This window comes from Erithacus rubecula (assembly GCF_903797595.1).
Source record: "Erithacus rubecula genome assembly, contig: SUPER_Z_unloc_5, whole genome shotgun sequence".
Taxonomy (NCBI): Eukaryota; Metazoa; Chordata; class Aves; order Passeriformes; family Muscicapidae; genus Erithacus; species Erithacus rubecula.
Genome location: NW_027635819.1, coordinates 792777 through 853724, shown reverse-complemented (window position 1 = coordinate 853724; position 60948 = coordinate 792777). Strand labels below are relative to the sequence as shown.

Here is a 60948-nt window from a genome sequence, read left to right as displayed (position 1 = left end):
TTTGTAGCCTGAGACCACTGAATACAATTGATGTAATGTATCAGTCCAGCAGGACATCAGTATTTAACAGTGCAGGTGATTTTAACCCTGCAGAAGCTTTGTAAACACTTGAAGGAGATTTCAATTTACATCTACCTGTTGCCCAAGTCTTTTGACCCTACGAGTACTAATGCAGTAGACTTTGACAAGGCAGTGACAACTTCAAGTGAAAAGGACACCTGTAATGAAGATACTCAAAATCAAGAAATAGAACAGTTTATCATGGATAATTGTTTGTGAATCTTTAATATGTTCTCCAGCACTCTTTGCTAAATGTTGGGTTTGCCCTAGATACATCTTAATTTCTTCTAAATAGTACTCCTAAGAACACCAGTAAGTATCTACAGACACAAGCCCAGAGTGTTTAATGTTACACAAGGTACATCCCTTTATTATTGTAATCACAAAAACATGATTTTGTACAGGAATGTTTAAGTGAATATTAATCAATGCAGTTTAATTTTTTTCATAAAGATCAAGTAAACATACTACAGAACATTGTGTTGTAGAGAACAAAATATCAGCTTTCTGGCCTTGCAGTGCACATTTCAGTGCAAGTATTAAGACACAAGAGTGTTCAATTCAGCAATGTATTGCAGAACATCATGCCACAGTCCACTTTGAAGAGGGTCAGGACATGCAGCTTGTTAATAAAATGCTGTGGTATATAAAAAAAGCCACATGTTAATTCATAAAATATATAGTGGTTTATTTGGATGATTTAAAGTGATTTCACTGTGGAATTTAATTTTATCCAGGACAAACATCCAGAGTGCCTTGTCATTTGGAATATTCTTCTTTTAGGCAATGGCTTTGGCTTCAGGTAGGAATGCCTCCCAGTATTTTATTAGCTTGAAGAGAAGGAAAAATCACTCATTAAGTACTAGATACTGGAAAATACAATGCATACCTACCTTGTCTTGCAGTAAACTTGCCTCCACAAGACAAAGTAAGAACATAGGTACTTATTTGCTACAATTTTTGCATAGCACAAGAAAAAACAGATCTGCTCATACTATAGATATGTTGCCACATGTTGAACACAGTGTTATAGAATACAATTACATAGATTTTTTTTTTTTAAAGATCAGTCACTGATCATTACCACTAAAGATACTGGGTTTTGGCTATTTTTAAATGAAACAAAGCTGGAGGGTTCTATTCCTGCAATGAACGGAAGAACCAACCCCTGTTTTTCAAGCAGGTCTACTTCTCAGACACTGAAAACTGTGTTAAAGCTTTCCAATATTCAGTAATATTTTGTACTTTTTAAAAAAGCAATAAGCATTTAAGAATCCAAATCTCTTCAGTAAGTGTAAGCACATACTGATTGCAATTTATTCCAATCTCTAAATGAAAGTACTAATTCAGTTTGAGAAGGTGACAAGACCCTCTGCTTGCCCATATCCCTGAGGGAGCTTCTCCATTGCTTCCATGAATTACAGTTCTGCATAGGCTACAAACTGCAATCATCATGTCATTTGCCAATACAGTACAGACTAGTTGCTCTCAATGTACTAGAAACTGCTGTTCTTAAAGCCCATTGTTTGCTAACTAACCCAATAAGGAATGTATTGTTTATTAACTCGTACAAAGCTTAAAATTTATCTTACCTGCTGCTGTGTTTGCACTAACGATTCTAAGTACTCGATAATAACAGTTTTAAAGTCTTTCACTCGTTCCTTCTGTTAATAAATAAATTATAGCATATTAACTTCTCAACAAATTTTACTTGTAATGTCAATATTATCTACAGTAGAACTGTCATTTACTTGGACAAAATTATACATGCCTCAAATCTTCCCACTTCCTTGCGAATGGTTTTGGAGATCTGTTCAAAATCTTTTTCCCCTTGCTGAACTTTCGTCTCCCACTGGCAAAGGAAAGACATACAGAGGTCAGGTTTTGTGCTGTCCATTCAGTCTACCCATATCTGAACTTTTTTAGCACATTGATAGTCACTTAAGAGCTAAAAGGACTTATTTGATTTTTTTGGCCTATTTGACAGAAAATCTTAAAATAACAGTTTCAAATTTGTGTTATAGAATGTTACCAGATCAGTTACAACAAAGGTATCTTTATAGTAATGCTATCTGTAGATAAAATGTAAAAATATCTTAACACTGCTATTAAGAATATTTAACAACATTTACAAAATATTCTTTAGAAAACAAAATATATCTCAAAGGCTTTACTCACTATTCCCTTCACAAACTTAGGAACCTAAACCTGTCCAATCAAGCTTGGAAGAGCTTCAAGTTAGTTCCCCATAGTTTCTAACTCCAGAAGAGATGAGTAAATCTTCATCTCTGCCTCTTGTCAAGTATTTCATTATCACTATGATATTTCTGTTGCAAATGACAAGCTACCGAGGATGTGTTTATCTGCTTTCCAAAGCACAAGACTTCTTTTTCAGTGGCAACTGTTTTCATAGAAAGGTGAAGTAGAAACCTTACTGCAGGTATGATCACTAGAGGAAAATTCGGAGGAAGAGATGTTTCTTAGGGGATTTTGCCATATTGGGAGCATTGCATTCATGTAACAATATACGACACCAGGTCGTTTCTCCTTAGTTTCTGTGAAGAGGCATCCAGCTAGACAAGAAGGGATCATCAGCCTCTACATCGCCTGTAAGTGCTTTCACACACCAATTACATAGTTAAATTTAAGCTAGTTGTGTTGATAAACTGAGACGCCCAGAGCAGGCTAGCTGTTCTTTGAAATGCAACTGTATCTGTTCATATCAACATATTAACTAAGAACAAATACATTCAGTAACATTTATCTTCATCAGAAAAAAACAGCAGGGAAGCAACATGCTTCAATGTAGCATCATCATGTTAGCAATCCTGGTGTTACTGATTAAAAAAAAAAGAAAAAAAAAGCATTTTGTGATGCAGTGTCACATCTAGTGTGATATGAGATAAACATAATCTATGTTCCAATAAACACCTCCATATTTATATTAATAGTACAAAACACCACTAAGGAAAAGTGGATTAGCATTGCCCATACCTTCCTACTACATCAAACACCTAAGGACCCTAAGATTTCTGTGAAAGCTTCCACAGGCCTAATAAATTTAACATTTCAGTTTCATCATGGCCAAATCTCAGGTCCTATGAGAATTATCATAGGGTAACAGCTTATTGAATGAGAAATTTCTCGTGTGTATAAAATGGTAGCAATCTCTAGGATGGTCCTTCCTCCCTTTATCCACAAAAAAAACAACCAAATCACGGATGATGCACAAGCTGCTTAGCTTCCACTTTTCTGGCAATTCCTCCAGCCATAGAGTCCATTCAGCAACTCTGAACATGTTTCAGTGGCAAGTGAGAACTTTCAATTGACACATTTAAACTGTGGGCTTACTAAAATAAAAGCATTCTCTAATTATCCAGTAATGCAGGAAAAGTAATTCCTTCGTTAAAAAGCAACTACTTTAATATTGGGACTGGGAAAAGATCACTATTTCCCACTACTACCAGTAATCAGGAAATTTATTGTGCATGGATGGGTGACATCAGGAGAGACAATCAACAAAAATGTGGTCACACAAGAGTAATCGTAGGTTTTCTCAGTAAACAAAGGACTTTTTAAAGGAAAAGAAAATCACGTTAATGAGTAATTTCAATACTGTATGTGAAATATATCAAAGGGCAAAAAGAACAAAAGAGCATGTGGTTAGTGACCAATGAGGAAGCAAAACAAAGCAACTGTGTAATCTGCAATAACGTTCTCCCATTTAATGGGAGAGCACTAGAGCAAACTTAGAAAGCATTAGTGTTAAGTAATTAAGTTGTCCTACCTCTTCAATTTCCTTAGTGAAGCATGATAGAAAAAGTGTATAAATTATGATACTTCAACATGTTAGATTTACTTTTACTGAAATTACACCATATATACATGCACATATATATGGGTAGAAAAGCTGCATATTTAAGCAAAACATGGGAATAGTTCTCTATTAGCTGTCTTTGCTGGATTTACCCAAGTCATCTTAGCTTTAAAAACCAAGAGCTGCTCCTCTGCCTATCCAAATAAGCTGTTCACAGTTAAAAGCATTAACTTGTCCATGTTCCCTCCCTCCCATCTCCCAGACTCTGTAGAGACAGTATTAACTGTCTTACAGATCTTACAATGAGAAAAAAATTGCAAACATTTAGTGGTTTTAGTAAATTCCTTTTAAAAATTTCAGTAAATATGGGAAACAGCAAGTAAGTGATTTGTAAATAAAAATGATACAAAGCAGCATTAATGCAGAATGAATGAGCCAATGCACAAAGTCTGACCTTCAAAATAATGTTTGATAACATTACCTCTTTTATCTCATCTTTAGCTTGCTGTAATTTATCAGGTTTGTTGGCAAGTTGGAGCTTTGCTTCAGCTTCACGTTTTTTTTGTAAAGTGACCTGAGCATCTTGCCACTTTTGCCAGCATTTCATTCGATGATCAAACACACCCTATGAGAACAGACAAACTTATTAAACAACTGGAATTGTTAGAGCTATCTAAATTCCCAGTAGGAAAAAATAAATCTAGGATAAAGCTGGAACAAGTAGTATACTCAAAGAAACCTTAGCCCGTCTACCATATATTGCATTTCACTTGACATCATGCTTGCACAGTTCAATACCTTCCACAAATAACAGGCTATTCAAGAACCCTTTTCAGAGCAGACACCTCAATGCTACAAATTATTTTATACACCTCATTTTATCAAAATACTACTAAAACAACCAGTACGAAGTGCTCTATTATGCAGACAATTCTCTAAATGCAGATACTAGCAAACTGTTCATGCATATGGATTACATGCATTTTCAGCAACAAGTTTATGTAAGCAACAGACTAAGGCAGCAGAAGTAAAGTATACATATCAAAAAAAAAAGAAAAAACAAAAAAGAAAATAGAAAAGAAAAAGGGAAAAAGAAAAAAGAAAAGAAATAAAGCAAAGAAAATAATTATATATTTTCAACAATCTGGCAAGTTCAAAGATATTTCTGGACAGAATTCACCAATACCTGTTCTCATGTCTAAACCTAATCATGCATGCAGCATGGCTTACACTTATATTGAATATTTTCTTTAATGAGATGCAGATCCACAAATTGCACATTTTTTTCCTATTCAAAGACATTAGCAAATACAGAACACCAAATTATATTCTTCCACACTTAGGTATGCTTACTGTAACAGTAAGTAATCTGAAATAAACAGGAGCAGTATGCTTAGACACAGTAGAGTACAGTATCTCAAAATACTGTACACAATCAGTATTTCTTAAAGTAGATTTGCATTTTCTCTGGCTCTTACTAGTTCATTCACATTTTCAATCACAGCCATTTTTAACATTGGAATAACTCATGAATGCTTTCAAATTTACCTTGCTAGAACATCAGGCAAAAACTTAATCATGTTACATGAGCAAATGCACACATTCATTTACTCTAAACCGGTAAGCTGAGGAATGTGATTTAAACACTAAATCAGTACTTTTCCTAGTAGTACTCACTTTTACTGCAGCAATCAGACGAATGTAATCACCAAGCAGTTCTGAGAACACATAGAAATCAGCAAAAGCTTGTTCTTGATGCAACTGATCTATCTTCTCCTCAACCTCTGCAAGCTGAGACAAAGCTCTAGATAGAGCAGTGTGGTCCTCTGAGTTACCTAACATGGCAGCACTTTTAGCAAAGGCAGCGGTGTTGGCTGAAAGCTCTGAAACACAGGAGTATGTTCAGCAAGATTGAGTTAATTTGTTAAGTTTCTCTGCAGCATAAATCAGTGGAGCAGATTCTTTACACCAACTGAAAATAAGCTAAAGATCACAGTAGGACACACAAGGACAACACAATGAAACCACGTTTAGGAGAAAGACTCCTGTGCAAAGAAACTCAATCAGTAAATGCTTTGCCAAGTCTGTTAGTGTCATGCTTACTCTGTTCAGCAAAAGAAACGAAAACAAAAGTCATTTCAGTATTACCCAACTGCCTATTTCAGAGAAAATGCAAACCCACAAAACAAAAGCTAAGGCCCTTACAGAACAAATGTTCAGAACAATTTTAAAAGGTTTACGGCAGATTTTTTCCTTCTAGTTGAGTGTGGGAGAAAAAACCCCAAACTTTTCAGAAAATCATCTCACCCATGAATGGAATTTATTTTGGGCTGTTTTATTGACTTTAAGTAACTTTCATGACTGTATACTGTAGTGTATTGTCATATTCTGATATGTCTTAAAATAAAAAAAACAACCAAACCTCACATATCAGCATCTGAGAATGTGAAGTTTTGAGCTTATTTATTAACAAATACTGGTGCAACTGTCTCCAATCCTATGTAAGTAATCCTGTACAAAGTTTAGTTCCATGAAGGACCTTTGAACAAATGTTTGGTCCAAATTACTTCAGGCTAGTATGCAACTTTGCCCCTCCTGCAGAACAATCAGAACACCAGAAGTGATTGCAGAAGGAAGCAGTCTTCAGATATTTAAAGCCTATACAATTTAAACACAACTCTTAGAAAAAAATCCAATGAACCAACACTTCTTCAAATCTATAAGGCGTCAAATCAACCGTAAATAAAGATTTCCATTTTGCATTCCTTCTTAAATACTCCTTTGCCTTGAGGATAGGCAGCTAAAGATATTTTAACTGCAGAGAGTAATTCTTGATTAGAATTATGAGAAAGCAATTTACAACACTTTCATGTACTTTTGGAAATGCTCAAAGGTGACATCATATTTTAACATAATACAATATTATCAGAAAGCACACTTATAATCTTGTTGAGCTACAAATTCAAAACTGTGGTTTGTCTGGGGTTTTGTCTAGTTTGGTTTTTATTGTGTTTGTTTTTCTAAATAATCTGATGGAAATCCATCCCTGACAAAAAGCAACATAGGTTATTACAAATATAGACTTTCAGGTTTGCTTGTATCTAAAATAAGCAAATAAAAAGCTGATATTCTGTAACTACTTATCCTCCCAGAAAAGTTTACCTTAACAGTAGCTTGAGGGTATGTCATTATGCAGACTAAATTAAGAATAAGAAATTCCTGTGTAAGCACTTAAACTCAGTTTACAGAACTAAACTAAACTGAACTGAACTAAAAAATGTTTAAATGGATCTATGCAGCCATTTCTGTTCAGAAAGAAATTACTCTTGCCATGAGACCTAAAGATAAATTTATGGACATCTACTGTAGTAGAATCACTTGCTAGGTGTGATAATGAAACTGTGCAAGGTAAAAAAAAAAAAAAAATTCCAGATCATTATAGTGACTCTAGGAATGACAGATACTCTGGTTGAACTTAAAATTAAAGACAGGTATAAAAAAATACTAGAGCAGTTTAAAATAGAAAATATAATTAGAAAATTTTTGCACTAAAATACATTTTAGTGTAACTATTTTAGTTAAGAGTCTGACATGGTGAGCTCTTGTTTCATCACCATTTCCTAACCATTTCAGTTACCTTTTCTGTGGCAGACTAATGCTTCAACACTGGAATGAAGCTTTCTAAGTTGCTGATCCAGATTTTCAAATTGCTGCTGTTTTTCTTCAAACCACTGACAAAAGATGAAAGAGTCAAGCATTACAAATTAGATTACCAACAACATTTCTGGTTCTAAAGAAGCAAATTATCCAGGTACTTCCAGGGTGGTCAACTGATACAGCTAAGAATTCAAGCCAATAAGGAAATTAATAACCCATTTTCTACTTCTACAGCTTTAAAATGCAGTTGTTGAGGCTCATTAATTCATCTCATTATTCAAGCCGAAAAATCAGCTCTTACTGCATCCGATTCATTCATCTTGATTGTCATTTTGTTGACAGCGTCGGCAGCCTTGTTCACCATCCTCAATATTCCTGCTCCACTCAGAGCCTGGGTGTTAACTGCTCTCGGCAGCTAGAATTGAATGACAAATAAGGGCAAAGAGACTGGTTAAAAGGATGGAGGTTTAACTGGGCACAAGGGGGAAGAAAAGGATATAGTGTTTTCTTTACTCCTATGTGTTTCAATATAGTGGAATCTAATTTCTCAAATTTACTACTTCTACATTCTCAAGAGGAAAACTTAAAAATATAGACTATTTACTTTTCTTCTACATCTTTACATTTAAATGGAACAAACAAACCACTTGTCCAAAGCTGTTATGAACTAGCCAAATGTCCTAAATGGCTACCTATATGCTACAATGAACAAACAGCCACTACAGGAAGAGAAATGCTTACATTTGCAACAAATTAGACAACGAAAATTCTGCTACGCGTTTAATTGTAATGCAAGCCATGCACTGCATGCTGATAATAAAAGATTGATGACTTTTTGCTTTTCAGTATAAGGCTATAAGTGTACCTCAAGTATCAAGAGAACATGTTATCTGCTTAGGTACTGAGAAATCCTCAGAGTTAAATTAACAAACTTTAAATTTAATTGATATTATTATTCAGGCTAGATTGAATATGGCATACAAGGTGGCCCCTACGTCAGACCATTTACCCTTCATATGATGTTTTGTCTGTCAGCAGCATTGACAAACCCACCGTAAGTTATCTATTGATGCTTTTGTCAGTAGGGAGGCCTCCGTGACTCGTTAGGATAAATAAGACTCTGACATTAGCCAAAACACAGTTCAGTATTATTGTGAAACCCCTATGCACACTTATAAAGAGATGCTATGTATTTTTAACTATATATGTAATATTGTGAAAGGTACTGGATTAATAGTACAGATGACTGAAATCCTTATTCACAAAATACCTAGCCTGGCCAGAAGCACTGCCAGCATTTTCACTGTGTCCTACCAATACACCTCAAGCTGAACTCCTAGAGGCAAAAGAGCTGCTTCCAAGACAGTTTAATTTTAGATCTTACTTAACAACCAGTAACATCAGAACTGAAAAGACCAACTTGCCTGAGAAGCCACTATACAGCAAATAGCTTTTTGCCACTACCACTGTATGTTTTGCTAGAGACTGAGGCACACTATTACCTAAGTAGCCTCTGCCATTCTAGCCAATGAAGGGTATGGTCCAATTGGATTTCATATTAATTTAGGAGATTGGGTCTCAATACAAACACATTTGAATATATTCTTGGTAGGTTACCATATTTGGAAATAAGTAAGAGAAGTTAAAGCAAGATAAATACCTCAGAACTTTCCAAGAATTGTCTCAAATCTGGATCCTGTAGCAAAGTTGGGTGCTTTACTGTTCGTTGTAGATACCTATGATTTTACAGATTAAAATATCAGGTAACAGAACAGATTTAATGAGCACATTGACTGAACATAATGCACTGTCATACACTCCATAGCACAACACAACATAATAAAGGTTGGGTAGTGTTCTACAATACAGTTTGTTTACACCTGAAACTCCTTAAAGTGGGGCCTGCTGTATCTGTATGTTGCACAGTGGTAAAACAATAAACTTCTTATTTTAAATAGCTGAGTGAAGACATACTCCTTTTTTAACCAGTTTAGGCTAGAAAAAAAAAATGAGCTTTTTTCCCCCACACAGTGCAGTAAACAGGTAATTTTTATTACAGGTAATTCTGACTGATTCATTTAGAATTATAGAAAATCTTGGATGAGTGAGTTGATTTTGGTCTAGGTATAAAGTATTTGTATGCTGGATATACTACAGTCTTCAATCTCCATTTACTTCTAAAAGACTCATACATACACAAGTAAACTTTAATGCAACTCCCTTTTTTTTTTTTTTTTTTTTTTTTTTTTTTCACTTCTGCTTAGACCTCAAGTGCAATTTTTTGTCCACCCTCCATTAGGTATGACCATCAGATCCTCATCTGGTTTTTCTTGAAGAAGTAAAGGATTGCAGTAAAACTATTTTACACATTAGATTGTTCAATTCTTTTTCCTTGTTCCATACTCTGTATGAAGTACAAGTTAAGGTTAACACAGCAGTATACCAGGAGTAGGACCCTCCCCTGACAAAGATACTTGAACAGTATCAGCCCTCTATCAGTGCTGGGTGACAGAGATCCAATATCTCTTATGCCAAAATTCAGCAAGTCACATCAATGTCATCAATGTACATCATCAGAAGCCCATTTTACTTTCCAGTGAATGAAGGTCTCTTCACCCACCTTCCTGCCCAACAGCTGATTTGCTATGGAACAAATATATTGCTGAAAGTGTTTCAATTCCTTCAATGCAAAATGTCTACAAAAACTGGAAATAGTAGTTTTACTTAATGAACCTCTGCAATCTTAATTTTAAGCCTGAAACAAGTTAGCTGTAATAATTTTTACGAATAGGGTTACTCTTTCTGTTATTAATGGGCATTATTCAATTTCTACACAAAAGACAGCTGTATACATCTCCAGAATTCTTTCAAGTACAGATCACCAGTGTTGTCATTACAGAACCCATATAATATATTACAAGTAATTCTGAGCCTAAATAAATTTTAGTTAGATACACACATTACCTTTCTAGAGCTGCTCTTCTTTTCTCTACAAATTCAGTAGATGAAGAATCTTCTTTGCCTACTTTAACCTTGGTCATGCCTTGAAGGAAACAGCATCGTATTGATTTTATCACAGATAAATCATTAACATAACTGATGTGATTAGAATATAAGGCTCACCTAAGTTTGCATATTTAAATCAAATTATAGTGAAAAACACTACATAGAAACATTAAAAGAATAAAACTACTCCATGGTTTTGTGGAAGTAGCTCTGTGAAATACTCAATTTCCTGTAACACATTAATTGTGACTAATAGGTAAATAAAACTAGCTTAATTTGCATTTATGAAAAGAATCTAAATACTGATCAGAGTCTTACTGGCAACTTCCAGAAAAAAAAACCAGCTATATAAAGCAGAATGCAAAAATGTCTTCAGTTTACAAACCTATTCCTTGGCATGCTTATTAGCATTATTTTCATTTTACTATGTTTTAAGTTCTAAAATTAGTAATTGTTAAATTAACTAATGCAAAATTACAAGTACTGAAAATTCTGAACTGAACTGCATGGAGAATAAAATCAGCCGAATAAAATGTATGCAGCTTTACAGTAGTTTCTCTGACCAAGACTAGAGTGGCAACCAGTTGTTGACGTATCATGGCACGAGAATTAGATTCAACCTCAGCAACAGAGCAACTCTTTAACAGTGAGACTGAAGTCACTATTTTTCATGCTAAAGATCTAAATTTGGAGTTTGGTAACCTGAGTTCCATCAAGAATACCATGAAACACTACACACAAATAATTATTCTTATTTCCTAAAAAAACAGGAAAGAAATTTTCTTATACAGTCCAGACATCTGATTCCTAGCTGTAGTATATTTCTTATCTGATACTTTTGTGTTTCTTCAGCTACAAGTTTTGAGATCTGACTATATACTCATTCATCTGTCAGATCAAGAGCTCCCTAAGCTCCTCACCCATTCTCCCTTCTGGACTCAGAAGTCTCACACAGTATAACACCTGGAGAAGACAAGCAGCAAAGCTTTACTCTTAACCTCCCAGTGAAGCCTTAGTTTTTCCCTCCTCTGCAACATAATGAAAATAAATCTGATGAAGATTTTTTTTTCCCAAAAGTATTCTACACAACATAATATAACTAAATACATAAATTTGTCAGTAACATTGAGTATATCTTCAAATACAAGAATTAAAGTATTCAAGGGAAGTTGAGGTAATTAACATGCCTCATCTTTTTATATTACAGTATTACTATACAATGGTATTTTACTGCAGAAAGAAGGAAATCCTGTGGCTTAATACAAAAGAGCCTTTACAGCTGAACTTTGAATAGAAGTTCACAGGGAAAAACTAAATACACAAACAAATGACCCACATGAGGAATTCATACCCTGTAATAATGCGAGTTATTTCTAAATATCTTGCCAGATTTCCTTCTCTGCTAATATAAGCCTATTTAAATGCAAGTACTAAGGACTGTTTCTGTAGACCAAGCACTCTTCTAACCCTTCACAGGAAAAAATCCACGACATAACAGATTATTATAACTACATGCTTTTGAACAGAATTCAGTAACATCTGTTACATTCAACTCTAAAGAGGGAGTTTTATGCTCTTTTGAAAATATTCTAGAGTCTGAGTTTTCTCAACTACCTGTAGCTTAAAGTCTCTACACAAGGCTTTGAAGCGCCAGCCAGTGCTTGTTTGCACTGCACTCCCACCATTTTACTGTCTTCCAGGTGTATCAATTTTGATGGTTTTGTTCAAGTGGCAGCTGAAATCCAGCTGAATTCGACTGTGATGCAAGCACTGTATTTTCATGTAAATGCGCACTGTCATAAATGCCTTAAATGTTGTATCATCCAAAGGACATGATCAGAAGCCTCATTCCATTTCCATAAGCCCTGTTAGCATTTGGAATTAAAGTTATGTTTTTGTTATAGGAAAAACTGATTATCACAGAATTTCCCATTACTTTCAAGAACTACCAAAAATTCAGGTCAAATTTTCAGTCTCACAGGTTTAAAAACATAGTGCTTTTCCACAGAAGTAAAATAATGAATTTTTCAAGCCTTATACTGCCTACATCTACTCAGTCTAAATCTACTCCCACTTAAATGAAAAACTGCTGCTCTGATTATCTTTACAGACTAAACTGTTGAAAAGAAGCCCTGCCATTGCCCACACAGCAAACAACACTCTAGATTCAAATCACTTATTTATATCAGTAACACAGAAATCTTTAACAGGCTTTCCTGTTTTAAATATTTATTTATTTTGAAAGAATCTTTCCTACTTAGAGATCACAAAACTGAAGTTGTTTTAATGCATCAGGCATTCAAGTCAAAAGGTGTTTTAATGCAAAAAACCTTGCAAAAACTTATGAGATTTGCATTCACCATGATCAAAAGAAACAAACAGAAGTATCGGATATCTGGAGTGTGTATGAAGCTCTATATATTGCAGGCAATTGATAACAGCTCAACTTAAAAATAAACTTTATTTTAACATCCTTGTTTTGGTAGATTAATCTGCTCTTGAAGGGCAAGAGCAAAGAAAGAATCATAGATAAGAGACACAAGGCCATGCATTAAGAGATATTCTTCCCATTATCAACACTAGACTGAGCTAGGAAGAGGCCATTACATACCTTTCCAATTTAATATGAACTTTTTGAAAATACAGAACACCAAGAATACTTGTACCAACTGAGAAGAAGCAAGCAGTATATATGTAGAGAAGTAATTTGCATTCAGTATTTAAGTGTCACCTTATTGGAACTGCACTTACCTACAATACTTTTTTCTGGAGCTGGAGGCACAATATAACCAATATGCATGTATTTTGTTGCTAATTTGCTGTGCAGGCCAAGAAAATCACTGAATCTTCTTTTAACAGAGAATTCGGTTTTGTGGAATATTGAAAGTGATGTCTTAAAAAAATAAAATCATTGTGAATTACTGATCCATCTCAGCTATAATACAAAATATTCAGAAATTTTTGTTGCACTTCCTACCTTTGTTGTTACTCTGTATGCCATATAAGCATTCATGCCATCTCCTGTAAGAAAATTGAAATACTTATCCCAGGGCAAGGTAGTATAATCCTGCCATATGCTTTTTAGTCCAAAGTATACATTAAATAAATTTCCATTTAGATACTAAAAATTGCCAATGGAAAATTAAAGACAAAATCATACTAAAATCTAAGAATAGTCTTCAAGGAATAAGACAGTCTACCACCTGAATTTCTATGGGCAAGGTACTTACCGACTTTCTCTGGGTCAGATACATTGATTTCTATATCAAACAAATCTCCATTTGCTTCCTCTTCAATCTAGGAAAAAGATATACCACGCTTAATAAGGTAATGGACATCCATATTATGTATGTGTAGAGGGGTAAGGATATACAGGAAGGAAAAGAAGAAGTCATTATGTTTGTGTAATTATGAAACATTTCCAGTCTCCAATGTTAATATACTAACACTGACTGTGGCTACAACTAAAATTCTTATGCTGAACTTGGTAGTGCTAAGTTTACAGTTAGACTCAATGATCCTAAAGGTCTTTTCCAAGCTAAATGGTCCTGTGATTTCAGTTTTAAGCCCTACTGCTAAAGCTTCCAGAACAGTGGACTTAGGGGTCTGTTCATTATATCATCTACAATGCCAGCAGACACTGTGGTTCACAACCACTCTCATCTGCAATGCTTCTAATCAAAGGACAGACATTCCTTTTCATTAACAATATCTGTAGCAGAAGAGCTTAGGAAGGAAAAGGCAACAGATATAAATTTTTCTGATACTTGTCTGAATTCTAGTCTTTCAGAATTTCATAATCTTTTATGTACTATACCTATGTTTGCTAAAAAGAGAGATCTTAAGGAACACCGTTGCAGAAGGGACAATGCCAAGGCTGAAGGGCTCAAAACCAGAATCAAATACCATCACGTGGTATCTGGTGAAGTAGGCATCACTGAGTCACAGGTAGGTCGTGTTTGCAAAGTCACTGTCTAATAAGAGAACCCCCTAGAATGAATGGCATTCAGCCATGTCCACACTTTGACTGGACACCAAATGTAAACAGCAACATTAAGTCTACAATTACCCTCAGCTCTTTGTTAGCATGCAGGATAATGCTAAAACTGCTTGTTCAATTTCCCCCTTAGGAACAGCTTCAGAAATACAAGCTGACACCAACATGCTAGTTAGAATTATTTTACATGAATAACATTTCTCATGTATCAAGTTCTATACACACTTTTAAAGTTTCTATTCTGAAGGAATAGAACGTCTTACTCCTAACACTACCTATCTCAAATATAATCATCTCAGTAGTGAATTCTTACAGTATTTTCATGAGTCAAATTCACAATTCTTGTACAAAACAAACAGCAATGTTTGCCATGTGTCATTTTAAAACAAGAATAAACTTTAAAATCCATATGAAACATTTCCATGGTTTTGAAGTTTACAGCATACCTCTTCTCTGGATCTATCAAAAATCACTGGGGCTGTCACACCTTTCGATTCCATTCTGGGAGCTATTAATGTAGTAGGTGTTACAGGAGTGACTGCAGGAGTAGATTCTGGTGAAAGTATTGGGTCCCTCTCCGGACTGTCCAATGAAACTTCTTCTGTTGCTTCTAGATAAATATTTTGAGTTAGCAACAAATTTCCTGAGCAACACAGATGAATATGCATCACAAAGAAAACAAATATGCATGACAAAGAATGTTGATGAAATAAATAAATAAATATTTGTGCAGAATTTTTTCAATGCATGGTTAAATTTTTTTGAATACATAGTTAAAATCAGATATGACATTTGGGCTTGTAGAGCAGAATGGGTTAAATTAAGATCAATATTGCCTCCTTTTTTTTTTGCACACTGTTCAGTAAAGAGTCCTTTAAAGTAGTCACAAACCACAAATAATTTCTTTCTGAAAGACATATTGTGAACACTCATTACCTTTTTATTACCACAGAAGCAGCTCTTACTCATCACCTGTTTAGCACTCTGAACAACAGATGATTTATTCATATAGGCTGCTCTACAAACCTCACTAACTGGTTTTGACCACAGACAAACTATATATTTCCTGGGTATACAGAAGTTCCTTTCCTAGTTCAAACAAATGAGTAACACTGCGCTCTCACTAGACATGCATTTTCAAGAATTCCAGTTTCTTAAAAGGTAACATGGACCACAGAACAGTAATTTGATACTAAAATTGAGTTTCCAATAGACCTCAATCCTTTCACAAACTAGACTTCTGTGGGTAGTACTTACCAAACAGGTAAAAAGGCACTAAACCAAAGCAGACACACATTCTGGCATGAGGCTAAAAAAGTTTACTGTCCATAATTTCATTTGGGAGCATATCACAGAATTGCTGAGTTTGGAAAGCACTTTTGAAATCATCTAATCTAGCCTCCCTGTTCAAGCAGAGCTCTAGCTAGAACAGGTTAAACTGGACCAAACCCAGATGAATTTTGAGCATCTCCAATGAGGAAAATCCACATCTTCCTTGACTAACCTGTGCAAGTGCTTGACCACCCTCACCAACAAGAAAAAAACCCCAAAGCAAGCATCACCCCCTTGCCCTCACTGAAGTCAAACAAACAAAAATATAAGATTTATGTATTATCTGGTTTTCAGTGTGTGCCCTCCTGGTCTGTCAGTGGGCACTACTGAAAAATCAGGCTCTCCTTCTCCATTCCCTACCATATAGTACTTATGCACACTACAGGATCCTCCCATCCCAAGCTCCTACTCCAGGAAGAACACCACTAGCTCTATCTCATCTCTTATGCTGTACCCTTTATGGCCCCAGGCATTTTCATGGCCCTGCACAGAAACCACTCCCACCTGTCCACGTCTCTCTTGTGTTGGCTCAGACCTGGACTCAGCACTCCAGGTGTGGCTTCACTGGGGCTGAGCCAAGGGGAATGATTAATTCCCCTAGCTTCTGGCATTTATTTTCCTAATTTCATATTACAGATTTTCATAGTATTTTCAAACTAAAGTTAAAACCAAGCACCTCATTATATTCTTGATTTTTAATATGAACAAAGAATCTGCAGCCTTTATTTGAAAATAATTATTTTCATAGCATTGCTTTATTCTTACTGCTAAATCTTAAAGAACATAAACATCTGCTAATGCTTCCTTTCCTCAAATGCCACAACAAGGACACTATATCTCAAATCAATAAGGAATTTTAATTCAAAACCTAAGATCAGGTGGGAAGTCATGCTGAGGCAGTTGCAAAAGAGCTTTTAGATTGGCAGAATAGCAGCATTTCAATAAGAGGCAATTCTCTCCTTCGGTGGCTAACAGCATTCAACATATATTTATACAAATGAATATGTCATAGAAACATTTCTCAGAAAAATATGCACATACATATGTATTACAGTATACTATATACATGATGAAATATAAAATATAGAATATTTATGAAATAAAGCAATTGCACTTTAGTGTTCCTTTTTTCTATCACTAGCTGTATTCCAGGATATTCAGGAAGCAAACCATTAACAACCACTACATATGTCTCTATATCTTCAAATTCTGAACAGGTTTAAAAAACAAGCTGCTAAACAATTCTGAGCACATGGATTTCCCACTTTCATTAGCTGAGAACACAACCTTCTTATTGTAAACTATAACTTCATGAAAAAACTGTGAATTTAATGTAAGAAAGAAGTACTGCTATCAGATGAAACAGAAGCACACTTTGGCAGTATTCCTCTTTTTCAGACTTGTATCTACACACACATTAGTATCATAAAGTGATCCAAGTTGTGCATCAAATGAACTGCAAGCAGGATTAGCAAATTTTTAAAGCTGTTGTCTGGCATTTTTTTATTTTCTGGAAGGAACTTACCCAGAGAAAAAATCTGTTTGTTTGAAAGCAGTAAGTCAGTTATTTTAGGAAGAAATGAGAATTTATGCCATTATACCTCTCACTGTAGGTTTGGCATGCCTCCAGACATTACACAAATCTAGAAGCATGACATGGAAAGGATATGGAAGGGGATGATGGGACTGAGTTGGGAGTCTGATGATGGGACAGGGAGAAAGTTATTGCACTTTTTGTTTAAAACAAAAATATTCAAGGATTCTGAAAGGAAAATGAAGCCTTAGCTTCATATAAAACATCAGGCTCTTATGTCTAGCTATTTTTCCCCCTCAGAAAAGCAGCTTCCAGTAGAATATGAGCTGAAGATTTCTCATGAGAATTTTTCTTTTTTGAGAATTTTTTTTTTAAGAAAATTTGAGAAAAAAAAAATCGAGAATATTTCTCAAGAGACCTATTTCAGGTTTCTTCTGATAAACTGTGGCATTTTTGCTTCTTTACTTGGAGGAATAAGATGACACGGTCTGATTAAAAGTTTTATTGATAATTCTTCTGCTTGTTTTGCAGGTGTTTTTCTTTCCCTATGTAAACATTAATTTGGTAGGCTCCGTAGTACAAACTATGGCACTTTCAGAAACATTTGCTTAATCTATTAATTTTAGATCTTCACCTGAAAACTTAGCATTACGTTGTGGTTTTGTGGAATAGTTTATTGTTGGCTTTGGGTTTGACAAGTTTTGTGTGCTTGTGTGGGTTTTGTTTGGTTTTTAAAATATCCAGTATCATTATTGGCATGAAAATTGAAATCTACAAGTCTTTTCCAGGTTAGTTCTGAAGAGCTTAAGTTCTCACTTAAAGAGGCAAGCAACTGCTCTGTACAACTTTTGGGAGGAAAACATTGAGACCCAATACTTAGTATCAGCTATGGGAGTTACCAGAAGATAATAAGAACTCCCATCAATCTACCAGCGTGTACTGCTACACAGAAGTACATACTTTACAATCCACAAACAGGCTTTGTTAGGGATAACTGTCAAGTTGCTTAGCTCCAAAAGAACATGAAGATATGTCATTCAGCTGTAGCAGACAACTACATATGCTTAATTAATATTCTAGAGCCAATCACAACAAGTTTCTATCAACAGTCAAGCATAGGCCTTAATCTCAGCTTTACACAGAGCTTGTTTCTTTATTTTTCACCAGCAGTTTTTGTGAAATATCATCTTAGAAAATGCAAGTTTGAAATTCCTCACTAGCAGCTCACTTCAGCCACAAGTTATTTTTGCTAGTCACACTTCCAAATGTCTGACCTTTAACATTCTGACATAGCTGGAATTATTAAATTGGCTTATTATCTTTGAAAGTTTGCCCATGTGAACATATAAATTTGAAAGTAAACTTAAGCAGAAGCTGTTACACAGGAAACAGGACAAGCCATTAATAAAAGCTTCTCTGGGCACAGCAATATTTCAGAGATTTAACTGAACCGACTGTAAGAACTACTACACCCAAGTAATTGCCCATGACCCTTATTGCTGTATCAGAAGTACTAAGCATAACTTTAAAGACAACAGAAATAGTTTTAATACAACAGTTGGACACTAATATAACCACCTTCTGACTTTGAAACTGTAGATTCACATGCTTTCATGAATTTACTTCTTGCAAAATAACTGAATGAGCAGATTCTAAAAAGCAGCAAGGCATTTGCACAAGCTCTTCATATCAGACACATGACATGACAACAGCCTGGCAGACACCACCAGCTGGAAGCTTTTCTGTTCAAATGGGCCTGAAGAACATATCTTCACTGGTTTAGAGAATTATATCCTTTTCTGTCTCAAATACCAAGAAAAAAGCCCAAAGGGAAATAAAAAACCCCTACAAAACCAAATAACACAAAACTCACTAAACCAAAACAACAACCCAGTGAAAACACATATCACCCCAACCCGCAACACAGTGACTTTTCCTCAGGACACAATAGCTAGACACTTCAAAAACATGATCCATTCCCAAACACATTTCAGAGCTGAAAAAACAAAATAACAGTAATCTTTTACCTGACACAGGACATGAAAAATTATAGTTTTTCACTTTTTTAAAGAAGGTGATGGAACACTGATCAAACTTCACAGATGAGCTTGCCATGTCTTGCTCTACCATGAGCACCAGAGGTAGAAAGCACAGACACCTGTGCTCTTCAAGGGCAGTTCATGGCATATTTGTGCAGTCATACGCTGAACTTTGGGTCAACATTTTGGAACATTGGTTCAATATCTTGTTCTTCACTGTACAATAGCAGGTTATTGACAACCAAGTTTTAAGATGTATCTCCAAATTTCTCAAGATACATCTAATACTGCCTCACTTGAAGCACTGACCTTTATGGTCTCCACATGTAAGAGCTCTGAGAGGTAAGAAAGTAATTCTTCAGGCCGAATAATCAACATCACGACCTTTATTCTAAGGATGAAAGTTTTTAAGTGGGTTTAGCAAGACAGTTTGCTTTGTCACAGAACCAAGAACCACATTAAAATTTACTTGTCTCCAATGACAGCAGAAAAACTAATTTCTCACATTTCTGAAACCTTGTTTTAATAGTTATGAGTTGCCAGAGATAAGGTAATGAATATCTACATTGTACATATTATTCTGTAGCTGTCACAGAAACATAATAGCAAAGAGGTTTTAAGCATAATCAAAAAAGCCTAAACGATTTCCCAGGTTCTGTCCTGCATTAAAGCTGCAGAGAAAATCTGTACTGCTTCACCTCCTTTTCCATTATGTTGCAATACAAAATGGAACAATGGAAATGTTTTTTGAAGTCTACAACAGCTAGAGAGGTATACCATCACATTTTTTACAAGTCTGAAAAGCTTTAATTATTTCTGGCCCTGAAGAATGGCAATCAGGAGCCACAAACAGGATTTCCTTTACCTGGATTTTAAAGTGTCTAGTGATTAAATATGAAGGAACAACAGAAGTTACAAAGCTCTGGACTTCCATTTCTTTTCTTCTTCACTTAAGTGTTCCTATAAGCTGTGCCAAGTTAAGACTCTGGAATTTCAACACATAAGAGAAAAACCACATCATATTCACATTTAAATTAAATTCTACTTTCCTAGAAAGCCAGACTTACACAATCATGCTGGAAGCAAGAATCTAGGAATCTCATCTTGCCTTTCTCAGGCTGTTTCTATACTATCTAGCAAAACAGTCCTAAGAAAGAAAAAGTGCTGTGACTGCACAGCACTGGAACACAAATTCAGCACAGTTTTTCAGAATGTATTTTGAGAATGACAGCAACACAAACACAGAAGTTCCTGACTTGGGTTCAACTGCATTATACAGACTTCTTGCTTAGAACAGGAAACTGTGAAAAACATCATATTTTATCTCATGCTCCACAAATCACATTTGTTTTTTTCCTCTATATGAGAGTATTAGACTCACTCTGTACTACAAATTGAACTTTAAAAGACCAGTCTTAGCTGAGGTAGACACGGAGTGTTAGATGCCTTCTTATCAGTGCTGCAAGCATTTAAGAGGATGTCCTACATGGCAAAACCCAAACTCATTAAATCAATTCCATGTGTTATTCTCACAGCACTCACTTCAGCTGAAATAATCTGGCTGCAAACACTTGTTCCTTCTGTCTGACTCCCTTCAATATTTACTCCAGTCTCCCTTTTTCTTAATATTATCCAAAGGAGAATTGGCTTTCTTAAAATATCCACTCCAGATGGCTCTATGGTTATAAAAAGCTGGCGTTATATACCAAAGCTAAATAACCAAATTACTGACTGGTACTAGAAAACTTCATTACTAAAACACTTACGGTCTTTGTAAATTACAAAGCAAAAAAAAAATGCATAAAGAAGTAAGATCACCTCTCTATCCTTTATTCCTTTTTTCTCTTAAAACATTTCCAGAGAGGTACTAAACTAGTCAATACATTCTAACAGTGTCATGAACAAACATGTTCAAATACATGGAAACACAAATTATGGAAGTTCAGTACAAATGTAATGGGCATGAGTATATATGCACTTATACAAAACAACCCAGTACTAAAGGTTATAAAGTTTGTTTTGGAATGATTACATCAGGTAATCAACGAATATGAGAGCACTGTATTCAAAGCAGACTGTCAGCTTCTCAATATGAAACAATAAGGAAAATTATAATATTGAGATGTAGCATTCAGAAACATCTTATGCAGCTAATATATTGCAAATAGTACACTTCCTGTATTGGATAGTTTGTGTTCCTACAACTGTAATTGACAGCAACAATAACCCATGTTAGGACAGCTGAAAATTGACACTAAAATAGCAACTGATTTATGAAGCTTTAGAAGCATTCTGTCTATTAACAGCTCACTTATCAGAGCTTTCACATCTTTTTCTAAAGCGTGCAATACTATCAACTGTGAGAGGTACCACCATGCACCAGTGAAATTATAGGACGGGTCCCTTGTGCCAGTTTGCTACCTTTACATTAAAACAAGAATAGAAGGAAATACTTGCAATACAATCTGAATTCTCTCTCTCTCTTTATAACTGGAGAAAAGATCAAATACATGATTATTAAGTAGAAAACAAGAAAGTAACTTAAGTAATGCATTTCCACACAAACAGATTTGAACATTCTGAATCACAAAATGACAAAGACCATTCTTACTGTCAGCAGAACATATTAGTGACCAGCTCAGCACTCCCACACTACACACTGACAGTACACACCACTGAGAAACCTATAAACCAGCTTAACTACAAGACCTATCACAAGAAAAAACCTGTACAACACTGTCAAAGTACTTATAAGGTTTCAATCCTCCCTCTCAGAAAAGTACACTTCTTTCAGTCCAAGGGTAAAAGGGTTTGTGCAGGCATGATAGAAGAAAATGGTAATTACCAGCAAAGAGGTCTTCTCTATCCCCATCCAGCATGATTTCTGCTGGCTTTGGACCATTGGAGTTTGTGCTGAGGTCTTCTGCAGGAAGACTCGCTGGCTCTGGAGATGAAGGACTTGACTGTTTTTAAAAAAATAAGCAAAATAATTAGAAGAGAACTAGTTGCCATGTGTCAGTACATAAGAATTATTGCAACATTCTTTAATTGCAAAGAAGCAAAAGAAGACTAGGGAAAGGAAACCCTGTCAGCTATTTCCATTTCCTATTCCTAACACAGCAACAATGAATAAAAGATATGACTAGTCAACAGTTCTTTTAATTTCTTCTTTTGAGAGAAAAAAACAGTCAACAGTTTCTTCAGGTTTCATTAATGTGAAATAAAATTGCTATAGAATTATCTAGAGTTTATCAGTAATGCCAAATGCAATCTGATTATTAGGTTCCTCCTAGAGAGGCTTGGATTTAAATCTGGATTTGTACACAGCCAAAAATCAATAAAGAAATCTCCAAGATATTCTTTTGTTCTACGATTGAAAAGATTTTGCCATCCAAATAATTCAAGGCTGCTTGGAGCTGTAAGAAATTTTGATAGCTAGCAACAGGAATACTGTCACAGAGGATCAGAGGATCACATTGAACTTTACATGGAAGCTGGGCTTGCAACAGATACACTTTTTAAACTGAAGACTAGAACTTGCCCTGTTGAAGACACTCAGGAAAACCAAAGCAATATTGAAACTGGGCCACCAAATGAACAGCAGGGTTACAAAATAAATACATACATAATTGCAGATCAGTGCTTCAGTTAGAAAAATTTTTCTTGAAAAAGTATCAACTCTGTTAACTGTTGCAGTACCAGAAAATTTGCAAAACTCACTCCTCACAACTTCATCCAAGATAGCTAGCTAAGGAATTTTCAACAACAGCATATTTATTCATGAATTCATGCATGTATTAAAAAGATACTAGATGTTTAAGGCTATGCTTGAAAGAACACTTTAAATTAGAAAAGATTTCTTAAAAAGACTGAAAAATACTGAAAAGTCACTGAAAAAGTCTGTCCAGATTGTATTTTCAAAGGCAAGAGTCCTAGCAGAGAGGCCTTCTTTATAACTGGCTTCCTTCCTTCTTTCCCCCACTTTATGTACAGAGCAGGATGTCAGATGGTCTGGAATACCCCTTGGATCAGTTGGAGTCACCTGTCCCAGCTGTGTCTCCTCCCAACTACCCAGGCACCCCCAACTTCCTCACCACCGTGGTAGCACGAACAGCACAAAGGCCTTGGCTCTGTGTAAACCCTGCTCAGCAATAACAAAAGTATCACTGTATTATCAGCTCCTGTGTTCAGCACAAATCCAAAACACAGTCTCATGCACTGCAAAGAAAATGAACACTACTCGGTCAAAATCAGCATAACCACATTTTGATTGCAACATCAAACTGATTCATTGAAATGACAGAAGAGATCACATTTCCTTCCTTTTGCCAAAAGCAGCCACTCTCAGAAAAGCCCACACACAACATGGGGAAGCCAGAAACAAATTAAAGTGATGGATAGCAAAAGGAGCAGTCTCTCAAACTCTTGACTGGATATTGCCCTAGAGCCTGCAAAGAACATCAAAGAAGAAAAACTTAGAAACTGTATGTAGGAAGTAGAGTTTATAACCTTGTAAGGAGCCAATCCACTAGTCACATGGATACTTCTCATCTCATATGAAATTAAATTCCAAAATGACCTCACAGGAAACAGACTGCTCTGGGGTAATAAAGGTATATTTTGTCCACTCTGTGAAGTGTCATTAGGAGATAAAACTATTTTAAAATGTATTAAAAGACTTGCAATAATTTATATTAAATGAGCTAGGAAATACAAGAAAACCACAGCACCTGACATACTTCATTATTTTACAACTGATAGTATATGTGTGTTACACAGAACAGCCAAAGGTTTTAAGCAATTTCACGATGCAGAAGTAGAATGTTTTGAAGAAATGGTCTGTCTCTCCAGCCAGTGTTATGTAAACATGCAAGTTCAAAACCTTGCATTCCAACTAGAACAGAAGAGCATGGAAATGCTTGATTTCTCAATGCTTGAGATTCAAGAAGTTTGAAGTTTTATCAACAAAAGCAGTTCTTCACTGAAACATCATAGGTACTCATTCCAAACAAGTTTTGCTGCTATTCATCTTTGAACAGCAATTCATTTACATTTTGATAGACTGGAGTTTTAGGACACAGGGAGTGCCACACTGCCACAGATGCAGAAAGCATGTAGGTTTGTGCTTGTCAAGTCATTGCTATGAAAAACAGCTCTAATACAGACAGTCACAGGGAAGAAAAGCCTTCCTGAACCCTTGCAGAACATTAGCAAGAGCTTTCTAAGAGTAATACACTTAATTATACTTGTCCTTAAAGAATCGTGAAAAAGAGCCCTTGGAGAAAGCTTACATCTTCAAGTTATTCCCTCAGTTTACCTTCTTAGTTTTACCAGAAGTAGCTATTTTAGTTACTAGTGGTTATTTTTGACTATACCTGGCTTCTAATCACAGAAGTATTCTGTCAGACACAAAATTCACTTTGAACACCTAAATCTGATCAATCCATGGCAAACATCTGCATGCCTAAAGTTACAAGTTAGCCAAAGGTCAATACAGAGCTATTACCACTACAAAGAAAGAGACATATTCCTCTAAGAATGGATGTAAATAATGCCACCAAGTCTCCTTCTGCTACTGAGCCAGGAAAGATCCTGTCCAAGGGCACAGTTAAAGAAAGTCAATATTTCTGCACTGGATACCAAGCCTCAGAGCTGTAGTTAGTAGAGCAGCTACAGACAGCTTTCTCCAAATTCCATATGAGAGTCTTTGCAAATGTCAAGGACTCAAACAGATCTTATGGGCACCTCAGAAAGCTGTAGAGCATAGCTGACCAGAGGGATATCCCATATCTTATAAAACCATACTCACCAAAGCCATGGTGAAGGACAGAGAGGATGTCTGGAGTTACAACACTTGCCTAAGTCACCATCACATCTCTCTTCCTGGAGATGGCTAAGCCCATGGAAGAGGTGAATAAATTCATTGTATTGCTTGCATATGCTACTTCTACTCTACCTATTAAATTCTCTTCACCTCTGTCCCTTGTCTTCTCATTTTTACCCTTCCAACTTTTCTCTTCCATGCCAGGGGGAGTCTTGAATGCCAGATGGAAATAAAATTCAACAAGCTGGCATAAGGTGAATAAGGTCCCTACTGGTATATTAATCTTTGTCTCTTTGGTGCTTTTAAAAAGGCTGTATTCTCAGACAATAAGAATTAAAAATGGGATTAAATATATTCACTAAGAGTTGTGGCTTTACAAGAAGAAGACAATGTGTAGAAGCATCTTAAAAATCATTCATGGTCTGAACACTGCATCAACTTGTTTAGGAGTTTTGAAACGAAGAATAGTTTCTTCTCTTAAAAATGGACATGGGTCCTCAGGGAACTACAAAAACCCAGCAAGGCACAGACGTTATGCATCAAAAACTGGGTCAATAATTTGTAATAACCTGATTATTTCGCACAGCCAGTGAATCAGAAAAAGCTATCCAGCCTCTCAAAAACCAAAAAAAGAACCTGTGCATGCAAACAGTGTATTAAGCTGCTTCAGTTACAGTTTTCCAAGGATGAGATCTAAAATAGAAGACCTAAACCCTGCTTTTTTATCTCCACAAACTCCAGCTAAAATTGCCAATGAAAATGGTTGTCAAAGGAGTTAGTAGTTACTGCAGTGAACATCTCTGTATCAGACCAGAAATGGAGATGAGACTAATAAAAACCTCTTGGCCCAGACAAATAGCAAAGCTGTTTAGAAACTTTAAACTTACTTGATGCCCATGGTTCACAAAATATCACAAACATATCCATTTCCTGAAATGAACACAGCTGTGAAATTTCTGAACAAGTCCTCAGCTGAATTTTGGTGAAGTCTCCTATAAACAAGACACTCAACGGCCAGGTATGCAAGACAGTCAGGATCCTGTCTTGTTTTTCTTTAAAACAAGTTTCTGGTAAGATGCTCATGGGCCCATTCCAATTTACAATGTCAATAACAAGCTCAATTTTCTGTTCTTCTGTTGTTCATCATATCTGGAGGCCATAACCAAGCATTTTACAGCTCTGACTTACGAAGAAACAAGATCTTGTATTTTCTGCTGGCTGAAATTATAGCTCTAGACATTTGGACATTCTCCTTTCTCTTAATAGTAGGGTACCCCCTAAACTAGTTCTGCTTGCAGGAGCCTCTCCTAGGTTCCTTCAGTCAGAACACAGAAGGTGGTCATCACAATATTCTAGTTGTTCAGGTTAACCCAGCTCATTGTGTGAAATGGGGTTACAGGAGCTCACAGATCACAGCAGAGAGAACAGACTCAACAGCAGGACAGTGTCATTTGCAGCAGAAAGGAAGCAGCCTCCTGAGAATGAATTTCCACATACTTCCACTACAGCCTGGATTTAATATCAAGCAATGACACACATTTTAAGTAGAATTACACCAATTAATCTTGGATACAGATTAATCTTGGAAACTTAGCTTTCTGCAAAGGTATAGTACAATATTGAACGATTTAGTGCTTTCCTCTCTGATATTCCACAGCTTTACTGCTTCCTCAGTAATGGCCACTGTTAAACTGAATGGATATCATTCAAGCCATCTGGACTTCTGTGGCTATCTAGTGTTTTGCCTCATGTACAAAAACCAAATGGATATTGCAGATCTTTGACATAAACTGATCAACAGGCAATGAGATTATTACACACCCTGCCCTAAATTACAGTCCTTGATAAATTACCACATCTACTGCTCACTGATTATTTTCAAGTTCCTCCATGTATTTTTCCATTTAAAAAAACCCCACCAACAAACAGTAGTATGGGCATATAAATACTGTTGGAATGAGCAGGTGGCAGCCTAGGTTTCTGTGTTCACATGGCACCTTCACAAAAGACAGCCTGGCAACACAGAACTAAGTGAGAAGTTTAGGGAAAATGAAAAAAGAAATGGTGCAACATATAAAAATGGAAGGTGACAGAGACACAGATTGGTGCATGGAGGAAGAAGAAGGCAGACACCATGAAAAGAGAGCAATATGGTGAACACACCATTTTTTTCGAAAATCTAACATATATCTTACACATCTGTCACCAAATTTGATTTTCATACAGTTGTTTGTGAACCCTTTTAATGGGAGCAAAGGACACATACAGCAAAATAGCAGTTTGTTGATTAAACTTATAATAGGGAGTGATTCTTCTCATAATGCACAGGTGAATTCCAGAATAATAAAAAAAAAAAAACAACAAAACCAAGCAACACCAAAAAAAAACCAACCAAAACCCCACCAAAATCTATACACTTCAAATTTTAGGTAGTAGATAAGTCTACCTAGGCCTCAACATTGAACTACAAAAACTTGATACCTAGGGGAGCACTGTAGATGCCAGCACATATATATAGTAACCAGTAATATTATTCAAATGGAACTCGCTACTGATTATCACTGTAAATGCAATTTTGGCTTAAACCATTTACATTATTCATCCTGGCTAGTCTCACTAGCGAAAGCTACTCTGGCAGCTAAAGGGAAACCTCTCAGTAACCTTGAAAGTAAGAGAGGCAGTTATCCAGACTCACAATACAGTTGGCATGATGAAAACAAAATAATCATTCTCATTTTACTACTCATAGGCACTGTGGATACCTGACAATAAAATGAACATCCCATCAGCTCAGAAAAGTTGCTGCCCAACCTGGTTCCCAGTTCATTATTGTCCTAAGATCACAGGAAGAATTCTCATTCTCTGCTACATAGCAAATTTTCAAGTCCTAAAATGTATTGCCACTGCAGCCCAGAAATCCAAGGCGTTACAGCTCAGTGAGATCTTTCTAATATTTTATTTTCTACATTTGAGAGAGCTCAATTCAAGACATTAACTTTTTTACAACATGCACAGAGAAAGTTAAAACTCCATCTTCTTTTCTTCTTCACATTAGAGAATTCAACTTGGAATAAACAATATTCTTCATCTGAAGCCACTGAAGTAACTAAATTTATATGTATTTAAATACATATTTGCCATTCATAATATACACTGAATGTATATTCTGTCAAAAGCAACTTAGCCTGTGTTTTCCAAATGGAGACTTTGTTAATATGGAAGCTATTTGAAAGATGTCTCAGATACCATACAGCTTCTCCACTACACAATCACATTACAGGCAGGAAAGGCACAGCACACATTTTGTGAACTGCAAAGAGAATGAAAGCAAGATAAAATAGGAAGGGACTGAAATTAATCATGCTAAAAGCAAATTGACAGCTGCAAGATAAACCAGTTGGGAACACTTTCAAAGTACCAAAGCCCTCACATAAGTTGGGTTTGAACGTAAGTGTCTCTTGCCACACTCTCACTTCTGGTATCAGCAAACTAATACATTATTAACTACAAAAAGCATGACACCATTCTGCTGTTACTATACAACTCCCATTGCTATTTATAATCAGTTCATCCATGAATATTTACCAGATTAAAGTAACAAGACAAAAGTTTAACTAGGTCATGAGACAATCATTCTTCTCTGGCCTATGGTACTCTACGCATTGAATCCATCAATTTATTTTTAAGTTAGTAAGAAGTCCAAAGTCAATTTTCATGACCTCTTCCTTCCAAATTTGCAGGAAAATCACAAGACTAAGGCACTGCCCTAAATGCTGATGTCAGAAAAAGCTTACTGACACAGCTTTTAAAAGCTTCTCTTTAAGCAAAGAAGCTTCCCCTTTCTACTTAGAGACACTATCCCAAACAGACTGTGTACATAAACAAAGCAGCAAAGTGGAATTGCCAGCAAAGCTTCTGATACAAAGCCCATTTCTTTGCTAGTGCCTGCAGTCACAGGAATTTCAGTAACTTTTTTATCTCGTGGCAACTGTGATTTGGACATTAAATCTATCTTATCTCCTGCAGCTTTAGTTCCAGACTACATCAATAAAAACATTGTTTGTGTTACACTGCAGTCTTTTTCAGTGCACTGAAAAAGACTCCAGTAATATACACTGTGTCAGACAGAGATGAACAGAAGTCTACTCTTGTAGACTTGCAATTCTTGTCAACTGCAGATTCACATAATTTCTTATTCCTTCAGTTCATTTTTTTCACAGATCTTTTTTTACCAATGCATAGACTATGCAACTTTTATCTATAAAAATAAAGAAAACAAGAAAGTGGCTTGAGAAAAGGCAAGTGACTTCAAAATATGTTTTAAAGCCTCTTTGTATACCGCAGGATATTTTTGTTAGGGACAGACTACAGCCAGAGCAAAATCAAAGCACACACCAATCCTATTTCCATAAAGGTCAGGGACAGAAAACTCTTCAGGAAAAGAGGAACAGAATTTTCTTTTTAAATGGGCATCTGTGCACAGGATGTAAGTAAAGTTCTTCCAGAAGATACTGGCAAGGCATGGAGGTGGAACGTGACCACAAAAACGTTCCAAGAAGGCTCCCACTGTAAGGAATGAGCACACAAACATTTCTCCTGTCTCCTCCTTCCAGCCGGCCCCAGCAGCCGCCGCAGTCCAGCACTGCGCCGGCTCCCTTGGAGGAAACCCCTGAGACAAACAAGTTTTTGCAAGATTTGCAAACTGAAATGGAGTGAAGCCTCGGAAACAGGCCAAACAAAGAAAATGGGTCGTTATTAATCCATTCAAAGTCAAAGGCGGAGACACACACACTCACACCCACACACACTCGCATCCACACATACCCCAGCGAAACTGGAAAGATGTAAGCTAAGAATATTTCCCTAGAAGGACAAGGGGATAAGAGAAGGGAAAACGGCGGTATCTGGAGAAAAGAGTTTTGAGTTTCTCTTGTCAGCAGAAGCCCCCTGCCCGTGAGGGAAGCCCGAGGAGCCGAGCGGAGGCGGGCGGTGGGGCCGCGGCCGCAGCCTGGGCCGGCAGGGCAGCGGCGGGGCGGGGGGCGGGCAGGAGCGAGGGGGCCCGGGCAGGAGCGAGGGGGCCCGGGCAGGAGCGAGGGGGCCCGGGCAGGAGCGAGGGGGCCCGGGCAGGAGCGAAGAACCGGCGGCCTGACAGGGAGGGGAGGGCCCGGAGGGCGCCGGGCCGGCCACGGCACGCAGGGCCTGCAGCGGAGGGCGGGCTCTCCTCACCTCCAGGGTGGACACGGTGCTCGTGAAGAGGTCTTCGCCGTCCTCCAGGTCCTCGAGGTCGGCGGGCCGCGTCTCCCCCAGCGGCGGCGGCTCGCGCTCCGCCGCCATCTTCCCCTCCGGCCCGGCCCCCGCGCTCACGTGACCACCCGCCGCCCCGTCGGCACGTGACCGCGGCGGCCGGACCGGGGCGGGGACAGCGGGCGCGTGCCGCCCTTGGCCTGCCCAATACAGAGCCCTTCCCAAACCCCTGCATAAACCACAGCCCTTCCCAAACCCCTGCATAAACCACAGCCCTTCTAAAACCCCTGCATAAACCACAGCCCTTCCCAAACCCCTGCATAAACCACAGCCATTCCCAAACCCCTGCATAAACCACAGCCCTTCTAAAACCCCTGCATAAACCACAGCCATTCCCAAACCCCTGCATAAACCACAGCCATTCCCAAACCCCTGCTTTGTACACAGCCCTTCCCAAACCCCTGCATAAACCACAGCCCTTCCCAAACCCCTGCATAAACCACAACCATTCCCAAACCCCTGCATAAACCACAACCATTCCCAAACCCCTGCATAAACCACAACCATTCCCAAACCCCTGCATAAACCACAGCCATTCCCAAACCCCTGCATAAACCACAGCCCTTCCCAAACCCCTGCATAAACCACAGCCATTCCCAAACCCCTGCATAAACCACAGCCATTCCCAAACCCCTGCATAAACCACAGCCCTTCCCAAACCCCTGCATAAACCACAGCCATTCCCAAACCCCTGCATAAACCACAGCCCTTCCCAAACCCCTGCATAAACCACAGCCCTTCTAAAACCCCTGCATAAACCACAGCCATTCCCAAACCCCTGCATAAACCACAGCCATTCCCAAACCCCTGCTTTGTACACAGCCCTTCCCAAACCTCTGCATAAACCACAGCCATTCCCAAACCCCTGCATAAACCACAGCCATTCCCAAACCCCTGCATAAACCACAGCCCTTCTAAAACCCCTGCATAAACCACAGCCCTTCCCAAACCCCTGCATAAACCACAGCCATTCCCAAACCCCTGCATAAACCACAGCCCTTCTAAAACCCCTGCATAAACCACAGCCCTTCTAAAACCCCTGCATAAACCACAGCCATTCCCAAACCCCTGCTTTGTCCACAGCCCTTCTAAAACCCCTGCATAAACCACAGCCATTCCCAAACCCCTGCTTTGTACACAGCCCTTCCCAAACCAAAGTAGTGTTTTAATTATGGTCAAGCTAAGAGATCTGTGGCCACAGAAATTTATTATAGGATTCTTTTGTATCAAGGGGTCAAGGAAATAACCCAAAGATAGCAATAGGGCCTGGATTTTTAACTAATTGAGGTTCAAGGTTGAAAAACTGGATTAGTAAATCTGTGTGGGAAAAGAACCCAAATTAGAAAAAAGCAATCAAGGAAACAAATTGGAAAACAATGTTGCAGGAAAATTTAGAATGACTGCAAAAAGCCAATCACATATGTCATGTGTTACTGCAAAAATAAAAACCCCAGCCTCATCCCTGTCGGTGTGGGTATTAATATGTATGTCATTTGACAAATACATAAGAGCTGTCAAGTCTACCTCACAACACTAAGTGAAAATCTAAGAGAAGAGGAAGCTACCCAGTATCCTAATAGAAACTGCAGCCACACCTTCCTTGGCAGCCAGTAAATCCACCTCTCTAATGCTGTGTGAGGTGGATATGAATTAAGCTGCAAAGCTGTTGAGCAGTAGAAGTAGAAATACCAAAACTAAGTTTACATGTGGAACTTGTGTATGTGTGCCTGCTTTAATTATCTGGTTATGTGATAAGATTCTGCAGGAGCCCTCTTCCCAAGGAGCATTTCCTACACAGCTGGTTTTCCCCTGTTTCCTAACAGCTCTGTACTTCATTTATTATATACAGTCTCAAGTCTACACTGAAGACACAGACATTTGTCTTCTCATATCCATTTTTCTGAGGTCTGTCACTGCCTGTTTCACAGGTACTTATGAACTTTATCTTCAGGGTATGATGCCCATTACACAAGAACTGGAGAAGAAAAAATTTAAACCTAAACTGTTTACTGATCTGGATGTTCTAATTGAGATCACTAGGATTTGGGGATTTTTTGCTAGAATACCTAATATTCCAACAGTTTTGTCTGTCCCCTAGGCAGGAAGCTACAATATCACAGTTCTTACCTTACACCCACCCGTTTTTAGAAGTAGGCTTTTATTTCTTTTCTTCTCTATTGCGTCACTTTCCTTTCCTTGGTTGGCCATTGTCAGGTCCCAAACTTTCTTGATTTGCTTTGAGAGCCATTGAGAACCCCCCCCAAAATGGTAATTTCTGGTTTTGGCCCACCAGCCGGTGGTTCCTCCAAATTAGTATATCTGGTCATGAAACTATCAATACCAGTCCTGCTTCTGCCCCCAGCACCTGTGGGCTCTGCAAGCCTTTGTAGTCCAGCACTTAAGAGGATATATGGAAATCAAAAATGTATTCTGCATAAATACTCTTGTGATCTTTTACACAATAAAAAGCTTCCTTTGTTCCTGCAGAATCAGGTTTCACTCAGGAGTATAATCTCCTTGATTTAAATTGCTTTTAAAATTAACAGGACAACAGTATTATGGCTCCATGTCATTTCCCTGGTCACAGAGGTGCTGATGCCTTGAAATAGTTACAAGAAATAATCTGTTAGATTATTAGATAAAGTTAGATGCAAAATAAAGATGGATATGCTCTAAGCAATGTGAATCAAAGTTTACAATGGATGGAGGTGGGAAAATACTTGGAAACAGCATCCTATGCACTTGCCTGAAGTCATAATCAGAGAGAAGCATAATCTTAATCACATTAAACAGAACTAAGGGTTCCTAAATGTCAAGTAATTCTGGTGCATTCTGAGTTGGAAGAGACCCTCAAGGATCACCAAGTGCAACTCCTAAGTAAATGGCCTGTATGAGTGTTGAACCCCCAGCTTGGTGTTACGAGCACCATGCTCTGACCAGCTGTTAATCTCATTTCCCTGACCTAGTTTTTTCAGTTATGGCCCAGTTAAGTTTTTGTACCATGTAATTTCAAACCTGTGGTGTGTGACTAAGTAAATTTCATACATTTCTGTGACTATAAACTGTCTCTAACTGTCTTGACCTGCTTTCCTGCTTTCAGAGAATGTAGCAAAATGATGTAAGATGTGCAACTTGTAAGGCATGATCATCATTTATCAGTTTTAACTAATTTTATCAGGTATAAGTTGTTGCAAGGTTTTTTTATGTCAAATCACTGAAGCCAACATGCATTTTTTACCATTCTGACTTGCTAGGACTTTCAGTTGGATATAAAAACATTAGAAACTATCAATCTCTTCAAATATTCATGTGCATTCTTAGCTGTTGTCCAAATTATATTTGTATCAATTGATTCCAGTGGATATTATTTGACACCCTTTTTCTAGAGCTATCTGTTCATATTTATGTCGTGAGTTGTCTTAATTCTTTCATCCAAAACTGGATGACACAAGAAAAGGAACAGTGAGGAAAGGAGGCTAGACCTTCCCTACAGTGTCAGAAACAAGTCAGTGCACAGTATCAGTTGGTCCTGTCCCTGGGTGGCACATTAAAAGTTAATATTGGAAAGTTCCTCCAGTTAGAGTAGAGGTTTTGTGTAAGGGAAGCCTTGATCTGAGCAATTTCTCTTGATCTTTGGAATTTTTCTTTAATGGATTCCATACTTCTTAAATTGTGGAACATTTTTTTTCCTCAGATGGGAAAAAGGGTCAGAGGTCTTCCTTTTTTCTGCAGCTAGTTTCTGGTACTACATTAGAAAATTCTCAATGCCTCCTCACTCTTATCACTGCTTCACTAGTGATGAATGTAACATTGCCATTCAATTTCATCTGATTTGTCCAGGGAAATTTTAATATAGTGAGAACTTGGAGGTCAGAACCATAATGAAAACAGCTTCAAGGGGAAAAAACCTTGAAATAAAACCAAAACCATCACCAACAAACAAACCAACAATTAATTTCCAAGTGTCTATTTGTAGAAGAATTTTTAAAAGTCCCTTGCTAAAAGCATGTGCTTTATAAAAGAATTCCCGTAACCAGATCTACATCTCATTATGTCTTTATCAGCCAACAGTATTATCTCCATCTAGTGTAGGATTTACTAAGATGAGAGTTTAAAATTACTGTGTTATCACTTGATAGATGAAGAAAGTCTATATTGTCTTTCTCTTTCACAGTGTTAACGATTCCTGAGCTGACCTTAGTTTAGAAGATTTGAGGAGGGAGTAGGGCAGAATGTGAATGAAATAGGAACTTATTGCATATTTTTTCTTCATTGGACAATCATGGAAGAAGTCTAAGGGTAGGGAAGGTGGGAGCATGGAAGAAAATGAAAATGATGTACAGCAAAAACCAGTGTAATAACTGCTCCAGCTCACCACTATAAACCTTTGGACAACTGTATTGTTCCATCAAGTCTGCAGCCTGTGGGAAGGAAGCTTATTTCCCTGTTTCCTTGGCACAAAGCAGAAACTGTGATAATCATATACACCAGTCTACTTCTGTGCTCTGGGATTGTGGTAATGGGGGCCTTGATCCATCACAAGGTGACTGAGAGTTTTCAGATGTTGCAATTAAATATATGCAAGTTTTACTGATCATAGTATTTTTCTAAAAGCATCCTCAAAACATAGAAGTATAGTGCTGGTTAATTCATTCATTCATTCATAAATGTGTGTAGAAGGCAAGTGTGCCATTGCAACTCTGTCTTTGGGATATATAAGAAACAATATTCATTATTGATATTCCAGACACTGGACGCAATGTATTTTGTGTGTTCTCATGACTTTGTTGGGAGTTGCCAAGAGGGCCTCCAGAGAGATTATGGAAAGTCAGCTTTTTGGCTCCCACCTGTTCCCTTGTACAAAATGAGGAAGTTGTTGCCTCTGGTCTTATATAGCTGTTTAGTGCTTTTAAATAGTTTGATCCTCTCAGCTATCTGAGTGCAGTTGATTTGAGGTAATTCACCTAGATTTTGAAGCAGAAAGTAAAATAATGGAAATCTGCTCTCTGAAACCAATTCGGAATTCTAAGAACATGAGTATCCAACACTTGCTTCCAAAATCCTACACTTCTGCTCTCCCTTAGGTTTTTCCTATGCATTTTTGGATACTGTTCACATCTAATAACTTCGGCTGGCTACAAGGCAGCAATCTAATGAAAGCTATTTCACTTAGTTTTGACTGTGGCAGGAGATAATGAAAATTAATAGATGGTTTCTCAGGCATCCTATCCATCTTTAACTCTTACTCTAGGAGCAATTTAATGATGAGTGCCTATTTCCATTGCAAAGAATTTTATCCTCAGGTAGATGCTTGACTTTAGACAAACTGTGATTAGGTGAGAAAATCTCATTCTGCAAAGCATATGCACATATCCTAAATTATAAACTATGTAAGTTAATGAGCCTTGATCTTAAATGTAGCTTTCTGGCTGATTATAGTATTTATCATAATAAAAATTATAAAGTGACTGCAGAATTAACCTGAGACAAAGTACTATTAATAATACTCAGTCCAAAATTGGCCTGAGAAAAAATTTGTTTCCTCCAGACACACTGGAGCAGGTCTGCTGCTGCTTTAAAAGAAACAGAGCTCTAAAATAAAAGAAAACAAAAAACACACTCCAATTTGCAAATATTTCTCAAAATGTTTGCATTTGCATGGATTATGAGAGCTAGGCACCAGAAAGATTTGTTTCAAATATCTCCAGTCATTTTTTTCAGAGTGTAGCCTTCAATCCACAGAGATTTTTTTTTTTTCTACTTTGTGGACATACAAGATAAAGGTTTGTGAAAGCAATTTTTCATTGAAAATTGCACAGTGGATATGCATGAAGCAGAATTTGCTTTATTTCAAGTTTCACAGCCTAAATGCAGCTGTAATTTGCATCATTTACAATTTTGTTGTAAACTGACTTGGGGCATCTGTCTACATTATAGCCAAACCAGGCAAAAGGTAAGTAGGAAAAATGGAAAACTTCTAACATAATTGATTTCCACCAAAAAGCACTGTCTCTGGCTGTTATAAAAATTAGTTTATCAATTTAATGTTGATTATGGCTTTCCCACTGAGGAATTGGAAAGCTTGCAAAACGACAATGGAAAAGAATCTGGCACCATTGCCACTAGAGTTGATACACTATCTAATACATATATACATATGTACATAATACATATTTACTTTTCTTTAAGATATTTTCAGACATGTTAAGCAAAAATCTGGCTTTGCAACATAATTCTCCTTTGACAAATTTTGTTTCACTGTGCTCTGGCTAATTTTATCCACTGGAGGCATGAATTTGGGCTTTGAAAAATCTATTTCCTTCAAGCTTGTAATTTAAGTGATAACAGATGCTCAAGACAGACTAAGAAAAAAAAATAATCTCTCAAGAGTGTTGAGAAAGCAATCAACATAGTTTCTAAATAAGTTAATAAAGACCTTTTCAAATTTCTTCATATGAAAACAGCTTCAAGAACTCAGTGAAGTCATAAGATGGGAGGAATCCATTGATGAAGAGATGGAAACTTAAGTAACAAACCATTGAAATTAAATCTTAAAAGGGATTTTTTTAATGTTTGACCTGTATGAACTACAAATTCTGCTATGGATAAGGCATGTGGCTTTCTAATCATCTATTTATTTATTTTATTTGCCTTGATTTGCCTAGTGTTGCATATATAAAAAAGCAGGGCATCAAGCACCTCATTTAAATAATAGAGGTTAGAAATATGATTTGCCACTATGATAATTAATGAAATCACAGAATTTGCTTAGGAATAATTTTTAAGTAAACTGAAAGTGATATCAATAACACTTAGCATGATTATTCCAAAGCAGCACATAGTGGGATTGTTTTAACTTCAAGCATTAGAAAACCCAGCACCACGATAAGGAAGCTCATTCTATCTTATTTTCCTTTCAGATAAAGACAGATAATAAGGATTACCTATTTTAAAGTATGGTATTGATTTTCCTTTAATATAAGTATCCTCATTTTTATGTTGCCCATTTAGTTAGGAGATACACACCTTCAAAGAGGAATTCCAATTTACTTTAGCTCACCCCCCCCACCCTGCCTCCATCTCTTGTACCTCTTTTAAATGACCATACAGGAAACTTACAGAAAGTCTTATATTACCTTTGGTTCTTTCCTTGGGTAACTGGGGTAGATGTTTGCTTTGACACAATCCACATTGTAGCTTTTTAAGCTTTAATCTTAAATCTTTTACTAAAATATTCATATCCACATGGAAAAAGCCATTATAAATCAATACATAGAGAATGAAAGGGTGTGGAGGTAAAAATATATCACTGCATGTAGATAAGTATTTATAGTGTATGGTCTATATTTGTGGTGTATAGAGACTGTATATATTATCACTTGAGTGTTATATATGTACACACTATCTAAATATCTGTATATACTCTTCTGGTATACAAAATATAATTATGTCTATCCTATATATCTATCAATATGTGTATTATATATATATCAGTCAAAAGAGAAACAAGCATAAATATCTCAGAAAAATAAAAATATTCAATTCAAACAAAAAACCACTTGTCCTGGAGATCACTAAGTTCTCTTCCTGTCGTTGCTAGTGTACTGGCACAATAATATAAAGATAGTGGACTGATGTCTCAGTTCCTCCTTTTTTGAAATTCTAAGATTAAAACTGAAGAAGGAAGAGCAGCCTCCATCTTCCTGCCTGGTTCTAGGAATACAGATCAGAAACAGCTGACATACTGATTTCTCCAGAACAACAAACACAACCAGTCCCTGGAACTAATTATTTTAATACACTTGAAATTCTTGAAGATTTTGAATACTTTCTTCCAAGAAACATATGCACCTTCCTCTTCACAGATCAACTGAGTTTCTTCACAATATGTGCTGTTTTGAAGCCTTTTCTTCTTCTTTGGAGCAAGCGATGTTGAGATCTGTGGTGTCACAAAGCCACTTCTCCAGCTGCTCACCTGGGCACTCTCTCTGCCTCAGTGGACCTGTCTGCTGTGCCAGTGGGAGTGATCACTGCTGGAAGCCATCAAATGAATGATCAAACAAAGAAGATCCACACACTGGGAATCACTTGGTGGCAACCAGCTGTTCAAGGCATGGGTTGGAAGCAGTTCCTGCTCTGGGCAAATGTCTCACCTGGCTCAGCTTAAGTTTGGCCCAATTTCTTTTGTGATAGCAGAGGATACGCTTGTGCTTTGTTTTTTATTTCCTCTCCTATGGGAGGTTATTGCTGACTGAATCAGACAGCTGAGAGGCACAGTTAAAAATTATTTTGGCACACACACCAGGCAGGATCCAGCTGGGTTTGCATTCCAAAAAGCCTGACTGATTTTGTCTCAGGTGGTCTGAAAATAACTCCCACTTGCACTTGGTGACAAAGACAGAGGACCAAAAGTATCATATAGCTCTTGTATAGCACATAAGGAATGAATAGCACATGTGAGTAGAGGTGAAGAGAACATGATGGTTTTGAAACAATTGTTAAGAATCAAGATTCATGTTTAGAGAATATTTATTATGTCTTCTCTAATGATTGAAATATTTTTCAGTTGCAGTACATTTAGATTTTTCAAAATTAAATAGATATGGCTCTATACTCAAATCTGGATCTAGACATAGAAGTTGAAATTTTCAGAAAGGCTTTGATATTCATGCGATGTAGTGTGACCAGCAAAACCAACTTAAATATTTATAAGGTCAATTAGTCTTCAAGTTTTAAAATATAAATGATCTGCTTGTTGAAATATGGAAGATTTACCCTATATTTGTTTTGGAGAACAATTTTTTTAGTGGTTGGGATAAGACCATAACTTTGTTTGTTGTGGCTGTTCCTCTAATCCTATGTTTGGCTAAGTTTTTTCAGTAGCATAATTAGAAAGGCAATGTATACAACTCTGATTTGCACAGACATGCAGTGACATCAGTTTCATGTTTTTTTATCTAAAAATTTACTTCACATACCCAGGGTTCTCCAGGTACCTGTTTTCTAGAGACATCAAAAGGATTGGATGTGCATACCTGTGTGGATTAAGCTTTAGTTTCTTTGACTTTTACCTAAATACTCCACAGACTTCATAAAAGTGCTGGCAGCAGACTCCTGCTGGGAAGGGACCTGCCTCCATCAAGGTAAAATTACACTTGGGGTTCTCAGTGCAGCAGGAGTCACAACCAGAGTAAGCAGTGCCTTTTCTATGCTGTCTGGAGAAGAGATGTCCCATCTCCTGCCCAGAAAAGAGGGCTGGATACATGGAGCAGAAGAGGCTGAAGCACAGTCCATGCAGCCACAGGACGTGGTTTGCCTCCTCTGGAGATGGTGCTGGTTCCTGTGGCCTGGTCATCCAGGAAGAGACTTCAGGACAGTCTGTGTTGTCCTCACCATCACTGCTGTCCCTGACAGCACATTGATGGGGGTATACATCTGGTGGGTACTATTTCTTAATTTTGTGATGCTGGTATGTGCTCCAGCATTTACTGTCACCCATCCAGTCCGTGTGCCAGAGTGACTTCTGTATCCCTGTTCATCAGGGAAGGGCTGCAGGGCACATGCTTCTCTTTCAGCAGGCTGCTGCTGTGTCAGGGCTCGTCCAGTGGCAGCACTGTCTGTAGAAATGGTGTTGACTGGGGGCACTGGAAGAAATACAAGTGCACTTCTGGCACCACTGCTTTTGCAAAGGGGCTCAGGCAGCAGGAGCCTGTGAGGAGAGATGTTTGCTGTGCTCTGCAACCTGATACACCTTGTCAGGTGCTAACTGTTCATGCAGAAAGGATGAGTATGGGTGAGCATCTCACAAAGACCTGGTTCCTACCCCTGCTCAGCACTCAATTCTGTCCAGGCTCCAAGGGGTGTTGCATCAGGCCCCCTTCCATCCTCACAGGGCGCAGACGGGTGGGTGGGGATTGAGGAGGAATGATGTACCTTGAGGTGACCCTGTACCTTGAGGTATCTTGATGCTCTCAAACCTGTATTTATGGCATACTGAGGATACAGCTGGAGCATTCAGGAGGTGCCTTAAAAGATGCCAATGAAAACATAGGGAGCTGTATAAAGATATGATTATATGCTTAGTTTTTGCATATACAGTGCGGGATTCAGGGAAGAATTTTAAAATATGCAGTACACTTTCTATATGATGTAAACAAGCTATGTATGCTGAGCTAATATCATAACAGTCTAGCATGTTTGAATATTACGTGGGATAAATTCCTTCAATTTATTTTACAGGCTTATATGTTTTTACTTAAGTCTTTTAAACAGAAGAAGTTATAGTGATCTCTGGTGTTCTGATAGATAGAATACTTAAATGCTGGCATTGTGCTACTTATTAGATCCAAGCATCAGAACATTCAAATACAATCAAATGAAAAATATGAGTAGATTTGTAATTATGACTTCAGAATGATGAGAATGCATTACGGGTTTTCTGGTTTAGAGGGTAAATGTTATTTCAGAGTCACTTCACTTAAGACATTCATCCTGGACATAAACCATCAGCATTAGGAAATTCCTGTACTATGTTTTAACAGAGTATAAAAAATGAAGAAAATGCTATTTTGGACTAGTGAACTTCTAGTTCTCTTATAACAGCTCTAAACCATTGCCCACAATATATTTCTTTTTGCTAAGTCTGTATGTTGACATGGAAGCTCTTAGTTTAGATGAGAATGTTACTTCTGGAAAAATTCATTGGTCTCTGTCAACGGACTTTATATTTTTCTTTGAAAAAAGAAGTGTGTTGGCTTTCATCTTTATCAGACATTTATGTCAAAGCTGGCATAAGCAGTAGGTTGCTTCATTAATTCAGTAATTTAAGATACATGAACTTGCTTTTCTAACAGAGGTGTTTACACCTCTCTTGGTAACACAGTTTATATTCAGAACATACTTCAAGATTGCCACTCATGTTATAATATTTTATATTCTCAGACTTTCTTGTAAAATCCTTGGTCTGAAATTGTGAAATCAGAGCAAATTTTGTTCTACATGTGGCACTAAGTAGACTCCCTCTGGTGGTAAATTCCAACCTCAACTGTACAGAAATAACCATTTCTCTGTATTGATCGTGTAGCTACACTGGCAGAGAATTATGTGCACTAAAATTTACTGTGAAAGTAATGCCGGTCTTTATTTTTCTTTACAAAGTGGGTAACAAAAGTCACAAAGATGTACTACAGAAAAACAATAAAATCTATGTACCCCTTAGATGGGTAAAAAATACTCCTCACATTGTCCATCCAAGAAGATGAGGAATATAGTAATGAAGAAAGAATTAAAAATTAACTTGCAACATTGAAAAAACAAATCTACTGAATCAAAGCCACTGCACATTACTTAACCAAAATTCTGAATAGTTTTGTCATTAGAAAAACCATTTCCCATGATAGCTTTGAGAAATTACCATAATATGCATTTTCAAAGACACAATTTCTTCCCAGAAAAGTTATCTGAAACTGGTGGGAAGTTGTTGTCCCATCCATCTACCACAACAGAGAGTCAACAAGTCATATCAAAAAGGAATAGTCAATTCTTCACAGCCAAAAAAACCAAGATGATATAAAGCTGATAGCACAGATCTTGGCCAGTGCTTCAAATGTGATTTAGTTGATGAAACAGGTTCAGCCTTGAAAATTTTGCACTTATTCTATAGATGAGCAAAAAACTGAGAAAGGATTAAATTCTTATATTAAAGAACTTGAAAACTAGAATTTAAAAAAAAGTATTAAAAAAAAATGAAACGCAAATGCAAAAGAAGAAGTAAGCTGTAAGAAGCAAGATATCTTCTGCACTTTCTTTATGGATATATTAACAGCAGCATTTTACATAAAGCATGAGAAACAGATTTTTATTTTTTATTGCTTAATGTTTAGGCCTCAAGCCAAGAATATTGTGTGTCTGCAGAAGACAGCAGAAAAGATGTACACCAACTAAAAGTACTTCAAGGAACAGCAACGCAAAGGATAAAAAATTAAATTACATAATCTGAGCAAAAACTGAGGTAACAATGAAAGATGTGGTACTAATCTAATATAGGAGAAGTTTTAAAGAAAGGTGTAAAGAAAAGTGATGGTGGACAATCTTGCATTTTCCTCACAATGTCACAATAAGTAAAGTTTTATTTGCATATTGGATGGTGTTGTTTTTTGCAGATAATAAGAATACTTCCTAATACATGCAGTGTTGGTCAAATGTGCACCAACTCTTTCAAGAGACACTGTGTAGTATTTTGGACATGTTTTTCATGAGTGATCTATGTATATGTGTGGCCTTAAAACAGGGAGCAGACTGGGGATCTTCATTCTAGGTGGAAAGGTGCTGTGTCTTAATGCTAGAGCCACACAACTTCTGTAGGGTATGCTCAGTTTTAGACTGTGGCTGTAAATGCAGGAGCAAGCACTGATTTCTCTCATTACATTGGAGATACCCACATTTTATGGATTGTTGGAAAGTGCTTATCAAGAGACACAGAGTTAAAACTCTCTTTTTTTTCTTGCCTCAGAGTTTTCATGAGAAAGGTGACTATTCGGTAATGCTTGTAAAACTTACTTGTTGTGTTTGGCATGTGCTGCCACTGAATGGTACCAGGCAGTCTGGATCTGTTGTTTTTCCTCCTTCATCCACACTCCACATATTTTTTTCAATTTTATTTATATCTAAAAAATCAGCCACAGGGGATTTTTTAAAAGGGAAGCATCCAACAGAAACAAGTGTTCCAGTTCACGTGAAGCAAGTAGTAATCCTTAAACATAAACCAAAATCACTTAGATCATTCTGTCACAAAATAAATCCTGCACAGTATTTTCTTAAGAATTCTTTAAAGAATGATCTTGTCTCTCACATTTGTTCAACATGATCAGTTACTTTTGTCAGTTAGGTATCTGTCTCTGATAACATTCTGCCTTATCATGGGATTGTAGAAGATGGAGCTGGAACGGACCTCAAAAAATTTCTGGTCCATCACACTGCCTTATGTTCATCTGTCTCCTATCTGACAACATGCACAGATCAATTTTTAAAATTTACAATTTTTGTTTTTCATTCTGGTTATTGAAGAAGACTGATATAAAAATGAAAGGTAGAGGGAAGATTCCTTAAGAGTGCCTGGGACAATGTGGTGATTTTCCCTGCCTGCCTTCCAGCATTTCTTTCCATTTAATATATATTCTGGTTTTCTTTTATCCTTATACTCTAGAGATTATTTTTCTAGAATTGTTGTTTTCTAGCTTCTGTCTTTCCTTTGCCCTTGTTTACTGTTATTTTCACAGATGGTGGTAAAAAAGAACTCAGTGAAATGACTTGCTATAGAAGAGCCATCAGAATTACAAAAGAAAATGGAAACACAGTAAGCACAGAAAGAATGCTGATAATTGTTAATAATCATCTTGAGACATTCCTAGTCAGTTTTTTTCTAGTTTTATTGAATTTATGTTATGGTCTGGACATGCTGTGTAAGTACACAATGATTATCCAGTGTTGTGTCCAAGCAGCTTATTTCCTACTGCACTTCTTTGGCAGCTGCTTGTGGTTTCCTTTCTCTAGTCTTTCAGGATGAATCTGATGCCAGTAGCATGACTGAAAGCCAGGCCAAAAGTGGTGGCTGACCTCCCACCCATGTATTTACGGCAATCTAATGTGTTGGAAAAAAATTCTAGGGAAAAATCCAGCCTGTTTCTTGTAAGGTTCTTATACACAATGTAAACTTGAAGGCAGGAAATAACTCTGTAGAACCAAATAGTTTGTAAAATTATTGAAAAATGCCTGGAGAATAGAATCACACCATTCTACACTCCATGATGGTGCAGTACAGGCTACCCATGATTTATCAGAACTGTTTAGTTATACTAAATTTGGAATTCAATAGTATAGATTTTTGCAGGTTTTTTGCAATCAATTTTCAATCTCCTTTGTGATTATTTTTCCTCCTTTCTTCCTTCTTTTAGTAACTGTTGCTATATCTGCATTGTTTGTGACCAGTGCCACTGCCAGGTTTGGGACCAGCTGGAAAAATCAGTAACATCCTCTGCTACAGCTGGACTGCTGTCCATTCAAGTACTGCTCTGGAAATACAAAAAAGAATTTAAAAAGTTGAAAAGTCTGTTGAATTTCTGAATGCCTGATAGTAGAGACTCCTTTCCCTGAAAATAGGGAAGAGAAGAGATCTTAATGCATATGCAGTGTCTTATAATAGGATATTTTCTTATATAAATGGAAGAACCATGTTGATTAGCAGTTGTTGCTGTTGACTGAGCAGTTTTTTGGGTGGGGACACTCCATTTCACTGTGGAATCAGGGAAACACACACGAAATATTGGGACTCAGGCAAGATACATGTCTTTTCTGTTGCAAGAAAAATCAGCTCCAGCAACAGGAAACTCCAAAGGTACCAGCAAGAAAGCACATGGATCCTTGAAGACTGCAAATAAAAGAAAAAAAAAAAAAGAAAAAAAATTTTTTTATATGTATGGCTTCCATTTTTTTCAGACCTATTAGCTAACATTGATGCTGGAAAAGGATTCTTACCAGCTTTATATGACCTTATATACATTTCAGAATACATTCCAGAAGGTCTACTGTGAATGAGCTGAAACAGAGATGAAGAGAAGTACTGGAATCTAAGGCTTCACTGATGAAATTGATAAGGTGGTTCACCAGAAAGCTGCTAGAAATTTAATTTTTAGTCAATTTTATCTAAGAAATACTCTAATAGTTGACATGGACTGTACTTCAGGACATTTACAGCTGTACCTGTGAATTTAGTTTATTCATAATCAAGTTCAGTTTGGAGATCAGCTACATCACTTTCTCATTTGCCACCATGGGAAAGTAGATCAACTTGATACATTTATGTTGTGCAAATAGTAAAAATGTCAAAGACTTCCTTAATTGATGTCCTAAAATCTATGAAGAAAACTCTTACATTATAAATCCCAGAATAACAGGAAGTCCAAAAATTTAAATTTGGGTTCATGAGCTGATTTTCCCCAGCCATAATACATCAATTTAAATTGTTTTTCTAGCTCCTCTAGAACCTGATATCTCTTTGAATGACTTTAAGTGTTATGAAATACAGAAGGGACTCAGGAGAAGCCTTTGGCTCAGTTCTGCCACATCCACCATATGGTGCCTGTGAAAACTCTTTCTTAGAGTGGCTGGTTCCCAGCTCGGGCAATTCAGAAGTACTTGGGTGGCTCTACTAGTACTGAAGATTGTCTCCTTTTTCTCTTGTAAAACCAACATAAGGTGTTATTGTTTAACAGCATCCCCAGTGCCTGGGAGTAAATGTTGCAAAAACTGTGGGCACACACATTATTTTTTTACCTTGTATGCCTTTGCCTTCTGGGGCTGTATCCAGGACTTTTAGTACTCTCTCTTATAGCCTTTTTTCTTTTTTCCATCAGAGAGAATCCTAAATCCTTCTACTCTTTGATTTATAAAAGTGCTACATAGATGAATATTTTGCTTTCATTTCTTTTATGAGGAAATATTCTTGGTCTACATTTTGCACTATGAATATTTTTTATCTCAAAGCAAGAGATCAGGAAGCACTTGTGAAATATATTGATGCTCTATAAAACACAAAGAGAAAAGAGTAACAAATGGACATCTGATTAGCCAAAAGGAAATAATGCCTGGTTTTCTTGGGAAAATAATAGTGAGCACTGTCTGTATATTAGTTAGGAGAAATAAAGAAAAAAATACAGTATAGCTGGAACAAAGGGATATTTGCCACAGGAGTACTTAGGGCCCACTGAATGAATACACATTCTGATCCTCAGCAACTATATGCATTAAGAGTTAGTGACTTTCTGCAAGCAAACCCATTAACAAAACAAATCCATGTCTACTACCTATAGCCTATCTATTTCACAAGAACAGATTTCTTAGCTGTCCCATCTACACAATGTGTGCTATGGATTAAAAAGAAAGGCAGTGTGTGCATAATGGTTTATGGCACGTGGCTTACAAGCAGCACATTTGTCATGTCAGTGGATGGTCACCTGCCAAAATTTGCCCACATCCTCTTATCTGCTTATATGTCAACAATATACTTATCCCAGTTGTCTAGAGTTCAACAAAATCAGTCAAGTTTCCAGGGAGTATGGCACAGTTTGTACCCTATGAGATGACTGAAAGTGAATTTGGGTGCAGTGAAAGGAGGTGAATGTATACTTTTAAACTTTCTAAGACATTCAAGCCTTCAAGCCTTTTAATGTCAACAAAACACCCTAATTACTTAAACAGAAGGAGCTGCAGATAAGAGAAGAACTCAGACACTGAGTAGCATCTAAAACGTGGAGCTGCCTAACAAGGTTAATATTTTTTTATATGTGCTCCATCTTATTCCATGTAAGTATCTTAATATCATAATGTTGTTTGTCACAAAACTAATGAACCTGTTAAAACTCAGAAAAACCCTGTGATACATGAAACTGTACAGACATATTTAATAAACCCTGTACATTCCAGTGATGAGAAACTCTGATGCACTAAGATCTTGCCAAAATGCCATCTGAAATAAACCTCAACACTATTTTTCTGCCAGACCAGGCAGATAAATGCCATTATGCATCATGCAAGGACAAACAGGTATTTGGAGCAGCTCTGGGAGATGTCCTGGTGGTCTCCCCTTCCACTGTGGGCAGGCACAGGCCAGGTCAGCAAGGTCCCTGTGGTGTCTGGGGATCACTGACACACTGGACAGTGCTCTGGACAGATTCAGCAGTTGGGTTGGGTCAGTGTAAACACCTGCACTCTATCTGACCTGCTAACTTCTGAGGAGGAGTTTCTCCTAATTGGTCTCTATAAAGAAAATTAATGCTAGGCAGGGGTGGGGGAAAGCACATATTGGTCAGATAGTGTGGGTAAGAACCTCAGTCTGACCCAGCTGTGTCTTGTCTGTGACAAAGAAAAGTGAAATGAATTGCAAGGTCATTGCACCCTGCCTGTATCAGACTGTCTTTCATACTCAATAAATGATGTGTGATTACAGTAAGCAGCTACCTTTGAGGGAGTATATTTTGGCAAAGCCTCTCCCCTCTCTCTTCAGCACTGGTACTATGGCTTTGTGCCATGGTATCCTCCTACCTGTCAAAATACTTCAGTCTGAATTCACTGACTGCTACCAAGTGAGGAGTAAGCCTGGTGTAAAGGCAGCCCCTGCTAGAATGCTCACAATGGTGAAGTTGCTGGGCAGAGAGGTTGCTCCTCCCATATTCACAGGGGTCATTCTGATATCTTTGTCAGATATCATCCTTCTCAAACACAGGGAGAGGTGGTTCAGTAATTACCAGGTTATTTTGTCTAGGTCTCTGGTTTATGGAGAATACAGTTAAGTGATTGTCTCCTTTATTTATTTTTCCATTTTTCCCACTCCAAAATAACTCAGTCAAGGTGTGGAGGGGTTCCTTTCATTTGTTTTGGTTCTCTTTTTTCTGATTTTGTGTTTGGTTTTTTTTTGTTTGGTTTTTTTTGGGTTTTTTTCCAAATCGGGGGTGGTTTTTGTTATGTTTGGCTTAGGTTTTTTGCACCTAAGGGTTGATTTTTCTAACTGCTTTCCCTCAAAAGCTCAACACTTAAATTTGTTTCTTTTATGGGTAGCATAAACTGAAGACAGATTTTGTTTTCTTCCCTTTACTAAACTTTCCTTGTTAAAAATGACTGATGATTGTTTATCCTTTCTTTTGTGCTTTGAAGAGATATCAAATCCCATGCTTTGAGAAAGGAATATAGAAGGGGTCATGGATTCATCATCATTCATCATGCACTTCATTCTGCATGTGTGTGCCTGCACTGCAAACTGAGACTGCAGATAAATTCATTTGTCTCTTTGCAGTGAGCTGTAATTAGAATTCTGACTGGCTGGAAAGTGACTATTCATTACACTGCAAAACTACAGAGCTAGATTAACTTTTACTGGAGGCTTTTCAAAAACACCATTTGCACTTTCAGGCATGCACTGAATAATAATGATATAGTGCAATAGCTTCTTAATATTTCGTAACGCAATAGCAAATACGAGCCCATGTCATCCACTGGGAGCCCACTGGGTTAGATCATGTATAAACACCATTTGTTTTGGCTCCATTTAAAGATCAAGTGAGCAAGACTAAGCCTGGGAGAACTTGTGTGCTGTGCAGACAGCAAAGGCACAGACAGAGTGCCCCAGCACAAGCAGCATCTGGCAGCACAGAGCCAGGGGGTAACTCTGGTGCTGGCCCCTCTTTGGCTGATGGCACACAGGGATGCACACTGTCTGTGCCCACAGTCTTAGGCTAACATCTCCACCCCTTAGACATGCTGAAAGCTGAGTCAGCCTCAAAAGATATCAGAAAAGACAGTTCAGTGCCTGACCCAAATCACCAAAATGTAGGGATGACTTTAATGAGACTACCAGTTCCTTTGAAGCACAAAGGCATTCTTCAGACCCAGCCAAGGATTTAGAACTAAATATCTAGTCTTTGAAATAATATAGGTAACCTTCCAAGCTTGATATAGCAAATGTAAATTTCTGTTCCTTTGCCTGCCAACATCTTGAAGCAGGAATTCTTCTAGGTCAAACAAATTACTTATCAGCCTTTAATTTGAGGTGCATTTCCCCCTGTAACAATATCAAATTCTTACCTTTTAGGCTGGTTCTTTCAGGAGTAGTCAGTTTTTCTTTAAAATTGGGCCAAAATCAAGGCATTTCAACTTTTAAAGGAGAATAAAATAAAATTGCATGTCTACTGCTAAAGAAAACAGAAAAACACTGAAGTGTTTTTTCTTGCCATCTTTAATACTGAAGCCTAAAGATGTAGAAAATGTATATCTGGATTAAGAATGTCTTTGAAATTCCAGTAATAGCTTTTAATGCTCAGATAGGGTTCTTTTTTGATCAATAAGGTTATCTCATTAATAGGTTATCACATAAACAATTCTGTGTATGTGTGAAACACAGCTGATAGGGACTATTATTTACTTCTGTTTTCCTAGTGGTGCTTGTTTGTATACATTGAATGAGTTTTGAATCACTAAAAATCAATACAGGGAATTTTTGTTTCTCAATGTGTTCTTACTCGTTCACAAGTTCTTACTTGTGTTGGTATGTGAATGGATGAAGAGATGTAAAGTATAAATCAGGATATTTAGAAGAATGGAAGATGGACAGTGGTGCTACAAGACTCAAACAAAGATGCAGGTTTAATAAAATCTGGTCTTTCTCCCTTTACTTTTCTACCTTTACCCTTCTACCTTTACCATTTTTTTGGCCAGGAATTCTGTATACTGCAGCACTGGCCCCTTGACACCATCCAGAGGTTCTTTGATGTCACAAAGTCCTTTAGGAAAACAGATTTTTAATGTTTCTGTTACTGTTCTAATTTTTTATGTGTACCAGGCCTACTGTACCACTTTATTAGCCTCTTCCATTTGTTTATCTTGCCTGTTGTTTCTTGTCCTGAATGTAAATGTCTAAAGACAGTGGGTGTCCTGTGTTGTAGTCATCAAGGGCCAAATGGGCCGTGAGTTGTTCCCATAGTACAAATATTCCTATATGGAAGATTTGCTGTGGCCCATATGGGCAATACCTGGTTGTTACACAAGCTGCTACCAGAAGGACTGCTGTACTACACTGTGGAAATGACTCATTCCATCCTGAAAATTCTTAAGAGGATAATAAAAAATAATCTGCTGCTAGCTTTACAACTTGGAAAAAAGGAGCTTGAAATGCTGCAAGACAACTCACACGGACAACTCTTCTACTGGAGAAGATCAATTAGCATGCTATATTTGCACTTTGATGGAGTGTTAAGATTAAAACTGTTAAATAATTGAAATAAGATACAGTATAATACCAATGCCAATGATATTAATAGTACTAGTAGTAAAGAAAAGGAGAGAGAAAGAGGAATAAAACTCAAGAGAAAGAAGTGATGCACAATGCTCACCACCTGCTGAGAGATGCCGAAACTGTTCCCGAGCCATAGAATCAAAGAATCAGCAAGGCTGGAAAAGACCTTTGAGATCATCAACTCCAACCTCTGACCTAACACCCACTTATCAACTAAACCATGGAATGAGTGCCACATCCATTCTTTTCTTAAACACCTTGAGGGATGGTGACTCTACCACCTCCCTGGGCAGACCATTCCATTGCTTAACCATGCTTTCTGAAGAGAATTGTTTTCTAATGCCTAGCCTAAATTTCTCCTGGCACAGCTTAAGATTGCTGAGCTTAAGATCATCAGCTCCTGGTCAACTCCCCCGAGACAAAACATTCTATGGTGTGTGTTGGTGAAGGAATAGTGTGGAATTTCCTTCTGGCCAGCTCAGATCGGGTGTTCTGGTTGTGCTTCCTCCCAGCTTCTTATGCTCACTGCCAGAGCAGGGGACATTAAAAAGTCCTTAATTTAGGGTAGACACCACTTACTAAAGACTAAAGCATTATTGACACTATTCTCATACTAAATCCAAAACACAGCACCTTACCAGCTACTAGGAAGAGAATTAAGTCAATCCCAGCTGAAGCAAGGACACACTCCTTGGTGTGCAATGCACATGCATTCCCCCCAGATGACTGAGTGATCTTAAAAGAATTGTTTGTTTCAAGGAGTTCTCACCAAATCTATTTATGATTAAAAATTACAAAACTCACTCAAGTAGGGAATTCAGTATTAAGGTTGCCACAAATGGAGCAAGTGATTCCTCAAATACTACCGGTGTAAGAAATCCCTATGTCACTGAATAATTCTTGTCACAGAAGAATAGCAATTAGGCCTAAATTTTATTAATAGATGACAGAAATAGGAGGAACTAAAACATCTTTATTTTCTTTGTTATAGTAAGAAAACCAAAATCTAGAAGGTCAGAGTTCAGTAACTTTACTGCTTTTCCACTGATCCTAGTCAGAATGAGTTCCTCATTCATACTTTTGCTGATTTTAGTGACTTGCTCTGTAATTGGACTTCACATGTTCCATCATATAACGTTACTTTGTGCCAACACTGCAGTAGAGGTAGCATTAATTCCTGTCCCTCAAGGGATGCACCAGCTGTGCAGCTGCAACACTGGCCCAAGCACAGCCCCATGAGACATGCTGAGCTGATAAATCACTGTATTTGGCAGGGGTTAAAACTAACACCCTTGCACTGAGGCAGGGTCCTGACACCAAGACAGTAAGGCACAGTTCAGGGAGAGCTCAGGGAGCCCTTTTTGCCACTGCTGGACTGTCAGGTGCCTGTGCAGGGGATTGCAACCTGCTGGAGCTGCAGCCCCAATGTTTGCACTCACACTCCAGGCTCAGTTTCACAAACAGCTCTGACCTTAGCCACTATTTGGACAATTTTATTACAGCTTAGCTACAGCTTGCATGCATGAAATTTATGTTAAATACCAGACCATGCTGATTTATCAGCTGTAGCCTTAGCAGATTAAGTAACCAGCACTACTTTAAATAAACTTCCTATGTCATGGAGTTGGTACTGCTGTTTAAAATTTTCAGTGAATGTGCCCTTCTTATTACCAATTCAATTCAGCAGTCCCAGAGAAATTGTTTTCATTCAGGGAGATGTATTATATAGACTTCACCAAACAGAAAATTGAATCAATTCACTCCATAGTTGATTGAATTTTTTTTCATTTTTTTTGTGTGTTTTATTCATGTGTGTTTTATCAAATTATCCTCATCTTATCAACATAAGTACAAACTCTGAGGAAGCACATGTAACATGAAGTGCTTTAGGATAGCTCACAAAATATGATATAAATGTGAATAACAGGTTTGCCATATGTATATTTTTCCAAAAATCTTTTCTATTTTTTTTTTTTTTTTTTTTTTTTTTTACTCTCATGAGACTTTCAAGGGTTATAGGAAGTTCCTTACATATTGAATATCCTTTCCATAAATAGCCTCAAATAAACATGAAAAAGCAGTTTTGAAGCTGCCACAGCCACAAGAACTGGCTTTGGATTCAAAATGCAGGTTGAACACAGTGAGAGCTTAAATTTTTGTGGCTTCTAGACAGGCTTGCTTTGAAAGATAAGATTTAGCTTGCTTTAGATCTAAACATGTGACACTTTGCTGGGCATTCTGTATTTGATTTTGTAAGATTTAGTACATTTAGTTCTTTGAAATACCAACTGATTCAAAAGAAAATTATAAGATTTTAAAGCCAGATGTTACAGTTTTGACATATTAAGCATGAATAAGTTCATACCTGTAGTCTGAATTTAGGCATTTAAATTATTCCAGGTGGAAGTTAATTCAGGAATTCTTATCCCACCTTTCATAACTCAAATTTTAAAAATCCTAAAGTTCTTCCTATCCCTGACTTTCACAGTCCAAAATGTTTTTTAACCTAATGTAAATAGTAATCTATGTCTCAAAGTCTCTGTTTTGTTCATGTACAACTGAAGGTATAGCTGTAAATATGTGGTAGTTTTTCCACATCAACCTCATAGAACAAGTACTGTTAACAATAACAGACATGGTATCAGGGTAGTCTTAGTGTGTGCTATCAGAAAAGAAGCTCTCCAGGGACCCTTAGTTAAATTAAAAGCAGTATACTGGGCTGTGGTACAGCTGCACTTTAATATCTTTCTCATCAAAACCACCAAAAAGGTTAGGAGCACAAATCTTTATTGACCACCAGTAAAATTTGTTATACTAACTCACTGAGGCACGTCATAAGTCTTCCTCTAACTTATCTTCACAGGTTATACATAGCATAAATATTGTTCTTCTGTCCATCTATCAATCAATCAGCAAATGAGGTTGTTTGAGCTAAGGGTGAACTAATGATATACTAATGGTTTTCTCTGTAAGAATACAGCATGCTTCAGCTTTGAAAAAATAATTGTTCTTCTCTTGCTCTAAATTGGATAGGTAGGTAAAACATACTACATGATATCATGCTGTAAGAAAATACCATTAACTACTGCTGTATTGATGGGGGTGGTTGTTAACAGGAATCATCTGCAATCATCTTTCTTGCTGCATTTTATTCTGCTGCTATAAGAGCTAGTAAATGAGTGTGTATGGCATCAACAGCAGCCCAGCAGTTAGTGTGGATCTCTGCTGTTAAATGTTGTAGTCCATAGCTGTTATTTCTTAATCTAAGGGGAGCTTGGATCTGTATGCATGCAGATATACTGTATTAATCTCACAATAACTTCTCTAAAGGAGCACAGCATGCCTTCTTTTACCTACATATTCTTTATGGACCTGAGCTCTGTTTTGTGCTGGTTCAAGATATAATAATAGTATGCTAATTTCTCTTTCTTCAGAAGACTTGCAATAGCTTTCAAAGCCTGACATAAAACCATTTGCTTTAAAAACACTCCAATACTGCTGATCGAAGGTCCAGAGAGGTTGACATACCTGTAAGAAGCTTCTGTTGCAAAGGAATAGTAATGTAGAAAATAATGACACAAGCAGCATTTTGATCCTTAAAAAATATCTCTAGGTGTAAGACATAGGCTGCAGACATGCAGAATATTTCTTAGAAAAACTAGTAAGTAACATTTTATACTACACACCTAAATGAAATAGGATTTCACATTCCATTTAAGACTTGATGTTTTTGTCTAGAGCATGCAGAAAAATCAATCTGAATTAACTTTTAAAATAGATTGGCTAAACCACTTTAAGTTTCTGCGTAGCCAACTCTCATTTAGAATGTATTAATTTACTTTGGAAGTAAATGTAGTTAGATTGAATTAGGGCCACTTTGATTTTGAATGAGAGTGTGCACATAATGTAGTTAAAGTAATCACAACTTTAAATTCACACCTTTAGTTAATTTGTATTAGTTTTCTTGAGTGTTCCCAGACATATAAACTCTAAATCTCAGTGAAGTCAATAAACATTTCTTCAGATGTGCATTGTTACGTATCCAGATAGAACAGAGCCAGCAAGACAGCCTAAAGGAACATGCCCTGACAGCCAATAATGCTGCAGACACAAGGTGAAGGTAGAGTTTCCTATCTAGTAAAAACTATGGTGAAAACAACTGTGTTTTGTGAGCAGTATGATCCAGTACCTGAACACTGAAAATGCTTAAAATCACCTACTGTCAACATTTCATTATATCTATGATAGCCAAATTTTTGATAGTGAAATAACATTATCAGAATTGACTGCGGTGGGTTGCTCCCCCTTGTCAGGCAACATCACCTATGACAACTGAGAGGCATTTAATGAACCGTGGGTGTTGATTGCACATGCCAAATTTCCTTCTTTCCCTGAAAACTGCAGGTCTTAATGACCTGGTTTGCTGTAGACCTGATGGCCACCCGCTGCCAGCTGTGTCTGCACTATGTACAGTTTGCTTCTTTCAGGAGTTGCAAATGGAAAAGTCTGAAAGAGCATTTATGTGAGCTACTGAAAAGCAGTGGGAGAGGTGAAGGGAGAAGACAGGGGCAATGCAGACTCTAATAGGTGCTGTCTTTACTCTTACAGTGCAGATTAAAACTTACATGACAACAATCCACGTGCCAAGGGAACTACAGGACTTCTTCCCAGAATCTCTGCTCAGAGGTAACCAAGTGCAATGGCTGCAAGACTGAGAAATGCCAGGTAGGAACCTGAAGCAAATCACTTGGCAGTAGCTGCATATGGGTAACAGACTGTTCTGAGAAGTGAGAGAAACCAGATGCCTCACCATCAGGGCTTGGTTGATTGAAATTTGCTGTCACACATGTCAATTGAAAATGTGGTAACACCGTGAATCTCAGACTTTAAATATTAAACCTGTAGGCTTGCAGTGAATTTAAGTGTGTTTGCAATTTCAATAAGAGGAAAAGTTATCAAAATACTGTTTAAAAATTACTGAGTTGCAAACACTGCTAGCACAGAGTTTTTGAAAGAAGTTGAAAGTATAAGCAATTCTGATTAAAATATTATTAAGCAGGGCAATCTGCTTCATTTTGGTTTCATTTTATATTTAAAGTTGTCATTTAAAAAGTTGCATGGAAATCGGCAAACGAAATTCTTCTTTCCAACAGACGTATCAGATTTGTAATGAGGACAGATTTTTCAAGCTGTATTTTGTCTTAATCTTCCATAATATGAAACACAAATCCTAACATTTATATTATTAACACATACAAACCATCTGACAATTTCAACTTAACATGAAACTGTGCACCTACAGTTAAATGAAAATTTATAGCAGGTTACCATATTAATAAAACATAACATTCTAAATTCATGCTTAGACATTTAAATATAAAACAGCCTTATTTTAGAAGAGCAAAATTATTATATTTGTAAATAAAAAATAAGAATGTTTGGTATCCATGGACCTAGTGATAATTAGTTTTAAGTACATCAAGTATGCTCATACACAGATGTTATTAGTGAGAGACAGGAAAAGAAAGAAGATGCAGCTGATAGAAAGAAGAATGTATATACAGAATGAAATGCATCTCAGAATACTCTTTTTGCACTTGTTAAATTTTTCAATTTCCACTGAGTTGTCATTTTAATTATGTTTGGATACCAGCAAATTCCAAGCCAATAACAATTTTCTATCAGCAGCAAGAAACAGATTAGGGATATGGGCTACAGGCAGTTTGCTCTTTTTGAGTGTTTCAAATCTGTGATCCTGTTTTATAGCTCTAGCCTGGTTAAAAGTGTCTAATAAGTCATCAGAAGTTTAGTGTGTATGGGAATATGAGCTCCAGGCTGCACTGAGCCCATGGAATCCTTTCACAGGTGTGCCTCCCACTTCTTCACTGAAAGCTGGCCAATAGGATTGATCCTCCTGGGTTTCAGATCAGCAGTGGAAATGAAATACATTATTATAAAGATTTCCCCTGATTTGACTAAATGTTGTTTATACCAGCCTCTTCTTATGAGCAGTTTATCAAAAGAAAATGTTCAGCAATCTTTTAATTCAAAAGCTTCATCTCAAGGTTGAAGAAACTTCATGTACTCCAGGGCAAATCATAATGAAAATTTGAGGTTTAGAAACATCATTTTAATGGCAAAATACTTATTTTATCCTTCCCTATTTCATTTAAGCCATGGGCTTTCTATTATGATTATTTATGGTTATCATTTTGGCTGCTCTGAACAGTAGTGTCTTGGCTTACTTGTCTTCTCTGCTCAGGATGAAAAATGAAGTTTGAAAGAATGTTCATTACCTTCACGGCATGTGTTGACTGCACTGATTCTTCATCTGCCAAACTGCATATGCTGGCTTCTGGCTCATCTGGAGACCTCTGGAACTAAAAGTAATTGATCAAATTAATTCTAATATAATCCCACACAGACCCTGCTACCACTGCAGCTTGTTAACCTTATATGCAAACTGTTTATTTAAACTATCTGGATGACATCATGAAAACTACCTCCAATACATCAAAAAATTATGAAATTAAAGCCCATTTTAACATTTTTTTTTAAAGATATGACTGGTGTTATGCTGCATTTTCTCTAAAAAACAGAATTTGGAACCTTAGTGCTTACAGAATTAGTTTCAATGCAGTTGGCCCTACTTCCCAAATAATTGGATTTCCCCCTACTCTTTAAATACTAACCACAACTTTAAAATTGTCAAGTTTATCACAGTAGCTTTGTACACAGTGTGAAGTAGCAGTTGAAGGATCTAAGCAGCAATTATCTGAACTGTACACTCCCTTTTATATCATATAACAACAGAATGGCCTGGGCTCAAAGGCACCTGGAAGATGATCTAGTTCCAGCTCTAGTGCCATGAACAGGATGGTGATTCTCATTCTTGGATTTCATGGATTTATACATCTAAGTCAACTCCCTGATAGGTCTACATCACACCTAACAAGCCCCAGTCCACCTATTGCCTCCCTATAGTAGTTACAATTTCTGGTTATACAAAACATTTAAGCAGTTCTAATCAACACCTTTGAATTGTTTCCATCACCCTGTGTATTTCCTACCTTTGTGCTGGCTGCTGGAGGTAGGGTGCTGTTAACACCAGTAATAAATGTAATGATCTGGTATAAAGTGTGAAAGACAAAATGTGTCTGATGCCTCTGTCACAGCACAACATATAATCCACTATAAGAGTAACTATTCATAAATTATCAGAAATGCCTAAGATAACAGGAAATTAATCTCATTACAGAACAGCGATGATGTAAATGTGCACATGACTGCTAGTGATTAATAGGTACAGAATGATCCCCACTGATTCGGGATCCCAGCTTCAACTAGACACAACATGGTGAATTAAAAGCAGCACAGCAGTCTCAGTTTCAACATTTCCTACATTTCCTATAATTTATCACTGTGGCTCAAGCACTTAGCCATGCTGAAGTTATATATATATATATATATATATATATATATGTAAAATATATAATTACTTTGCATGATGTTGGAAAAAAGCATTAAAAGCACGTTTTAAATGTCATAAATGTATTAAGTTAATCATCAAAATATTAAAGTGGTGTCTTCTAATAATTTGCTTTCATCACTAGTGCGTAGTAGCAACTAAGATCTGACAGATCTTAGAGTACTATCTCAGGGTAAATGTTTAATGCTTACTAAACATGGCTTCTGAATGGGCACAGTGAAGGCTATCATGAGAGCACTCTTAAGAGGATAATACATTATAACCATGTCCTGTGATTATTCTTCTGCTTAAAAAGCAAAATTGTCCTTTGCAGGTAAGTCAGGCTCATCCTCATAGGCTTTTCTGACAGCTTTTTTAATTGTCTTGGCTCTAGCCTAGTAGATGATTTTCCCAAAACACCACAGATGTAGCAGAAAGGATATAACACTCGTTGAAGTTAATTTCTTGTAGAATTGCTCAATGTTATATACCAAAATCTGTATCTACTTAGGGCTAAATAACAACTTTTCAGTTTAAGTTTTTTTTCTGAAAGCAAGTACTGAGATGCAGCCTTCTAACAAAAACATGATTTCTTTTTCAAATTTAGGATAAATCTTACAGTCAAAATGAGAGATAAAATTCTGAAACTATGCTTCTTGTCTGGGACATAAGAATCCTCAGTTCAAGTCCACACTACATTATTTCTCTTTGAGTAACTTAGGATCATATTTCCACCCTTTTAACAACAAAGGAAAGTAATGCAATGGTTAAAAAAAAGATATTATTTATTAAAAAATAAAAATCATGCTCATTTCCTGTTATTCATGCAAATAACTGCAAAGAGAATAAGATAACTGGCAATAATATGCACAATGCTCTATCCAATTATTGAGGATACCAGGAAGTGAAATGTGAGGTATGGCAGTTGTTCTTTAGCATGCATTAAGCAAATATCAACTGTGGAGAGATATGGCTTCATTGCACATACCAAAATTCCCAAATCTGGTTTGTGTGCTGGAATTCTACCCTATTTGGTTTTGGTTTTGTTTTTCCTTATTGGGTCAGCTTTTGTAATAAAAAGTTATATGCTTTTCCCACAGACCTTTCTCTAAGTGCAGACATTCACAGTAGCCCAGTGATCCTTTAGACTGTTGCTCAGGGACAAATTCTCTAATAACTTGAAAACAAAACTCATTTATTGACAAGTATAGTCAATAGAATAGTATATACTATATATATATATATGTATACTATAGTATCTATTGACTATAGTCAATATAGTATTGTCCAAGCCCTTAGTAATCACCAAAAATCATCATTCAATACCTAAAAAAGGGAATGTAGCAGCCTCTCCTCCTGAATAGTGCCAGTTAGTCAGAAGAATTTTAAGGATGTATCCCTCGAGTACAAAACTGTGTGTAGGATGTAGGAACTGTGGCTTCCACCTTGGTGATCCACACAAGGGTCCCCAGAACAGCAGGGGTACACCAGGCTGATGTGGAAAGTGTGGGGCCCACCATCACTTACTAGTCTGCAGGAGAAGCAAATCCAAGTGTTTTCAATCTCACCAAGTCAACAGGTCACTCTATCTGTTTTTCAGCTGAGCACATGCACAGGCTGGCAAAGTTCCCTACTCGCCCAATCTTTCTTGATTCCTTTCCACACAGCCTGTAATTCTCTATTAGTCTTCTATAAACAGTTCATGGTAGATAAAGGCACTTTCTGTTTATAGCTAGTGATTCTTCAATGCTTTGTTCATGTATGAATTCCTCTTGCTTTTTTAATTTTGAAAGGGTAACTAATCCCCACAGAAATATTACTGCAATAAAAAAACTCAGAAGATTGTATTTATGGGCATGTCCATTTCAAGTTCTTGATGGATTAATCAAGAAAATTTTTGCAAGAGCTGTAAGAAACAAGGAAATAGGATTATATTTTAATTTTTCTTTAGAAAACAGAAGCAGTATAGACTACTTTTTTGGAAAGTGCCACTGGTTTATGCATCATTGCAGTTAATAACTTATTCCAGGTATTAAATCTGTCACATTCCTTTGACTTAGAATAGAATTGAATAATTTACAGCCAGAGACCCAAATCTGACCTAGCAATTTGAAAGCATAACAGAGATATGAATCCAATTTTTCTCTGTCCAAACACTGACACACATACCTTGTATCAGAGAAACATCTGAACAAGTCATATTTAATATCAGACTGAAATTATTATAAAAATGAGAGCATGAGGATTATTAAACACTTATTTGCTGAAGAGACTTCACTCCCAAAAAGACATCACCAAAAGGCTTTTTCTTGATAATGTTACAAAATTCTTCAAAGGACAATAAATTTGGGCTGCTCTTATTTCCCACATTCCATGCCCTCATATTTAAAAGAAATGCTTTCTTTTTTGGCTTCATGGAAAAAAAAAACAACACTAATGCACTCATCTTTGCAAATATGTTTGTGACAGCAGCATTATCAATGCTACACTTGTGAGATCCAAAGGATTACTCACCAATTTGGTTTGGGGTATTTTAATATAACAGGATTGTGTGAGGAGAAAGGGTGAAAATACAACTTTAAAAATCTCACTTTGCTCTGTGGGTTGTTTGGGGGTTTTTTGGGGTTTTTTTTTCTTTTCTTTTATTTTTTTTTATTTTTTTTTTCCCCAATAAAGTACATAGCATCTTGTCTGTCCTCTGCTGGATTATACTGAATTTTACAGTTGCACCAATGATTACAAAACACTGAGAGCTTATGTCTTCTCTTGAAGATGTCACAACCTCAATCCAGGGATGGAAGATTTTCATATTACCAAGTAAAGGTGAAATTGGCCATGTGTGAAGTGTCACTGCAGCAGGGAAATAACCTACCAAACACTTATGGTCGCTGGGGACCTTAAGCTTGAGCAAGGGGGAAGAAAAGAAATCAGAGGAGTTGACAAAGGCGGACATGTGTGGGTCAGGAAGGCCTCCGAAGGCATGAACTCGCCTTCCCACTTTTTCCTAGGTAAGATTTTCTCTTCAAGAGAGTGGAAACGTTCTTGTAAAAACCCAGAACACCACAGGGTC

The 60948-nt window shown here is 37.1% G+C and overlaps 1 protein-coding gene across 1 annotated transcript; it reads right to left on the bottom strand.

Moving 5' to 3' along the window:
- Positions 1-727: 727 nt before the first annotated feature.
- On the bottom strand, positions 728-30657 carry SNX2 (sorting nexin 2). Its single transcript, XM_079331609.1, has 15 exons — positions 30493-30657; positions 22288-22405; positions 14984-15147; positions 13771-13837; positions 13518-13561; positions 13292-13433; positions 10499-10577; positions 9195-9270; positions 7836-7949; positions 7515-7608; positions 5555-5760; positions 4359-4502; positions 1832-1912; positions 1653-1724; positions 728-890 (listed from the first exon to the last, which is right to left on the bottom strand). The coding sequence occupies exons 1-15, from the start codon at positions 30598-30600 to the stop codon at positions 840-842; spliced, it is 1560 nt and encodes a 519-aa protein (XP_079187735.1). The 5' UTR covers positions 30601-30657; the 3' UTR covers positions 728-839.
- Positions 30658-60948: the final 30291 nt, after the last annotated feature.

Excerpts from the sequence above, each read along its gene's own strand:
- SNX2 (XM_079331609.1), bottom strand. The coding sequence starts at position 30,600 with ATGGCGGCGGAGCGCGAGCCGCCGCCGCTGGGGGAGACGCGGCCCGCC. Across the intron at positions 13,838-14,983 it reads TTGATAGATCCAGAGAAGAG|ATTGAAGAGGAAGCAAATGG; the intron begins GTATGCTGTAAA and ends TCTTTTTCCTAG. Across the intron at positions 5,761-7,514 it reads ATTAGTCTGCCACAGAAAAG|AGCTTTCAGCCAACACCGCT; the intron begins GTAACTGAAATG and ends CCTGTGTTTCAG.